The following is a 71753-nucleotide window of genomic DNA, read 5'->3' as shown; positions in this document are numbered from 1 at the left end:
TGTTCAATTGATTTTCTGTTTGAAACAGAATACAATTTCTCGTTGGTGTCATGTTCGTCTCGGATTAGAAAGATTTAAAGGGATCTGTCTTAAGATTGTTGCACAAATGTTAGTAAAATAAAAATAATATAAAATGTTTATTTAAATCACTAGATCGAACCAGAACAATATATAGGCATATATATAACTTGAAAACAGAAAATAAAATTAGATTGAAATATTATACTGGTAGTTGAGGCTTGTTTTTTGACAGTCTCTTTAAGACAGATTCAGCCAATCATTTGGTGCTAGAGAAAGGTTGGTCAACTGTCTCCCAAGATACAATAAGATGAACACAGTAGTAGCACGGCTGCAGTGATCAACGGACAATAGCCTTGCTTTCATCTATCATTGGAAAACAGTTTGGAAAATATACAGGGAAAATATCTCTCAAATTTTTTGAAATTTTCAGTGTGTATCTTTCCTTGTCAGATTATTTGGTTTTTAAAATAAATTCAAGGGAATAACTTTTGGAAATCTTTGACTAATGGAGCCAAAACGTGTCTATGAATTAAGGAGCCATTTAAACCTAAATTAACGTTTGAATTAAAGGCATTAACTCCTTAATTCCAAAAATATAGGCTCTGTTGAGGAAAATTAAGATTACATATTGGGCTAAAATATCCGCAGGCTTAACCGGTCCAGACATTTTGAGCCGCCCACGTCGTACGAGTGCGTCCCCAACCCCAGCGAGTTTAGATTTGCACCCACTGTGCACGAAAGAGAGTATTAGTTTAGTCATTCAATAACCACCAAGTTGGTTCACATATATAAACATATTCCACACTTGATATCTAACCAATGTGAGACTAAGGTTTCTATTTTCCTCAACACAATTCATAAATGGCTTACTTTGAGCATCAATTTCTCATTCATCACTCAACCATTTTAAGCATATGATATACCGTTGTAAAGATCTCATGGAGTAAAATATAAAACCATAGTTTTATGATTCAAATGTCCACTTTACTAATCGAGAATACGCCTCAAAGCTGCCAAAAATCCATTTTCTCCAACAATAACGAGGTTGTTTCTCTATTTAGGCCATCGACTTGAATATGTTTCATTTGTGTTGAGTTTGGTCCACTTGAATGTGGCATAGTTGACAAAGCTAGAAGTATAGGTCGACTAGGGTACTAAGACTCCCAATCTAATTAGTTGAGGTGATTGGATAAGCATGAAAGTCTTATTATTAAAATGCTATTTTTTAGAGATAAAGAGTTTTGATTGACCACTTTAAGAGGCCTATAAATAGGTTGTTTTGTGCCATACATGAGTAGTTTTTTTAGTGTCTTTGCCAATAGCTTTGATGTATTTTCTGGTGATTATTTTGTGACACTCTTTTAGGTATTATTTGGAGAGGTTTATTGATTGTATTGTGAGGTATTTAAGTGAGTGATTTGTGACAATTGGGGTCGATATTGGGGCTGCAATTACTTCTTTATATAATGGTAGATTGGGCTTAAGCCAATAGGTGATCTGGATGATTGTTGAATAAATCATTCATTGGGCAAGGCTCCGCAAACGTAGGACCCTTGTGTTTGAACTGCACTAACAAAGATCGGTTGTGTTGATTTTTTCCTGCTTTTTTTTTGCTGCCTGCTTTTGTTCTAACTATTGTTACAACGAACGTTAAGCAAAATTGATTTATCAAATCGATAGGCTAATTATTTTTTAAATTTTATCTTTTAGATTTTTATATAAAATTTATAAAAATAATTTAAATCTAAAAGAAATCTACACATGATTGGGACTTAGAATCTAATACACCAACATCTTCTAAACCTTAACATTATCATTTCAACTAAAGTCTCGTTGATTTTTTATGCAATTTATTTTATAAATGTAGTTCTTACATTAAAAAAGTAATTATTATAAAGATGCATTTTAGTTACTAAATTGATATACCATTAAAAAAAGGAAGATTTTATAATTATTACAAATACAATACAAGCAATATGAAATACATTCGACTAAGACTCATGTCCGATGCGTTTTTGGAGAAAAAACTCAACATAGTAATTATGCATAGTGGGAATTGATTTTGAACTTGAACGTGATATAGCACTAAAATTTAAAATTTATACCAATAAATAGAAAGTTATAAGGTATAAAATAAAATGATTATTAAATAAATACACATATATGTAGGAATTGAATCTACACAAGTGACGTGATAAGAAGGGTAAGTAAATATAATAATTAATTAGGTAAACGAGGCTCAAGAGTTGCCTTGTGTTAAGGGTGAGTAGAGGTTTGACTAGGAAGCGAAAGGAGCCCTATGAGGGATGCCTTTTCTTCTCCTGGAATTAAAATGAGGAGGCGTGGATGCCGAAGATGTATACATTTCTTGTGGGCTTCTTTCACGCAATTCTTCATCATCTCCTTCTTGTTTTGATGCCAATCTTGTCGCCGTAATTCCTTCTCTTCTTTGTTTCATTGCTTCTTCCTCATTCTTCTTGTTGCTTCCAACCACAAAGCTCGTGTCCCCCTTTTTCCTTATTCCTACAAGCTGTATTATTTTAAACCCATAATCTATTCACCTTTTACCTATAACCCATTTCTTCTTCTTTTTTTTTCTTTTCAAAAATGGCAAAATTCAAATTTAAGGATTTATTTTAGATGGTTTAACCATGCCCTTATATGACTATAGTTTGGAAGAAAATTTGTGAAAATAGATGTGTTTATTAGTTAGGTGTTGGATTTCTTACTTGATGTTTTGACTCTATCAATCATGAATCAATATCATAAAAGTGGAATGATATTGGTTTATCCTAATCCCATATGCACATGGCAAAAACGTGACCACATTTGAGGGGAAAATGAGAGAAAAATAACTCCGATTGCCTTAAAATATGATATCTAGCAAGTTTACCATAATCCCAAATGCATATGGCAAAAATGTGAGCAAGATTTAAGGGGAAAAAATGAAAGAAAAATTATTCGGATTCAACCCCAATTGGTTCATGGGTTAATAAAGTCAACAGGTTTGAGATTCAAACTTGAGAACTAACCTTGCAACCCAAAGAACAGAAACGAAAGGGATCCAAAAGGCTCCTGCTACAAATTTCACACAAATAAGAAACCCCTTTGCTGCTGCTGCTGCTACTACTAATCTTTGGTTGGGGTCTCTCATTTAGGAAAAGAACTCTAGCACTGTTGATCACATATGTTTGCACTCCACTTATATCCAATACCTTTTGAATTTCCGCAACTCTTACAACATCATGATATGATGACCGTCTGATCTGCATTCATCTCATCATCTTAAGACCACAAAGATTATATACATCTGCAATGACCAAGATTATATATTATCTGTTGCAATACCTGAATTACATGATGATCTTTGTGCCTTGAGGACCGGCAATAAAAGCAAAAGGCGTCGTCCATGCAATCAAGACAATACATATTACATTCGTTTCGCGGTGTGTCTCGGTGTCTGGGGCAGATGGTGAAGAATGCAGTCGATAACAGTGATTCAAGCCATGGCGGTACCATCATTTCTCCCTGTAATTTCATTTTGCAGTGTAAACCGTAAATGAATCCAAAAAGAAATGAAATGGGCAAAATTTTTTTTGTTTTTTTGTAAAATAAGAATCAAAGTTAAGTTCTCATTACCATCATTAACAAAGACGATTAAATGCGAAGAAGAAGAAGAGAGAAAAGGGGTTTTGAAAGAAGGTGAAAATGAAACATAAGAATCATCAATAAAACAATCCAGGATTAATTAAAAGGTAAAGGGTGGACCGAGAAAGGCACATAAAAAATGTGTAGAAGGCTTAATAGTGTAACGGTTTGGATTAAAAGATGGTAGGTTAAAGTGGGTTTTTGACCGTTGGATTTGTGTGAAGGGGATAAAAAAAAGATATTAAAGGTCTCTTTTTATGAGCTTACGCAATACTTTGGTTCTTCTTTGCGTCTCTTTGTAAGTGACTACAAAATTGGTGTATTGCACTTGGGCTTCTAAGAAAAACATAAAATAGTCACGGCTTAATTTTATAATTCATCTTTATTTTAAATTAGTCTCAAATTTTCAAAACACTCTGATTACATCTCCAAGCTATAGATGGTATATCAGTCAAGTCCTTCAATTATCAAAATCATTAATGACATGTCGAATGTTCTAAAGAAAAGCATAATGTTACCGTATAAAATTAAAAAAAGAAAGAGCGTGTAATAAATCTTTTGTAAATACTTGAAAATCTCAAAACCAATATCTTTAGAACATCCATTTTACAATATTTATTTTTCTTTAAACTTTTCATTTCAAAATAATGTTTAAATTTATGGTTTGAGTAATGGAAATATATTATTGATATAACCTCCATAATTTAAAGATGTATTTAGAATGTTTTAAAGTTTGGGGATAAATTTAGATTAAAGGTTATAATGTAAAGATATATGGTGCAATTAACTCAAAATAAAATAATGGCAAGTGAATTTATTTTAAATTTTATTTGAAATACATTTTAAAAAATTTAGATGATTTCTCATTTACTATTATAGAATTTTATTCGGTAAGAGTATAAAACATTAATCCAATATGTAATTAAATTTGATAATTTTTAGGATAAATCTCAAAATTATACATGAACTTCGGTCTAATATGCAATTTTATATATGAACTTTGATTTTGTACATTTTATACATGAAATTTTAATTTGATTCAATTCTCCAAAATTATTAACACGGCTATTGGAATACCATTATTTTATTTTTATATATTGCATATGGAAATGACTATATTTATCCCATATAAAAATAAATTTATTTATTTATTTCTTCAAATGTGTATGATTGAATCAAAATTAAAGTTCTAAATATACATTTTAACCACAATCGAAGTTTCATGCATATAATTGAACTAAATTAAAGTCCGACACGTGATTGACTTATTGGCTTAAGGACCTTTTAGCAATAAGCCCCAAAAAAATTTTCTTCCCCAAATTAAAATTTTTTTCACGTTTTCCCCTGTTTTTTTTGTTTTCTTCTATTTCCTTCAATCTTTTCATTTTTTCCCCAACCAAACTTTCTCTCCTGCTGGCCCAATCTGGCCACTATCTCCGCCACCTTCACCATCGTCCGGCGCCATTTTCGACCAGATTTCTACCTATATAATGAATTCTTCAAGGCTCCAAGTTCCATGCCCATGGCTTAAATGCTCAATGAAGAACAACAATATCATCAAAGGCTCCTCCTCCTCCCTTTCTCATTTACTTTTAAAAAAAAAAATCAATGTTTGAGGGTGTAAAAAGTCTTCAAACTTTTTAAAACAACGCAATTAAGTCATTGCTTTTTTTTTTTAACTCAATTGAGTACTTGAACTTTCAAAATGCATCAAAAAGGCCCTTAAATTTTTTCAAAGAAAAACAATTAAGTCCCTGCTTCCTTTTTCATTCAATTAGGTACTTTTACTTTCAAAATGCACCAAAACTGTCCTCAAACTTTTTTTTTAAAAAAGCAATTAAGCCCTTGCTTCTTTTTTTCTTCTTCTTCTTTTTTTTTTTGCACTCAATTGGGTACTTGAACTGTCAAAATGCATCAGAAAGGCCCTTTAACCATTAACTTTAATAGTTTTATTAAAGTTAACTGCCCTTAATTTTTTTAGTTAAAGCCACCCCATGTCACAATCACAGTGTCACATGTGGCAAAAAAATATAAAAAATCAAAATAGAAAGTTATAAAAATTATTAAAAGTTAATAAAAATATATTAAAAATTAGAAAAAAAATGATAAAAATCGTAAAAGAAATTATAAAAAATTGTAAAATTTTATAAAAATCATAAAAAATATATAAAATGCATCAAAAAGGTTCTTTAACTATTAACGTTAACCGTTGATCGTAAAGTTAACGACCCTCAGTTTTTTTCAGTTAAAGCTATCACGTATTGCAACACAGCGTGACATGTGACAAAAAATGATAAAAATAAAATAAAATTCAATAAAATTTATAGAAAAATTATAAAATGCTTCTTTTGGTACGATAATTTTTAGAATTTTTGTACAAATTTTATATTTCTTTACATTTTTTATAATTTGCTTACGACTTTATAAAATTTTATAAATTTTTTTACGATTTTTATAATTTTAATAAAATTTAAATATTGTTTTATATTTTTATTAAAATTTAATAATTTTATAACTTTTATTTTTTATTCTTTTATCATTTTTTTGCCATATGTCACGTTGTGGCTATGACACGTGGTCGCTTTAACTGAAAAATTAGAGACAGTTAACTTTAATGGTCAACTGTTAAAATTAATGGTCAAAGGGCCTTTTTGATGCATTTTAGCAGTTTAAGTACCCAATTGAGTGTAAAAAAAAAAACAGGGATTAATTTTTTTTTCTAAAGGTTTAAGGGTCTTTTGATGCATTTTAAAAGTTTAAGTACCAATTGAATGTAAAAAAAGCAATGGCTTAATTGCTTTTTTGAAAAAGTTTGAGGGTCTTCTTTTAACAAAATTATGAGATGTGGCACCCTATAATTGCTCTATGTAATAATGTAGGAAATACCATAATTATAGATGGAATTAAAAGTTCAGATATTAAAATGAACAAATTAAAAGTATAGGTACCACATTGATAAATTTGTTAAACTACAGGGATAAAATTGGGATTATCCTTGTTAATATTAACTTTAGTTACATTCAATATAATTTGTTTTATATTTATATTTAGACCATTATGAAAAAAAACAAAATGCGTAGAAGGGATTGTCGTATTTGTGCGTAATGCATGTCCTTTAATGGGAAACGGTCTAGAAAATTAAATATTATTTAATATTTGCCAATTATGTACCCAAAATTTATCAATTTTCTAAAGAACAAAAAATAAAATTATCAATTTTCCGAACGCATAACTATAATTATCCTTTTGTTAATAAAGATGAATATATAAATGTTTATCTAGTTTTTATTGGAGGCTTTTACGCGATTTTCTCTTATTATTATTATTATTATTATTATTATTATTAATTGTGTAATTGATTTATTTTGAACTTCATTACATAATGTGGCTAAATTTTCATTTTAGCTACTATTGTTTAATAACATAGGAATTGTGCCATTAATGACATTTTATAAACAGTGTTGTTAACAACATAAATTCTATCGAAAGAAAAACAGCATTGGTGTTACTAACTATGCCACAATTCGATTCAAACTAATTGTTTTTTTTTAATGTGTCAAAAGTTTTTATACTCTTTTAAAATTTAAAAATTAATTTCTTTAATTTTGAGATATTGAATCCCCAATTTTTTTTATTAAAAGTAAATGCCATAGCTTAAAGGACCCCACTGAGAAAGCCATGAGGAAAGAGTTATTAAAGAATTTGTAGCAAATGTGTCTCGCTCACTATAGGGAAAGGTTAAAAGAAAAGGGTTTTAGTAAAGGACATCCTTGAAGTCCCAAAATATTAGTGTAAAAGAAACAATATATGTCTAGTGTCTAGTGTCACAGGTTGCGCAAGAGAGCCTGTAGCCACGACACACTTGAATGATCCATTATGTTCACGAGGGGTCACTTTGCCCAACAGGACTAGCCCGTTGCTTAGAGAGATTGAAGGCCCATCTACATAGCATGACAAGTAAGATATGCAATTTTAGAAGATTTGTAATATTAAAAGATTTGATTATGTAAATCTTAGAGATTTAATTTGTAGATTACTTTTAATCTTGGCCATTGATACTTTAATTTGTACTGTTGGATCTGGGAGAGTTCAACTATAAATAGAGACCTCACCCTCTCATTTGTAATCACTTCATTCTTGAGTAATATAATTCTTTGAAAGCATGCATTCAAACTCTTATGCTTTTACTTTTTTTTTGGCTTTTCTCTTCTTTCGAGTTCTTTTTCTCTTTTGAGTTGCTTTTGCTTTGCGTTGGTGCCTTAAGGAGTTCTAAGAGAATTCTCAATTTCAAGAGTTAGGTTGACTTAGGCGTATTTGAAGCAAAGGAATTGCCTAAGATCACACAGATTGAGAGACAAAAGATACATTAAACTTGGTAAAATGAAATGGTTGAATAATTGAATAATGAGATTATTCAGGAATACACATTGAATGCTAAGATTACACATTGAATTTCTGGTAGGACGTCTATAATAAAAAAAGTCTTTGTGATTGTTCTAGAAGAAATGAAAGAAAAGATATAGTAGAGCTAGGACAATTATTGTATGAGGTTTACCCAATGCTAAATGCAGAGGTACATAGTAGATTGATATGAACATATTAAGTTGTCCTGTAATAAACCTAGTTATTGCTGATACCCTCTTTTTGGTTCCTTCTTCTCCTTCTTCCATAACCTGAGCTCATGGAAGGAAGATATAAGAGGGACCTATGGATAATGTGGTCAGAAATCCCTAGCCCCATGATAAGGTTGTGAAGGCATCGTTCGAGATGTCGAAAGAAGTTGTTGATCAAATTGAGCCAATGGAGACCCGTGGGAGGGCCAGAAAAGTAAGCCGACTGAGGGATCTACTATCAGCTTTAGGAAATCAGGTGCTTAATCTCGAGGAGTCCATGAGGGAAATGCTTGAGGTGGTTAAGGGACGCACCGATGAGTCGGACTCAATGAGGGATTAGCTCAAGGACTTTGTCTTGGATTCTCTCGATTCCACTACAAACAAGTTGACGGCAATAGATGATGCTCTCGAGGCCATGATGACGGCCTTAAAGGAAGAGATTGCTGAACTTAAGGGGGAGCTCACTATCTACAAGGTTGCCTTGGGAAGTGGGATGTTGGCTTCAGAACCAAAGCAACGGAAGATGAATGTTCCCAAACCAAAAGACTTTAAGGGGACAAGGTCTGCAAAGGTTGTGGACAACTTTCTTTGGGGGATGGAACAATACTTTCAAGCGATAGGCATTGGGGATGATGCCACTAAGGTAAACACTGCTTCAATTTATTTTACTGATGTTGCTCTCTTGTAGTGGCATCGTAGGTCCACAGATGAGAAACGTGGTGGGATGACTATTGGGACTTGGGAGGAGTTCCAAATAGATTTGAAGAAGCAGTTTTACCCATAATATGCTGAAAAAAAGGTTTGGGCAAAGTTGTAACGACATATGCAACAAGGCACTATTAGGGAGTATGTTTGAGAATTCAGCGATTTGATGCATCAAATATCCGACTTGAGTGAGAAAGAAGCATTCTATTGGTTCAATGGCGAGTTGACGCCTTGGGTGAAGCAAGAGTTGCTTCGACAAGGTATCACAGAACTTATCGTAGCCATGACTGAGGCCGAGGCTGAGGCATTCTGTGAGTTTGGTAGTAAAAACTCTAATAATCATAAGCCGTCCAAGCCCGAATCCAAGGGAAATGGTAAGGTAGACAAAGACAATGAGAAAAAGAATGGCAAGGCCTAAAATGCTAAGCAAGACAAGCCATGAAAGAAAAAGGGGCCGATAAGTTGCTTCATTTGTCAAGGCTCACATAGGGTAAGGGACTGTCTAAAAAAGTCTGCACTTTCTGCCATTGAGGGGATGGTGGGACAAACAAAATGACTAAGAATCTTAGTTTAAAATTGGTGGTGTCGAAGAAAAGTTGGGAGGAGGATTGATGATTGTAAACATCACTGTAGTTGGAAGAAGATTGAATGCGCTTATTGATACATGTGCGTCAAATTTGTTCATGTCAAAAGAGACTGCTCGAGATCTTAGGCTTAAGGTTGAGAAGGAGTTGAGTTGGATCAAGACAGTTAATTCAAAAAGCATTGAAATAGAATGTGTGACAAAAGGAGTGGAACTCCAACTTTGTACCGGTAATGAGACTATAAAGTAATACCACTCGATGACTTTGACTTTGCGGTTGGATTAAGTTTTCTTGACCGAATTAAAGCTTATGTTGTCCCTTTTGCCGACTATATGTTAATCTCAGATTCAGATCATTAGTGTGTGGTGCCAATGAAAAGGAAAGGAGTGTGAAAGCCAAGACACTATTAGAAATCTAATTTGCTAAAGTGATACGTAGAGATGAAGTCTCCTACCTAGCCACCTTGAAGGTCGATGAAGTCGTGAAAACTATTGGTGAGATTCTGAAGAAAGTGGGACAGTTACTGCAATTATTTCTTGATGTGATGCTTGTTGGGGTGCCATCAAGTCAGAAAAGCCGAAAGGGATGAGACAAAGACTATGTGTGTGACTCGTTATGTCTTGTATGAGTTTCTTGTGATGCCCTTCGAATTTACGAATGCTCCAGCCACATTCTGCACCTAATGAATAAGGTACTTCAACCTTTCTAGATCCTTTTGTGGTTACTTATCTTGACGATGTTATGGTGTACAGTTAGTCGCTTGGGAAACATGCAGAACATTTGAGGGAAAGTGTTCCAAACCTTATGAGAAAATGAACTTTATGTCAAAAAGGAGAAATGTTCATTTGCTCAACACGAGGTACCATTTTTAGGCCACATTGTGGGAGGTGGAAAAATTCGGATGGATGTGATTATTATTTATGTTGTAATTATAATTTATGATTGATTTGGATTAAGTGTGGCAAAAAAAATGAAAATTATATGATTTTCGATATATGCAAGATTAGAAAATATATATAATAAAGGAAAAATTAAGTTTCATTAACTCATTTCTAGTCCATTCATTTATTAACCAATTTTTTGGAACAAAATCAAGGCTATTATTTTGAAATGCATAAATTTGAGTGATAAAAGTATGTGTTTAGGCACTACATTGGCATAAACAAAGGCCATGTTGGCAAATATGGATTTTGCAACCTGGGGTGCAAATCTTAATGCAATCGTCGTCATTAATGCATCGAACATCCTCCATGAACACCTTAGGTGGCCAACAAAAGCATTTTCTGGTGTTTGTGTCATCACAAATGCCACCATATTTACACTTGAATGTACAGTCTATGTCACGAGAACATTCTGCTACTTCCAAGTTTGATACACCTGCAAATTAACAGCAAATTTTACATCAAGTATTTCATTTAACTAATTTGTTAAACCCACATATGTATATGAACTCAAGATTCTGGGTTTGAATTATGGTATGTGCAATTTTTTTTCTCTTATGATATATGATGATAAAATATCAAAATGGAGAAAGAATATGTATACTAACAAGAAGCTAGAAGCAAGACAATGAGAAGAGAGGTAATCCCAGAAGAAGCCATAGTTTGAAAATTAATGGAATGGAAGATGAAATTAAGAACCAATTATCTATTTTTTGCATGTATTACAGATGAAGTTGAGCTGATGATGGACAAAGAATGGTAGGTAATGAGGATTTTATAGCAAATTTCTATTCATGTAAAGCTTTACTAACCTAATATTAAAACTATAAATAGTTAACTAATGATACACTTACCATTTATCAAATAAAAATGATATACTTTCCCACCTAATATTAAAATAATAAATAGTTAACTAATCATATACTTACCATTTATCAAATAAAAATGATATACTTTCCACCTAATATTATAACCATAAATAGTTAACTGATAATGTACTTACCATTTATCAAATAAAAATGATATACTTGCCAATTTTGTAGCATAGAAAAATTTGGATATCTTGTCCTGTAACATCCCGATTTTGGGCCTAGTCGGAACAGTGGTTTCAGGACCATAAATTCGATGAGAAAAAAATTATTTTTACTATATTTTTATGGACTACAATTTCACAGAATGATTTCGTGAAAATTTCGTTCAAAAATTTTGACGTTTGGGCATTCAATTTAGTCAAAAGAACTAAATTGTAAAAAGTACAAAAGTTGAGTTATACATGTTAGAGGTGTCCAATTGCTATGAAATTTTAAATTGGAGGTCTTTGTATGGTAATTAGACCATTGGTTAAGTTATGGACAAAAATGGACATGAGACAAGTGAAATAGGAAATTTTTAAGTTAGGGGCATTTTGGTAATTTGGTAATTAAAATGAATTAAAAGGGAAAAAGATGGCAAATTGTGCTCATCTTCTTCATTTGGCAGAAATTAGCAAGGCGGGAAGCCATAGTTAGGGTTTTCAAGCTTCTAAGGTCCATATTAAGTGATCCCAAGCCCCGTTTTTAATGTTCTTTACGTTTTTGGAGTTTTGGTAACTTGATTTAGCTTATTCTAGCAATAATTTAACCTAGGGTTCACATTTGGAAAAATACCCATAGGTGAATTGTGTTTATTTTGATATTTCATGGTAGAATATGAAGCTTGAAATTATGTTAAACAACTTTTGCTAGCCGATTTTAAGTGAAAACGAGTAAAACGACATAATCGGTAAAAATACCTAATGTAACAGCCCGATTTTGGGTCTAGATGAAACAATGGTTTCGTGACCACAAATCTGATGAGGAAAATTTTATTTTAAATTTATGACATTGGTTGCATTATGATAGGAAGGTTGCATGAAAATACTGATATGAAAATTTTATCGATTTAGTGATTAATTAAGGAAAGGACCTATTTGTATAAAATGTAGAATTTGAATTCTAGAAGCTAGAAGGGTTAACTACCTATGAAATTGTAATACCCCGAAAATTACTACAGTAAGAAAGTAAGATAATATCCCTGATATGGTAAAATAAGGAAATAAAGTGACAGAAAGGGTAATTGAGTTATGTCAACATTGGAAAGTATATTATGACATATTAATTCAAGAAAGGATTAAATTGAAAAAGTGAGAAAAGTTTTGTTACCCAAGAGTAAATACTCAAAATTTGAGGGGTTAAAGTGTAAATATGAAAAATTTGAAGGACCAATAGTGTAAATATTTTAAGGGTGGAATAATCTAGAAACTAAGGAAGATGGATGAATTGGGACCAAATTGAATAGATGAAGAATTATGAGGGATTAAATTGTAATTTTACCAAATTAAGTGATGACTCAAGGATGAAATTTTAAAAGATCTAAAGGGCAAAATGATCAATTAGAAGAAAGAGAAATCTAGAAAATAATGATGATGTTGGAGATATTTTAGATTAAATAAATAAATATTAGTTTATTAATATTTTAATTTAATTTTTAAATGATATTTTATTATTTTGTTATTATTTTATTTAGTGTATATATATGGAAGAAAAGATGAAGAATCATCATCTTCTTCCCCATGCAACTAACGTATGAAGAGAAAAGAAAGAGAGAAACTTGCTTTTCTTTACAATTTGGTCTTTTACCAAAAATTCACCATTTTCACTTAGAAATCAAAAGAATTTCCATATTCATCAAGAGAGAAAGATAACAAGGAGACTATGGGGAGCTAGAATATCAAGTTAGATTCAAGAAATAGAAGCTGGAGGAGGGAGAAAATCAAGTTAAAGATTGAAATCAATGGCATAAGGTAAGAACATCAAGATTTTTATATACTTTTGAGTTTGATATTATTGAAAAAGTTGGAAATTAATGTTAAGGTAGAGTTTCATTATATAAGGTTCTATATTCTTGTTATGTTAGTAAAGGAAATAAGAGAAAGTGATGGAAAATATTGAAGAGAAGGAAAGGAAAGTGTTATAAATTTAGTTATCAACATTTTACACTAAAACAGTTTTGAGACAGCAGCAGTAGTCTGATTTTGAAAATCTACCAATAATCGTATAAATGAAATTAGAGGATGAAAAAGATATGAAATTAAATCTTATTGAGTCTAGTTTCTCATAGAAGAAACGGTGTAAGCAGTGGAATTGTAAATTATGAGATATAATAAGTTTTGTGAGATAAGGTCAAAATGATTTCGGGTTCCCCTGTACTGACTTTGGAAAATCATCAAAAATTGGAGAAAAATAATTAGAGGCTTAAATTTATATTTTTAAATACTTAATGAGTATATTTTCAATAGAAACAAACGGTAACATCGTTCAAATTATGTACGAGGAGATAATTAATTTTTAGTGAAGAAGAGTCGGAACTGTCAGACAGCAGAACAAGGATGACTTTAAAGAATAAACTGTACTTATTAGATAAACGAAAAATTCTAAAAATTTTATGGTAAGAAGATATGTGAGTCTAGTTTCATATAAAATTAATTTACCTTAATTTGAATTTTTTTGCTCAAGATATAAATAATTTAGTGACTACGACTCAAGTGGACAACTTTGAATGAATATATAAGTAAATGGTGAAATTATAGATAATGTTACCTATAAGCATGTTATATACATTAAGGATGTGGAATGGAGAGGAGGAGGAAAATATATGATTTTTCAACTAGCATGAGTTTTCATTAAAAATGACCAATTTACATGTTTTAGATTCAGGGACTAAATTGAACAAATGTGAAACTTTAAGGGTAAATTTGTAAAAAATGTCAAAAAGTGACCAAATTACATGAAATATTAATTTAGATCAAGATTGGGTGGAAATTCGAGAAAATAGAAAATTACCAAAATGTCCCTAAATTTTGGTATTTCTGCAATTTAGCCTGGTAAGTCCGTATGAACTATATTCTGTATAATTTTAATTAAAGTGAATTTTATTTGGTGATGAATATTATATAGATATGTGTTTTATTATTGGAATTGAATTATTATTGGTAATATGTACAATTATTAGATGCAGTGAAATGATTATCGGAAGCTCGATTGTGGTTGGCAAGAAATGTTGCATTATTTATATTGTGAAGAATTATAAAAGCATGTTAATAATTTGAAAGTTTTAATAATTAATGGAATTTTATAACTCGGTTTAATACGTTTACAAGTGTATGTGTTCTGGTAATGCCTCGTACCCTATTCCGGTGTCGAATATGGGTAAGGGGTGTTACACCTAATGTTCATAACTAAGTGTTAGAGTGAGAATTTGATGTTGCCGTAGAAGAGAAAAATGTTCAGCATGTCATAAAAATAAGAATAAGAGATGAAGCTTAATATTCGAGCTTTGGGGAAAAAGTGTAAATATGCAAAAGTTTAGGGGCAAAATTGTAATTTTTTCAAAGTTTGAGTCAAGGACTGTTTTGACAAATGTGAATTTTAAATAAGCTAAATTTTCTATTATAGATCAAGAAGAATGAACTCTGGAGTTAGACCAAGGAAAGAAAAAGATTGAAGACTAAATTGCTAGATTTGGTCAAATTTGGTACCGAGATAAGTTTACAGTAAATAAATGCAGTATTTTGATAATTATTATTAATGTTGTTATTTTTCAGCAATTATGTATTTATTTCATGAAAATATCTAATGTTGACTTAAGTATGAGGTGACAGAGAATTAGTGAGAAAAGCCCCGTTGAAACATTGGGAATGTATCGGATACAAATGTCATGACATTAAGGGAATGAGATCCCATGTAAGACCATGTCTAGGACATGGCATTGACATCATTGAGATTATGAGAGGTCCCATGTAAGACCATGTCTAGGACATGGCGTTGGCACCGAGATGAGAGGTCCCATGTAAGACCATGTCTGGACATGGCGTTGGCACCGAGATGAGAGGTCCCCCATAAGACCATGTCTGGGACATGGCATGGGCACCGATATGAGAACTCCCATGTAAGACCTTATTTGGGATATGACATTGGCAGTACAGAAAACATCCCATGTAAGACTATGTCTGGGACATAGCTTTGGCATGTATTATCAGACAAGAGACCCGAGTATTCTTAGTATTCCAAGTGATTCAACGGGCTAGTAAATAGACCATGTTACATGAAAATTCAGATAAAAGCATAATAATAAATTCAGATGAGTTATAAGGATTGAGAATATCTCAGTTATCAGTTAAGAAAGAAATTTCAGCAAGGGAGGAGTAAGTTATAATCATGAGTTGTTTAAGTAAGCAAGTAAGCAAACAAGTAAGTGAGTAAGTAAAGAAGCGAGTAAAGATTCTAATGTTTGATGAAATTTATGAGTATGATTATTTATGATAAATGTTGTCATTTATTTACTTGTAAACTTACTAAGCTTTATGCTTACTTTCTTTATTTTCCTTATTTTTATAGTATCGCCAAGTCAGTTCGAGGATCACAAGGACGTCGGAGTTCGTCTCACACTATCCACAGACATCTTGGTATTATGAAATTTCGAACGTGTAAAGCTATGGCATGTATAGGGACTTAGTCATTTTGAGTGTGTTCATATGATATGGCTAATGTTTTGCTATTAAAATGGTTAACTAAGAACATGTTTGGTATTATGGATGTTTAAATGTTGATTAATACAAAGAAATTATAAAAAGAGTAAAAATTTGCAATGGTATAGTTTTTGGACAGCAGCAGTGATGTGAATTTGAAAAATCACCAAAATTAGTAGAAATGCAATTAGAGAGTGAATGGGTATATAATTAAATCTTATTGAGTCTATTTTCATATGAAGGAAACATTGCAGGCAAAGGAATTTTATATTATGAGATATTTGAATTTTAGTGAGGCAGGGTCAGAATGGTTTCTGAAGTCCCCTGTTCTGACTTTAAAAAATTATTAAAAATTGTATATAAAGAATTATGAGTTATAATTTATATTTCTAGAATCCTTACTGAGTATATTTTCAGTATAAACAAGTGGAAGCACCATATGAAGTCTGTACAATAAGCTAATTAATTTTTAGTAATGAGAGGTCAGGACAGTCAACTAGTGAAACAAGGGAGACTTTAACTAATAAACTGTACTAATTTACTGAACCAAAAATTCTAAAAAATTTATGGAAATAAAATATATAAGTCTAGTTTCAGGGAAAATTTACGGATCTAAATTTTGAGTTTCGTAACTCGAGTTATAATTAAATTAGTGACTGCTGTGCAGATGCGCAGCATTATGGTGAACAGTGAAATAAATTTTAAAAGTAAATTTTTATGCCCCGAACTAATAAGTTAAGTCAAGTAACACCTCATGCTCAACTCCGAAAACTGTCTCGGGTAAGGGGTGTTACATGTCCATTATTTTTTTTCTCATCCATTAGTTTCCAAATACACTAACTATTATCATTTAAATGTGTAAGGGTCCATCCATGATTTATGAAAGTCATAATTGTGAATGGTGACTAAACTTGTATTGGATAAGAATAGATACAAAATTAATGGAAGGGAGCCAAATTTGACTTACACAATTCATGAATTGATCCTACACATATAAATGATTATAATTAGTGTGTTGGAAGGTTATAGAAAATAGTGGACTTGATGTAAACTCTAAAAAATCCCAAGTAAAAATTAAAAATTTCTTCAAACTTTGAATCACATATCATTTATGGAAATAAAATACGAGCATAAGGAAATTAGATATAGTTCCTATATTAATATTTATATTTTTTAGGGGTAAACTACACCTATAGTCACTATAATAAATGACTTTCGATTTCCCTTTATTTTTGAATGGTAACACCATCACTATCATTGTCATCATTGCTTCGGGCACAAAATGGCATTGGTCGAGTCAGCTTTATGTCCTTTTCTCTAATCCCCAAATATTTATCTTGAAAAGGTCCTAGATTTAATGAACCCAAACCTAAAGTCTAAACCCATAACCTTCTCTGATTCACCTCTTTGGCTATCCAATAACTATAGTTTCGATTGGGCCTACCTCTCTTCACCATTCAAATCTTTGAGCAAAAGACACAAACTCTTGAAGCTAGCCTTAGGTTGAAAACCTCCTTCAAGCTTTTTTTTCTCTTATCCGCGTGTGATTGTATTCTTTGTTACTTTTCCTTTCAAGTATTTTTTGGGGGATGGGATTTATGATGTTTTTTAGAATTTTCATTTGGTTTTTCTAGCTTTTCTTACGTGGAAAAAGAAGACATGAATTGTTAACTATGCAGTATGTTAGTGGAAAATGAGATTTTTAATAGGAATGGCTACCTCAAATAATTATTTGAATTGAAGTGACTAAATTGAGAAAAAAATTAAGTGGCCAAAATAGGACAAATCTTATTTTAGAGTGACCACGGGTGTAATTTAACATTTTTTTAAAGATATTTTCAAAATGGAATGATAGTTCACAATTTTAGGGGGGAAAATTGCACAAATTTTCTTACATGAATAGATTATAAGAGTTTCCTAATCCAAAACTTAAACATTATTCATCATTTAAAATAAATTAAACATTGAATTTAAGTAGCTTATGTCATCACCTCAATGATTTCAACACATGGCTTATTGACAATGTTTTTGGAACCAGACTAGTGGTTGAAATGGTTAGACCAATTGGTTCATAATTTAAATAGTTCGACTAGGTAAAAGCAAATAAATTGTTAAAAAATAAAAATACTAAAAAGTATAAAACTCAGTTTAACTATTGGTTCAATCAGTTTTATCTTGAATCAACTTGTTTATATTATTTTGAAGGCCAATCAACTTTTCACCTCTCATTAGACCTGATACCACAATCGATTCTAGGTCTTTCTAGTTATTCTGTTTAGACAACATTGAATTTTAATTTTTTATATATTTAAATGATTTTTATTTTTGAAATAATTTTAGTTTTTCATAATTTTATATTTTTAAATATATGTTTTAATTTTATGTTATTATTTTAAAACATAGAAATAATAATAATTTTTATATTTTTATTTTCGGTTAAAGAGTGAGGACCAAATTGACAAAGAACTATAAATGTTGAGGGTTAAAAAGTTATTTCACCTTTTTATAACAGTCAACAAAATTAGATAAATGGACCAAGATTTTTAAATAAAAAAGGTACAGGGACTCAATATCTCAAAATTAAATATAGGAACTAAATTTCAAATTTCAAAAGAGTATTCCATCAATCGTTGTCAATTAAGTTTTCTTCTTCTTTTTTTATCGAGATTTACTTGAAGCGGTAGTTAGAGCTTCCGTGTAGTATTTAAATGAAACAGGTTCAAACCCTACCACCCTTTTCTTCTCCTTAATATTGTAATGATAAAAAAAATACTTTTTTTTATTGGAAATAGAAAGGATGATTATTCTTCTTCTAAAATATGTGAAAATAATCATCCTTTCTATTTCCAATAAAAAAAGTTCTACGATTTGAGCCTAGTTCTATTTTACGATCTGAACCTAGTTCTGCTTGAGACGAAATAATATTCATTTAAACCTCTCCCAAAAATGTCAATTTTAATATTTGAACTTGGTTCAAATACCTGGGGAAGATTACATATCAACTCAGCAAAATTTTGCTATCTTAGCCACTAATCTCTTGAATGTTATGATCAAACCAGATTGTATCTTCAGCACAATAACCTCCTAAAATCAACAAGAATATAACAATAACAACAACCAACAATATCATTTCAGATGCACCAATTCAAAGTATAGAAAAATTGAAATTAACCATAAGTAAAATTAGCAGTATTACTTCCCCTTACTCTATTAATTCCCAATCAATTTCCATCATGTTGTTTAAAGGAGTGAGAACGAATGCTACATCAACAATAGGGGTTGTAGCTCATGGAACAATAAGCACTTTTTCCAAAAAAGAACCTAGAAGTTTGTCCAATACTTGATAAATCTTCAATATAATCTCCATCAGTTGCAACTTCATGCTTCACGTAAGCATCAATCAAACGTTAATCTTTATAACTAAAATTTGTTTGATTCTTCCTCAGCAAAATTTGCCTATGTGTGGTCTCCTTGTTCTATTTGTTGTTCAAACAAGTTTAACAACCAAGCTAAACTTCTTCCAAATTGGCATCATCTTAAAACAATGGTTGTTTGGTGTTCTTTTCTTTCTCACAATAATGACATACAAATTTTCCTTTCTCCTTGTTACATATATGATGTTGTCTAGGTGTTGTTCCATTAAATGTTGCAACTTTAGATTGATTGTTCCTTGTACTTCTTCTTCTTTGATCATTTATCAACTTGTAATAATCAGATCTAATATGTACAATCTTTCCACAATAGTAGGAAAAAGTAGCAACCATCTTATTAGATTTAACAAAAATCGTAAGAGATATATGTTTCTTACCAAGTTCGCTACAACTAGGTTCGGATCTCCCAACAACTAAGATATCTTCATTTTGACTTTCATATCTTTTTAGAATGGCTTTGGTATCATTTTAACTCTTTACTCTTACTCATTGTGTTGGCTTTCTTAAGATTGACGATAATATCATCTTTTTCTTTGATTATAGATTCAAGCCTTTCTTTTTCTCCTTTGAGAACAATAACTTCTTCCCTCAAGGACTCATTAATTGGCACAATACTTCCACATTCTTCAACATTTAGTTGAACGATTCCTCTTGGTTGTTGAAAGGAACATCATTGTCGTGGTCTGAGTTTGATGGCTTAATCACCAAAGGTGGATGTAAGATAGATTTACCTTTCCTCCTAGACTGCATTATCGAAACCATAGCTTAGGATCTCTTTAAAGTGCGTTTAAAGCCTGCTTTGATACCAATTGAAAAAGCTTTTGATTTGCACTTCGTTTTAACTATTATTCAAACTGATCACTTGGTTGGTTGCAAAACAATTTTATTCTAACAAGGAATGGGACAAAACAAAATTTTAGCAAGGTAGAACAAGATGCAAAGTAATGAGAGAAATAACATACAATATTTGTTAACATAGTTCGGATTCACCAATCCTACTCTACGGAGTCTCGGCTAGAGAATGGTTTTATTCAACAATTTGTTCGGAACAACTATTGGTTAAAGCTCAAACTACCCTTTACACACACGGATATTTGTAGTGACAAAGTCGAACCCAAATAGTTACAAACCACTCTCCAAAATACCTCACTTATAACCAACATAAACTCTTCAAAGAATACCTAAAAGAAAGTCAAATATAACCACAAGAAAGACACAACAAAGTTGACAACTAAGGAACTCCAAATCTTTGCACATTAAGGTCACCAACCTGCTACCTATTTATAGGCCTCTTTAATTGATCATCTAATGGTGTTTTGATAAGCTTTAAACTCTCATTTAAAAGCTAAAATTATCATATTAATTATCTTGAGTATTTATCATATAAAAGTTTTCATAAATAAGCTCCTCAGCTTCAAATACTCTTAAAGATAAGGATAAATATGTGTATCCACAAAAGTTCAAACTGCTCTCCTTCCTCTTCAAGACTAATCAAATGGATGATGATCATATTCTAATTTACCATGAAATTCCTTTATCATTTGCTATTAACTAATATTAAAACAAAATGTATTAAAAGTCAAATATGTCACCGCCAAAAACTTTAATTACTCAAAACAACTTGTTTTAACTGTTGTTCGAACAAGGCAATCAAAGTTTCCAACAAGTTTTTTATAAAAAAAAATCATAAAATTTTCACAAATGTGTCAATAAGAAAAATTTTAAAAATTTTAAGAAAACATAAATTAATTGATGCAGGATGAATAGCATGATCAACTTAAAGAATATCTAAGTGTAGTGGGGTTTTTTAAACTTGTTGAACTACCTCATCTACCCATATGGTTGTCATTGTTTATAGCCTTAATGGAATAGTGTGATTTTTTTTACTAGTAGAGGAATAAAAATGTTTGAATTGTACGATGTGATTTAATTGTAATATAAAAACTTGTTTTTCGAACTAGCTCATATTGGTAGCTATGTTTGACTTTTATACAAAAAAAACATGGTATATTGAATAAATGATGTGAACTTTTTCATGTTGCTCAATAAATATTTGACACGTGAAAATCTAATATTTAACACGTGATTTATGATTTTTTATAAAAGCAGAAAAATAATAAAAATATTTTTTATTGTTTCATAAAATCTAAAAGTTAAGAAAACCATTTTTGAAGTAATTTTATAATGTTTTATAAAAATTATAATTTGTATAAAAACTTTATAAAAGTGCTCTTAGAAATCAAAATTTTATAAATTTATAAAAAATAAATCAAAAGCATGAAAATATTCACTGGACCATGTAATTTTTTTATAAAAATAAAATATATAATTTTAATGCACAATACTTTTAGATTTTTAATTTTTTGTGATAAATTTTAAAATTTTTACCATCATCACCATTATCAAATATTTATTGAACAACATGAAAAATTTTAATCTCATTTGTCTCGAAAATCATTTTATTAATGGAAACCATACCATTTATTTCACAAACCAAATGTTCATTAAACAACATGAAAATTTTAATCTCATTTGTATCGGGAACCATTTTATTTAATGAAAATTAGACCTGTTCATGGGTTTGAAGCTACCTACCTAGGTCTGTCCGAAATTTGGTAGAGCTTAGGCACAAATATTAGACTCGAAAAGTGGACTTGGGCAGAAAAACTAAGCTCGTTTAAAATTTCAGTTGAACTTGAGTTTGAACATTTAAGGCTCGAACCCAGCCCAACCTGTTTTTAAGTTTATAATACTTTATATTATGTAATTTATTTATATATTATGTAATTTATAACACGTAAAGAAATAAATCTATACTAAATAGATAATATTACTCTAATGTAAGCATTAAAATAATGTTAAGATGGCCATATAAAAAATTAGTAAATAAAAATATATAAAATTATTAAATATTAAATATTAAATTAAAATAATATAGATTGCTTAAAATGAGCTTAAATAAATCTTTTACAAATCTAAACGGACTTAAACAAAATTTTAAATTCATATTTGAGGTTGAGTTAAACTAATATCATACCTAGTCTCAACTCAACCCATAAACATCTCTAGCGAAACCTATACGACTAACGGACCAAATATTCACCAAACAATATAAAAAAAATTATGAGTGAATAGTTAATATCCTGTGAAATATTTGATAGATTGAAAATGTAGTTGAAGTCAATTTATGAAACATTTAAATTCCCAAAATATTTTATGGCAAACAATCACATTTTATGTAATCAAAACCACACATTTCACGAACCATTTTATGTAATGGAAGCCAAACATTAAGCTAAGGTATATTTCCCTAAATATAGAGTCAAACAGAACAAATTACCGTTTGAATCAAAGGAAGTTAAAGCCGCCGACCCGAAACCTTTGGAAATACAACCTGCAGATCTTTGTTTAATTGCTTCCACTCACAAAAACCCTAGACTAACGCCGACCCTTTCACTGATATGGCAAGGGCTGCTCTTCTTCATTTGTTAAGATACCGCACGGCTGCCGCCGCCGCAGCTGCAGAACCTCTCTCCGCCTTTAGATGCGTAAGTTTTCAATGCCTTTCTCTTTTATTTTGTTTTCTTTCGTGGTTCATTTGATTGGTTCGTATTTCCTAAATTGATGGTTTTTTTTTTCTTTTCAATTGCTTATATAAGCAGCTGATGACTAGAAGCAATAGTAAGACACCAGCAGCAGGGATTAAGTGGGCAGGTTTTTGCAGACCTTTCAGGTCCAATGGGTTCCATCCTTTTCTTTTTCTTTTGGCTTTTTTATTTCTTTGAATAGGGTCTAAATTGATTTGTTTTAACTAGTGGATGTTGTTTGTTTGCTCAGCTCAAAAGCTGCTCTAAATGATGTTATCGGTAATGATACGGATTCCAGCGTTGCAGTCATGGAACCACAGGTAAGAATATTGAAATATTAATGGAAGTTACTGCTGCTAGTAATTATTAATGTCATTCGAAGTTGTTGTCATGTTTTTCCATATGATATTTCAATAAGATTCTTCGGGCGTCCAGTGGTGTTTCTGATGTATCATATGAAAGCAGTAATTATATAAAGACAGTGAAAATAGCGAAAGGAGACAGAGTGAGGGGCGAACAACTTCTGGTTTCAATTTCCAACTAAAGTTTACCATTAAAATATCTATAATCTGGCATTATCTGTGTAATAAACAGGGGAATTGCATGAATTACCCTAGTTGTAAATGGAAACCATAGGTGGGTCTGTACTATATCTAGATAGTGTACTGTTATCAGCTTTTCCACCTTGTTCATTCCTTTTCTGGTTATGAAAGAAGGGGGGGGGGGGTACTGTTATGGAGTATTTCAATTTCACCAATGGTTATTATGTCAGATTGTCTGGTGGTTATTTTGTTTCTGTATCATAGTAAAACAGCTTTAAGAAATGGGGATTGAACTTGTTTTTTCCAAGTTAGTCCCTTAACTTGTTAATTGCTCTCACATTGGGGCTTAAACATTTTTTTCCAAGTTAATCCCTGAACTTTTTTTGGGTCCAAGTTAGTCCATGATATTTCCTTAAAAAAGTTGGACTGAAAAAAAGTTTAGGCTCCAATGTTGGAACAATTGCCAAGTTTAGGGACTATCTTGGAAAAGAAGTATTCAAGCCCCAATATGGGAACAATGCCAAGTTCAGGCCTCAAATAGTGCATTAACCCTTGAGAAATTTATATTGTCGGTGTCTCTTGAAATTTGGATTAAGTCTGTAAGTGTCACAAAATGTCCCAGGTTGAACACTTTCTTTTTTCTTATTTTGGAAGAATAAACAAAAAGGGGCTATAGTTGCTTTTAAAATGAGATGTAGGTTTTTCCTAAGATGAGAAATTGATGTTTCTTACAATAGTTAAAACTTCGGGCTTATATGGCTCCTATGTTACAGACTTGGGTTATGGCAGATAGAGGAAAATTGCCTGTGGTGGCCTCAAGGTCCTCTCATTTGTTAACGTGAATTTCTTGTCTTTGGGAGATTGCACAATAGCAAATATGGAAGTCTGACCAGGTGTTCGATCATGGTTGTAATTGTGACTACTGCTTCTTCAATCCTAGATGCTTTTGTTAATTTTCAAATTTAATACTCCCATCAGCATCCAATGCTGTTTAGGCTGAAGAAATGCATCAAACACATAGAGTGTTTACTATTCAAAGAAAATAAAACACATATAAGATCTTAAGTTATGAAGCATTCTAGAATGTATGTCCCAGGTCATTCATACTTTGATTTAGAAACAATCAGTTGAAGAAAAATGTTTTATGTCATTGCATACTCCTTTGATGTGTCTCTTATTTTTAATTGTTGTTGCACATAAGCCGTTACACTTTTAAAAATGTCCTGGAAAAACTACTTTGTTAATTCCCATTTCTATCTATTTTTGAATTTACCACTCTATTGAGATAGTGGGACGTTTTTCAGGAACGAGTGGACCCATTTTCCCTTGTTGCCAATGAGCTATCACTTATTGCCACCAGACTGCGGTCAATGGTAGCTGCTGAAGTATGTAACTGTCCTTTCTCAGGTCTTTTAACTGAGTTTTACTAGTTTTTATTTTTTTCTGGTGTAAAAAGGTTAAGATCTTTCTCTCCTGTGATAATTGCTGTATCCATTTCCTACAGGTTCCTAATCTTGCTTCAGCTGCGGAGTACTTCTTCAAAATTGGGGCTGAAGGAAAGAGGTTTCGTCCCACGGTAATAACAGTAGTTGCTCAAGGCTAATTCCAAAAGTTTGTCTTTTCTTTGATTGTAGATAGTTTTTGGGTGTCATGAATAAGATAATAGTAACCTAAGGTCCTTCCCATGAAAACCAGTCCTTTGATCACACCCTTGCTTTTTGGGACTTGTCTTATGCACACAAGATGAATAACATAGCCCAATTTAGATGTGCAACTGTCGCAAAAAAAAAAAAAAAAACCCTTTCCACTTGGTTTTTTCTGTTTTTCTGTTTTAAGTTCTTAGGCTTATTTTATATGTGTGTTTTTACTTGGAAAGCACTGCTCGTGATTCTAAAACCATTCATCTTATATTTCAGATTAGGGTTAGTTTCCAAATTGCTATTTTAGTTGTTCTATGCAGGTTTTACTTTTAATGGCGACAGCTTTGGATGTGCATATACCTGAACTATCTCCTCCTGGGATTGGAGATACCTTGCCAACTGATTTGCGTACAAGACAGCAGCGTATAGCTGAGATCACTGAGATGATCCATGTAATGTTTATGTCCCCTTTGCTTTCAATTTTACCTCTGCAGTTACTTGGATGTCAAGTAACTTCCTCATAGTTTCTTCTAGATTAACTTGGCCATGCCCTTGGATCAGGTGGCAAGCCTCCTTCATGACGATGTCTTGGATGATGCAGACACAAGACGTGGTGTTGGTTCACTAAATGCTGTAATGGGCAACAAGGTGCCAATATTTTTCTTGTTCCCTTGAAAGAAGGTTCCGCAACAAGTTCTCATTGTTGTTTTAAGACTCCTTTTATATTAAGCTTCTCCTAGCAAAAGTAGTTCTTACTTTATGCTAATCAAGCTGTTTATGGATATTCAACCTGGCAGAAGAAAAGTTAATAGAGGATTGAAACCAATTTTTATTTTCTAAGAATTTCTGTTTGTAATGCAGTTGGCTGTTTTAGCAGGAGATTTCCTGCTTTCTCGAGCTTGTCTGACCCTTGCTTCTTTAAAAAATACAGAGGTATTTTTAACCCCTTTTTGATATCATGGATGTTGTCCTTTGCTTTCTAAATATCTATCTGAGTGGTTTATATTCGTTACCTGTGGTTTTGAGTGTATGTAGGTTGTCACCTTAATTGCAACAGTTGTTGAGAATCTTGTTACTGGTGAAACCATGCAACTAACAACTGCTTCTAATAAACGTTTTAGGTATAGCACTTTGCTATTTACCCATTTATTCATTACTAACTTGCAGTTTTGTTTTATGAGAATAGACATCAAAAGTCCTATGACAAGTTTATTCCTATAGGACATTTTCTACCCTGTATTTATAATGATTGTTTTTATGTTGCTTCTCCTTCTGCTTAATATTTAATACTGTCGAATACATGTAAAATTTGATCATTCTACTTCTGGAAGTAATGAGGCTTGATGTTATCTTCATCCTTTGATCATTTGTAATGCTTTATGTTTTCTGGTAAGAACAAATATTCGAAGGATAAGCAGTATGCATGTGAGGCCTGTAAATCCAAGTTATCTACTTATCTAAAAGAACACCCTTTCTATGAAAGAAATCAGAGCACATAGTATAAAGAAAAGACTAGCTAGATAATTGCTATTTGTGCCTTTACCAAACAACCTGCTCAATCAACTGCTCAAAAGAAAATAAAAATCTGTCCAATAGTTTTATTATTTTTGGAGAAGGGGTTGAAGGGAACAAATTTAGATAGGAAATGGCTACTGCTGTTGCAATTTAGTGCCGTCTGAAGGGATAAAAAAATGCAGTTTCCTTTTCCGGTTACTGTAATATTGTAAATAGGAATAAAATACTATAGTACTACATGCATACGTAAGTATATTTAAGTGTTTTGCGTATGCATATCAATTTTCGTGTATAGAGGACAAATATAATCTAAATATTATAAGCTCGACTAAGCTGGCTCTCAGTTGATTCAATGCTTCAATATGGCACAGTTAGCTAGCTAATAATGCTTGACAATCAAATAATTATGTATTTTGCAAGTAACTTGCCTGTTTACACGCTTGGTGATTCATTGCATGTGTGGCGATTTTTTTTTCTTTTTAAACTTTGTCTCCATCTGATTGCATATCCATGACAAGGGCAGGCTAATAAGGTGAATAATTGCTGTACTCATTAATAGTCTTGGGATTGCACTTTTAAGTAACCATGTAACCTTTTTTTTAAATGCAGCATGGAATATTACATGCAGAAGACATACAACAAGACTGCATCCTTAATGTCAAACAGCTGCAAGTCAGTTGCCCTTCTTGCTGGGCACACAACAGTAATCGCAATGTTAGCCTTTGAGTACGGAAAAAATCTGGTTTGTAAATCCCACAAATATTTTCTTGGTCAGAAAGGAAAAAAATTCCTCAAAGTTTCTAATGGGAACCTTTTTGAGATTATGTTGCATGTTACAACATATGTATCATGGAGAACTCTGTGGACTGTAGTAACACCAATTAACATGTATGCATGATATGGTTGCTTGATATATTAGAAAGTGAAGATTACTAAAAGAATCTTTGATACCTCCATTGTTCTTGGTTCATGCAGTAGTCAATGGAAAATTATGCAAAATATTTCTGGAGATACAATAACAGTACTCTTTCACTATGACAATCTGATTGGTGTTTTAAGTTTATGGCCTAGTTCAATCTTATAAAATGGTGCCTGAGGTATAAAGGTGGTTGCATGCTTTTAAACCATAATTTGCTATGTTGATATTCAGTAATTTATCAACTGACAGGAACTTTCAAGCATTCTACAATTGAGTATTAGAACTCGACATCAATTCATACCATTTTATGCCACGCCATCTGGCAGTATTAACATTGTCCTATTTCTATTTATTATGCGTCTTTAGTCTAATCATTTGCTTCTTTTCTTTTTTTTTTCTTTTTTTTTTCTGCAGGGATTAGCATTTCAATTGATAGATGATGTTCTTGATTTCACAGGCACATCAGCATCCCTTGGAAAGGGTTCTTTATCTGATATCCGACACGTAATTCATCTACCTTAATGTCTTATCTCCCCATGCTCACATCTTCTTTTTTGTTAAATGAGAAACGGTGACCATGAATCATGAATGTAAGTGATTTACTTGTTAGAATTGATGGAAAGATAAACCCACTGGAAATCTGGACAAACCTTCCAACCACGCTTCAAGGTCTCCAATTTTTAAGCCATATTTTTCCACTTTATTATGCCTGTGGCACTACCATCCCCCTTAACATCTACGTCTGAAATTCTTAGTTTCAAAACTTTCAAACTGTCCATATGTTTCTTGCCATATGGCTATGGGTCCCATTTATGCTCTCTGCACTCATTCATGAATCTAAGAGCTTGTCTAATGGTCTATGGGGGCATATTATATAAGTCATGATAGTTTGCATCATGCAATACTTATGTTTAGGGAAATGTATTCATCAGTTGAGCCTCTTTGAACTTGTTCATGAATCTTAGCCTTGGCACTTGACCTTGTGAAATAGTTTTCTGTGGCAACGTTAATCATAGAGAGCTGAAAAAATAAGGGTTCTTCAAGAATATTTACTAGACTGTATCTCAAAAGAAATGCTGTGTTAAATGAATGTTTGTCGATGGCAGATAAAATGACGTACACTTGTCTTGTCAAAATATGTGCTACAGGGAATCATAACAGCTCCAATCTTGTTTGCTATGGAAGAATATCCTCAACTGCGTGCAGTCGTTGACAAGGGATTTGACAACCCTGCAAATGTTGACATGGTAAGTTTTATATTTATTGATCTTAGTTTTATGTGCAATTTCTATTACTATTCTGTTACAATGTCGTTAAATGTCAATGAAGGCTTTGGAGACCTGAAATTTGGTTAAAATTTCTTGTCGTTTTAACTTTTCACTTTAACTTGTGGGATTCTGAAGCATTCTAGAAAAGAGTTGGTCTTCGATACACTGATATGCTGTTCAAGATAGTTGAACTCTTAAAGTGATTATGCTTGCAACAATATTTGATTTTAGACATTTTCTTTTTATGTACTAATTTACTCTTGCTTTACATATGTATTAAATATGAAGGAACCTCCGGTCCCTGCTATTATGTCATGATACAATAATGTTTGATATCTCCGTATAAAATAGTGTTTTTTAATATGTTTTATTTTCCATTTTATGTTATGTTGGTATCATGTCCAAAATTACCAAGTCTTGTATCAAATTCAGGCACTCGAGTATCTTGGGAAGAGTAGGGGAATAGAAAGGACCAAGGAACTAGCCATGAAACATGCAAATCTAGCTGCTGCAGCCATTGAATCACTACCCCAAAGTGATGATGAAGATGTAATAAAGTCAAGGCAGGCCCTTATTGATCTCACCCAAAGAGTTATCACCAGAAATAAGTGAAACAAAGACTATCAAGTTAGTTTCACTAATATAGGTTTATATCAATAAAACCCCAAAGTCCCTTTTGTAGTTATTTTCTTGTAGCCGATCACAATTTTCTACAAAATTATTTTAGCTTTTGCCCTACTGAAAGAAATTTAGTAAGGAGTATTTTTTTTTTAAGAAAAGGAAAATTCTTATTCTTACCCTTGTATTCTAATACTTATATCTCAACTTGTGTATTGCATTTTCTTTTAATTTGCAAAAAATAATAGTAAAATTAAACCTTATCAATTCATGGTTGTTGTTTTTTTAATATACTAAGATTTTGCAATATTTTTTGACATAATGATTAATTTAGTCATTGATTCCTTTTCTTTTTTTATACAAGTGAAGGGGAAGGGTCATGGGCTTACAAGTACAATGATTGAATTTTGAACTTCATACCAATCAACTTACTAACCACATAAGTTTGTCATGAGTTGTGATTAGGGTCATTTTAGTTCTCAACTTACAATTTTAGTTAAATTACATGTTTTATGGAAAATTTTAGTTAAATGTGTTTTTTTTAAGGAAAAGTTAATTGAAGTACTAAATTTTAATGACAATTTATGCGTATTTCATAAAAATTTTAAAAAAGTTTTAAAGGCACTTTATAGTTTTAAAAATGAAACAATGTTTTAAGGTAATGAGCTTACATGTTTGGTCGCATTTTCATTTTTTTATTTGCTTTTCAAAATTTAAAACATTGTTTAAATTTGTATGAAAGGATTTACTTGCGAAAGCCGAAAGAACTTATGTTGCTTTTCTTTTAATTCACGAACTAAATTCTTTTGGATTTCAAAGACCAAAGGATCTTAGGGCTTTGAAGAATATTAAAATACTAATATCTATTTCTCAAAGAGATTGATAAGGAACTGTAACAATTCAAGCAATGCAAAATCACAAAAGGAAAGAAGAATTGCAGCTTCTTCATTTCTAGATATAGGCATTTACATTCATGAATTTATATATATATACAAGTGTTGTAGTTTATAGAATTTAATAAAAGATTTCATAAAGTTTTAACTATTGGGATCTAGTATTATTAGTACAATGATTTCGTCTATATGCTTCTAATTTTTCAAACAAATTGGTTTAATAAAAATTTATTAGAATCATTAATATCTTTTGTATATTGTCCTTTACGGTTTTTGCATAGAAAGCACAAAAAGAAGAAGCAAATATTGGCTCACTGATTATCTAATGTTTAAACTAATATTAAACGGCATTACGTAATTGGATCATAATGCTAGAAGACAAATTATATTAGTAGATAATCTGAACATCCTCAGTCTAATCGAAATTGAGTAAATCGATTGAAAGATTAATATGTCATCTATCAAATCTAATTGAGGAGATATATTATCTTATGTATCGGAACGAATGACTCCCAAAAGATAGAGATATAGATGTGACTGACTGGACTAGTAGTACATCAGGTAAGACTCAAGTAAAATAGATTCTAAATCCGTTAATAGATTTATTCACTTGTGACATTCATAGTGTGACATATCTTAAACTTAAGTGGATGATGAACTATTTATGTGTGGCTCGTATACTTTGATGTAAATGAAAGTTTGAGTTCAAATAGATAAGAAACTGAAAATTGATACATTAGGTATACGACTTCTGCATGATGTAGCATCATTCCGCAATAGTGAAATTCATAGTCTAATAAAGGGTAAATGATATTCTCCTATCAACATTACATGATAGATAAAAAGTAGCGTGATTACAGGGCATTTGTCTTAGGGATAAATGATTTAATTAATATTTGTTAGTAATTGACTTTTCATGAAGGAATATGTAATGCTTGCTATGAGATAAATAAGATCATACTGGGATGACAGATTTATCCCAAAGAAGTTAAGGATATTCTATGAAAGTAACACAATTATGACAAAGTAATCAGACAACCACTTAATGAGTAGGTTTCATAATGGCATATAAAAAGGGAGAGTTCAATCATGATATTTTGGTGGAATGACTTCATAACTAAATAATATTATAATTAATAGGTACAGAGCCAAAGCTTAATTACAAATTATCTTATCACTAATTATATATATCCAATTGGTTCTTTCACTAGCTCAAGATAACCAAAACAAATTGCATGTAGAACCAATATATAATATGGAATGAATGAAAATGAAGTAAGAGAAATAGATTGCATGCATCACTATCTCCAATGAATGTGTTTTCTCGCTAAGTACAAAAGATGACTTAGAAATTAATTTAATTTCTTTAAATTATTATTTAATTAATTGTAGTTAAATAATTGAAGTTCAAGCAAAAATTAAATTAAATAGTCATCATAGATTTATTGAATAAGATAATTAAATATATTTTCTTATGGATTCTAGTATAGTAAACTTGTCATGATTTTAACAATTTAGAATTAGGTTTAGAAAATAATTTAAGTAAATAAATAAATTGATTAAATATATAATATTTTCGAAAATAGAAAACAGTATTATAGTTGAATAAATCCTGATAACACATATAACTAGATCTAATACATGGAAGACCCAATCAAGTCTTGTTACATACAATGGGCGGCAAACCCTAGTATTTTTCTAAGGATGTTGTTGCCCCTAACACTTCTACCTAAGAGTAGAAGTTGTGTTTTCTATTAAAATATTATTATTTAATTAGACTTTATTCGAACAAAACTCTTATACTATTTTTCTATAAATAAGAACTATGAGTTAAACCATTTACACAAACCGTTAGCATCGTTATTCTATTAGAAAATAGTGGAAATTTATTTTGCAAAATAAATTCTATTTTATGTGAAAAACGCATAGTTTCTGGTTATAGAAAGAATTAACTTTCCCACTAAAAGTTAATAAAGTTTCATTCTATGCGATTGGTTCGTGTTGTTTGAGTCCACACTCAAAGCAATTCATGGTTTGAGAATAGCAAAAAAGATTGTTTGGTGGAAAGTCGAGATTGACTTAACCACCTTGTACAAAGAACAATGATTTATTGTTATAAATATCATAAAACTCAGTTTTAAAGAAAAAAATTAAACTTCCACTATGCCTAGAAACACTATTTTCTAAATAGATTTTTTTTAGCAATTGATATCAGAGCTAGGTTGTACTGTGTTTATGGTGGAAAACGATTTCAATTTTTTTTCTCTTTCTCTCATTGTTTGATTAAATGAAGATGAGAAGTGACATTCTTAAATTGTATGCATGTTTTGGATTATTATGCATAAGGATGAAAGTATGGATTATTTATATTATGTTATCAAATAAATTTATCGAAGATGGTGATTCCTAGAAACTAGATTGGATGTAATATTGGTTTTCGTAAATTTTGGGTTGTAATTAGATCGTGGACTATCATCTCCACGCATGTTTATTTTAATTTTTATTTCTTGTAAAAATTAGAAAAATTTATGTGAGACGAAAACGGACTAGAAATTTTTGTAACATAAAATTTTTGGTGGAAATCGAAGAAGTGAGGTGACTGACAACGTGAACAAAACCGAAATCGAAACTGAATGAGACAGCGACAAGAACCAACGGTGGTGGTTGGCAATGAGCTGACTGGCAGTGGCCAACAGCGATGGCCCAACGGTGGATCCCATTTTGGTTAAATTTTGAGTTGTCGGGTTTTGAAACTATTTTTTTTTGGGAGAACATGTTAATTTAAGATTTTTTTGATATTTTTAAAAACCCACAAGTTACTTGACTTTCTCCAAATATGCTTTGGGAAAAATATTATAATTTTATTTTATTTTTCATTAGAATAGAATCATGAAACTTTTAGTTGATCAAAGTTAATTTAATTTCACAATTTTATAGCATGCAATACGAGAATATATGAGATCAAATTGGCATATTCATGCGGATATAATATAAGCATACCATATGGTTTTGGAAAGAGAATGTCATTTGTACTTGTCCTTGCATATTTAATCATTTATGATTGAAACTAGAATAAAAATCTTACATGTTCTTAAAATATTGAGTGAAAGAAGACCTATGACCTTCATCAATGGTCTTTGTATGATGATGTGATAATACTTTGAGCAGATTTTACACTTGTCACACCCCATAATAAGTATTATCAAGTGGACTTCACTAGGGAAGACAACTAGTCATGTATTTTACTCATTAGATTGTCTCAAGATGACTCATGTAGAGTACATATTTATGATGGGTATTGAGTTGATAGTTATACACTCAAGATTATTCTAGTTAAGTAATTTCCTACGAAGCTCTACTTAAGTTAGAATAATAGCCAAACGTGAAACGATTATTGATATGTGATCAGGGGCGAAACCAAAACAAATTTTTAGGGAGGCTAAATGAAATTTTAATTTTTTATAGTCTATATCTTTATAATTTTTAAAGGATTAAATTAAATTTTTATAATTTTAGGGGGAGCCAAAGTACAATTTAACTTTTACAAATTTAAAATTTTTAAAAACTTTAAAGGGCCTAAATGACAATTTTTCATTTTGGGGAGGGGCTGGGGCCCTGTCAGCCCCCTAAATTTGCCTCTGCATGTGATATCTAATGTGTTTGGATTCACATATTAATTGGATGAGAATTCATGTTCCTACTAGTTGGTTAAGATTTATCACACGTGACTTAATCCAATGGGTGTTGGAATTATTGTTGCAATAGACTTACAAATGTTTTCAATGTTTAATGTAAGACACGTGAGTCATCTAAATGCACAGTATGTTAATTTTTTTTTTTTGAATATTTGCTTAGTTACAAAGATAATTTTCAGTTCAAAAATGACACCAACTCCCTTATATTCTTACTGAGAACAAATTGAACAGAAACAATTATAAAGACAAAAACAAAAATCTTAGCATAGTAGAAAATGAAACTTAAATATTATTTTGATAAATTATGTGGTTTGGACTTATTTAAAAATCTCAACTTGACCCTGATTTACTATTTTAATCATATTCGAAATTACAAAACTCCAATTTAGACCTATAATACATCGTTAAAACAGGGTTAAAATATCTAACCATGCCAGTTTAGTTCTTGTTGCCTAAAAATGTTGGAAAGATACCAAAATGACCTTGAAATTAGCGATACAAAGATATCAAAAAACTAAAATAATGCTTTAATTAAGGGCGTTTTGTTTTTCCACCTTTATACGAACTTTATCTTAATAATACACATTACTATGATTAAAATTAGATCTAGTAACTTTTTCTACTCAATCTTCAAGATCTAATTAATTAATTTTATCTCTTTTAAGTATACATATCTAGGTTTGATAACTTGTCAATTGAAATTTTAATTTTGTATTTGTTAAATTTTAACACATGCATGAGTGTAAGTTACATTTGTGATTCATGTTACGTAGATATGCAATTTGGTCTAAATAAACCAGATTTATTTCCTAGAATTATGTTGCTCTAAATTATAAGGTTCTTTGTTTATAAGATAAATAATTTCAACCAACTTCCTCTTGACTGTCGAGAAAGTAACTATAATTAATTTATTAAAAATATTTAATTCATCTCTACTTTAATAATTAAATTCGAGGTTTGCTTTTATTTATATTTTCATCCTTTTTACTTGTGATATTTCTTTCGGTGATTTTAACTTTAATTTTAATTTTTCATTTCAATCTCTTTTGTTTTCTTCTTTTTTGTACTTGCTTTCATTAAAAAATAAAATTATTACCAATCACTATATATTCAATCTTAAACACTGTTATATACCAATTTTATATTTTTAGAAAAAATTTATTTTTTGTTATTTTAACACCCACCAAGCCAACATTTGGGCTAGCCTCGGTAGTGGACCTAGACCCGAAGCGGCTTGCTCCTGTTGAGCCACTTAGTACTTCACCGTGTCTTGCATTTCAAAAAACAAAATTTATATTATTATTATTATTATTGTTATTATTATTATCAATTTTTGAGAGATAGATGTATTTTTATATTTTTTAATTTTGTATCATTTCTGTAATAGTTTTAATTATTTTTATACATTTTATACTATTTTATAATTTTTAATAATTTTATTATTATTTCTATCAATGTTTATTAACAGTTAAATCAATTCATGATAGTTTTATTAACGAAAAAGCTTAATTAATTTTATTTTTAACATTCAACACTCAAGTTAGGTGGTTTCTTCAAAGGGATGTCAATTTTTTTATATATTAAGAGCTTTCTAAACCCTTTTGCTTTTATATAAACATTAGATTTTCTTTTTGATTTTGGGAAAATATTCATTACGATATTATATAGAGGAAGTAAACTGTAATCAGGTTATTATTTATTTTTAATTTAATAAAAATAATATATTAAATGTAAAAAATATTAAAATAATAATTAAGTAGTTTTCATTAGCTGATTTTGTTCTCTTTACTTTGATTGCCCAACCTTCATAAACCTATTTAAAGATGAAATAACGGTGCCGATGATGCAGTTTATAATGCTTTGAAAGAGTTACCTTATTGGAAGCCAAGTTCTTCCTTATTTCTTTATTCCAAATTGGTGATTTACTTTTGCCGTAGATTAGAGCTTCGAGCAAGGTAGTTCCAACACACAGAAAGGCTAAAATATAGCTACAACCATAGAAGAACTTATGAAGTGGAAAAATATTATGGAAAATGAAGGTGAAATAATTGATGAGGTGTAAAATATCCAAGTCAACTTTCTAATAAAAAACTGTTTTTAAATATATTGAATTAAATCTTCATTATTGTTGCGGTTGAAAATTATTTTTTAAAGATGTTTTAGAAAAAAAATGTTTTTAAAAGTGTGGTAGAAAATGCTGTAGAAAAGTGTAATTGTGAATTTTATTGTTGTCCATTATTACTGGAAATTGTGATTGAAGATTAAGATATCATTTTTAGACACGATAGTGAAAAGTTAAAAATAATTTAAGTTCTTGATTGAGTCTTAACTCAATTGACATGAGTATTGTTGTTAATGCAAATGATGTGAGTTTGAGTGCATTGAAGCATATTATTCTCCTATTTATGAGTTAAGGAAGAGCTATAAATAGTTTTAGACATTATCTTAAAAAACCATATATAATCGAACTTATAATGAAATTATTAAAAAATATTTAATTTATATGATATTTAAATAATTTAATATAATGGTACATGAAGTATAAATTTAAATACCTTTTAATTAAGTAATATAAATTATTTATAAAATTAATAATACTTAAAATATTTTAAAACTTAAATATAGTAATAAATTATATTTAAATAATTTAATATAACGATACATGAAATATTTAAATAATTTAATGTAATAATACATAAAATATAAATTAATCTAATTTTATATATATTTTAAATAGTTAATACAAATAAAATTTTCCTTTTCTATAATTTTCACTTCCAAAAACTTTTGCTTTTAAGTGAAAAACACTTTTCATCACAATTTTGACTTAAAAATCAAATATTCTTCATTACTTCGGCAATTAAAAACATTTTAAAACTCCAAAATGCAATGAAGCACGTGCCATAAGTTTTGTTTTCCACACAATATAGTAATTTATTAATCTCCAACCTTTATCAAGAAAATCATTGATATTTGAAGAACTTTTTTCACTACCATAAATATTTTATATTTAGCGTATCAATTTAGCTAGCATGATCATATTTATTCATATTTTGTACATACCCAGCTTAAGAGGTCATAGTATATTTCTTCAGTCTATTGAGAGCAATATAATTCTCTATTCCAAAATTACCAATAAGATAAATACATATTTAACGCTAACAATTAACCCGATGTGAAACCAGGCTACCACACTAGTAAATATTCCAAATAAACCTACTTAAATTACAAAAATGAACCTTTGTCCAAGACCCGAGCCAGGTTTTTTCGGCTTCATTTCGTTCCAAACTTTGCTTAAAAATATACAACAAGAATACTTACCCTTGACTCCCTTGATCAATCACCTTTGGTTTTCGACCAGATAAAACAACCCAAATTAACCTTTCATTAACACATGAATTTAATTAACTACTCTTTACATGCATAATTTAATGTCTCAGATAAAATATTACCATCAATATTTCCTATTTTATTCCAAATTAATGGAATTATAATATAGTATCCAATTATCAGCACTTCAAGATGATGAATCTGGCTTTAATTCAAAAGCTATCTTAGTTCCATTCGGATTTGCAATTATGAGTATATACATCTGATAAACACAATTTAAATATATATATATATATATTTGCATATATGTGAAGGATCATACACTATACTCAGTTCGTGCATATATCAGATTAAAATATCAAATGCGATTACTTTTAAGGGAAAAAATATCCTTGAGCTTCCATACTTAAAAGTAAACTCATTATTTAGCAGAAAGTGTTACTCAAGATTACATTAGACATCATTACTCTTTGTATTATAAACAGTGACATTTTGAAGATACACAAACCCCAATTGCACTCAATTTAAGAAACAGGAATCCAGAAACTATTAGATATACATATCAATTTGTTATAAAGACCAAAAAAATCAATTTATGAAAGTGAAACTTTAAGTTGTAATTCCAAGGCTATGTACCTGTTTATTCAATCTTTTCTAGCGCTTCCAACCTGGCTTTTCTTTTCCAACCTTTCATTGAAGCAACAAGGTTTATCAATCCCACAATTTGATTCTTGCTGAATTCCTGCAATGTAGAAGTATTTTTCAGGTTTCTAAGTTATAAAAATAGCAGATAAAGTGTGAATGAAAATGAAACGTTAGCACAGAAGACTTCTTACAGGATGAGCTCGTGCCCAGTGTACATATTCAGTTTCAGGGAGATAATAAGCCTGACATGAGCAAACATGGAGAGTGCTATTAATTTTGACTGAACTTGATATGAAGGATAGCGATTACAGCATAGGTTTCTGAATCAACCATGTTAGCTATGCAGTTACCTTGATGAAAGTTTCAACGATCTGTAACTTTGGCTTCACATTCAAGGAGACAAAGTGTTGCAAGCCATTGATTAAAACCTGAAAGAAAAAGGTTTCAGTCCCTAAAATTGATGAAGATGAAAAGAAGGCATGGGAACTACATACCAAATTCCCGTCAAAACTTAAATCATCACCTGAAGGTCTAATGACATGAGAGCTCGTCCTTCATCAGTACATCTTTTCACTCGTGATAGACCTTCAATAAGAGTTTCTGCAACAATTTCAAGCCCATAGTCCAAGAGAAGGTCTTGAACCTAACTCACAGAAAACAAAGTTCGAGTTTAATGTTAGGTCATTTCACATTTCTGATAATTGATGTGTATTCTTTCATCAAAAAGCAAAGACATGATAACCAAGTAGATTCATGAAAAATAATAACATTAAACATCAATCCATTGAATTCTTTCTGCAAATTAGATTCTGATTTCATATTCACCTTTATCCTATGTTACTCAAACTCCAATGTGAGTGTCAGATATGAGTATGCATCCGATATAGGTGTGTTCATTTTTTTCCAAGTCTTTTCATGTATCTGGAGGATCTTTAGAAGATCAAATTGCCATATCCATACAAAGAATGTGTCAGACATGAGTGTTAGTGCAAAAAAGAAAAGAAGAGTTAAGACTAATGTAGCCTTTATGTTCCACTATAGCTACTGCAAAGGAAGCAAATTCACATTCTATTATGGACTTTAAGTCACCATTATCATTGTCCAATCTGGTTATAATGTTTTCTTCTCTTTCTTCCTCCCTTAACATTTGTAATTTTAGTTTCCAGTCCTGATTATCATATTAGGATGATAACCAAAAACCCAGTATTATTAACTAATTCGCAAACTAGATCATTTCCAACATGAATGGTTCCTTCAAGAGCAGTTAATCAAGTGGCAACGAAAAGCAATAGGCAAACAATTTTGTAATTCAATAATTCTGTTATTTTGGTGAATTTAACAGGAAGGTGGATGATGTTACCTCCTTGTGAATTCCCCCATGAGCAAGCCTTGTTTTATAGTGCTTAAATTCTCCTAACAACAAATCCACATACCTATTCATTGAACAACTCATGTCAGAGACCTCATCAAATGGTGATCAAGGATCTATTAAAGCAAAGATAATGGCATGAATCTATGGGCAAATATGAGTTAACAAAACTGAAAAAAAAAAAACAAAAACAAAATGAAAGCAATGACTTGTAATGAAAGAAGATCCTGAGAGATCATACCCATTGTGCTCCATCCCAAGGTCTTTCAGTTCCCATTTTGCATTAGCAATTCGATCAACATACCTGCCAGGAAATTCCAGCTCTTTAGGAGAAAAGTCCAGACACAAGCAATTTTGTACAACTAGCAGCAATGTACTGCGCCAGCCTATAAATATTATTAAATACCTCACTGAAAATGTTGATTCATTCTAGAATATCAAAAGTCCAACAGCTAAAGCAAACGTTCACTTAATTGGTTACAAAAAACAAAAGCATGCAACATAATATTACTTGGGTTGGCATGAGAAACTAAATTCTAGTATATTATCCCACGTCAACCACAGACTGAAATTATAGTCATGAACCTTGATGGATTTTCAGATAGACTGCAAATTCAGCATTTGTGTTTACCCATTCCATTTGTGTTTACTCTCCTTCCCATTTCTCACAATTCAGCATTTGGACACAACAGTTTAAGAACATTTCAACTCTATTTATTTATCTTTTTACCTCAGATTATATTCCTTAGAGGTGGCAATCAGACAGATTTAAGTCAAGTTATTTCAGGTTCAAGTTTTTTCAAGTTTCACCGGGTTTGTTTTTTTTTGTGTTTGAATTGTTTCAAGTTCAGGTTAAGTTCAAGTTTATTTTATATTAGATGTAATTAATATACATAACTTTAATGTTTACATCTCAATATAAATTATTAGATTATTATTTTGAGTAAACTTTTGTTGTAATATAATATTTTTAATTATATTTTATTAAAATCAATATTTGTTATTTTATATTTGTGAGCATCAAAATGATATTAACATTAATTTTTATATAAAATCAACTGCTTTAAATAATTTTATTATAAAGATATGATATACCAAAATTCATTTAAAATATTTGATAAGGTAAACTTGATTCCCGAATAATAAATTATCTTTTATATTATTATTCATTATGAAACAAGAAATTTTAGAAAATAAAACAAGTTTTTTATACATTTGTAAAATGCAAAAGATTACGCTTACGAGAACAATATAAGTTGGCATTCAACTTTTATTATTAAAAATGTTACCATGTGAAGTAATCTAAAAGTTTGATATGATATAATACTAAATAATAATATATATAATAATCATTTAAAAATATATGATACTTTTAAATTCTAAAATAAATTATACTTTCATGTATTAATATTTGATTACATAAATTATATGTTTTAAATATAAAACTTTAGAAACAAACTTTTATTAACTTAAAAAATTATTTATCTCAACTAATAAAAATTCAAACCCTATTCTTTCATTCGATAACACAAAAGTATATTGATGAAGTAATTACCAAAATTAAATTAAATGATATGTGCTATATTTTTTAAAATCTAGACATTCATGATGGTTTTATAGTTTTATTATATAAATGAACAAATCTTAACAAATTATATATATCTTTGACGCTATTTACTATAAAATAAAAAATGATAAATTTGGTTTTATGAATTTAATAACAATTTACTAGCAATGTTTGGTATTATGTTTTTTATTAAATTATTCACAATAAATGTTTAACATAAATTTTAAATCATTTTCATTATTGCTTTACTATATGAATCTTAATATATATTTTAGAGTAATAAAACCCCTACATAACTTTTCTATCTCTCTCCCACGGGCAACTATATTTATTTATTAATTTGTTTTTTCAACTTCTTAACTTGCTATAAGATGCATGTTTTACCGTTCATCTTTATTGATTTAATCATTGTTTTACATACATGTATGTTCTTACGTTTAATTTAATTTGTGAATCATGAAATTAGAATTCGAGCTTGAGGTTTTTCTTTAGTGTTCTTATTTCTTAGATTGTATTGTTTTATCTTTTCCTTAAAAAGTATTTATTGTAATTTTAGTTTTTATACTATATTTTTTACCAATACTTAGGGCAGGAGATATAGATATTGCTTTATAATATACAAATATTTCTTATATTTAAATCATTTAAAATAAAATTAAACGGTCCAATGCAAATTTATATTTCAAGAATCAAAAGCTAAAATAATACTGCTAAATGCTAAGACAAGAAGTTAAAGAGAGCAAACTCAAAATTAGGTACTAAAGGCATAAAGCTTTTCTGTTTCTAAATGGTAGTGGTAATCCCACTTTCTTAAAAATTACTATTTCATCATATATAAAATATATTAAAATTTAATTTTCAACAATTTATTTAAAATGCTAGAATAAAATTAATTATTATTTTTTATAAAAACATTTAATTAAAAATTTGATTATTTTATTTTTAGTATTAAATTCATGTTCAAGGTTTTTTGGGTTTAGTTTTTTTGGGCTCGAGCTTTTTTAAGTTTGGACTTTTTTTAGTTCAGTCCATTTCAATCTCGGGCCATTTTGGGTTCAGGTTATTTCGTGTTCGGGTTTTTCTAGGTTTGGCTTTTTAACATTTTGGTCAAATCGAGTTTGGACATGTTGAGGCATGATTATTTTGAGGTCAGGTATTCGGGCTCAGGTTCGTTTTGCCATCTCTAATCTTCCTTGGTTCAATCAATTTGGAATGGACTTCAGCTGCAATCAAAGACTACTGCAGCAATTTGGACATTACAAGTTTGAATGAAGAAATTAATCCTAAAATCAGTCCTAGCATTCACAAGGCCATAGACGTGCATACATGGATATCAACTTCTAAAATCATAAGAAACAAAGGATTATCTCTTTTGCTCCTTGCTTTTTTATTGCATTTTCATTCAAATTTTACCATAAAGCAAAAGCCAAGTCACAGATCAAAATGCAGAAATTTCTAATATTATCATGTAATCAATCTTAATGATTCATAGAAGTAAGATTATGGTTTTTCTTTTCCATGAAAGTCTATGATCTGTCAGAAGAGATTTTAGCTTTTGTTCATATGCACTCTTTTGGTTGTTTTTTGGCTTCTACAAGAGAAACCAATCGTGGTTGTCCATCAAAAGAGATATTTAATGATCTTACCCGTTAATGTGGAGCAGTACTCTTGCGGTTGTCCTATGTATGTGTTCTGTAAGATCTGGAACTGAATCCACCTGGCAATAGAAAGTAACTTAATGGAAGAATATCAGAATACATAAAATTCAACATATACATATAATTAGATGCAGTTGATTAGACAAGTAAACTAACTTGGAAAACCAATAATGAATTTCACTAATGTATTAAACGAAGGGAAACTTATTTGATACGGTCATCATAGGTATCTAGCAGAAGATGGTGTCAAAACCCTTCAAGAGCCTATATTTTCATAATTTACAGATTCCCACAACTAATTGTTCAAAGAATCTGGCTTGGTTGGTTGGATTTACTATTCACATATTTTTATCATACATTGCACCAAAGAATGATTTCACTGAATTCGATATGTATTTAGTACAAAACAAATGCTTGAATATATTATGATGTGTTCAATATGTGCAAAAAAGTTCAATCAAACTAATATAAGCCAGTAAAATGGGAAATTAAATTTCTTTTATCAAGCTTTGCATCCTTTAGCTCTTTCAGTGGCATTTACTTTTGCATTCTACTTGGATCAGTTATCTGGGTAAGCTTGTACCTGTTTGTATGATAATTCCTCTACTAGGTCTTTATCCTTTAATTATTTCCATTTCACTGTTGGTTGATTGACTATGACCAGCATTTTGACTTTTTGGACAGAACACAATGTATGAATAAAGAGAAATGATTAAACTTTGCACTTTTTTATAACTTATAGTCCTCCAGGTCACCAATACTCTATTACTGACCTGACAAAGTCACTCAGAAGATTCAGTAAAGTGACCCCCATTCTTGTCTAGACGGACAAAGTACTTGCTTTTCTATGGAAGGTATAACTAAAATCTTGATCGTTTACAGCATTGACCATTTATTTAATAAAACTCATCTTTTTTGAAATACCTCATTACACAAATCAGGACAGTCTTGAAATACCTTTTCTTATTGCTAGTATTTTTCAGTTCCAGTTAATGTGGATTCACAGTGGCCCTATATTGTCAATTAATAACTATTCTGGTCTTATTCAGACAAAAACCAAAATGTACGTCAACGTAAATCACTTAAGTTTTGAATTTCCTTAACCCACATTATTGAAAATGAGAAACATACCACGAGTTCAAAGAAATCTTCAACTATAGCTGTATTACTCTTAAGCAGCAATGATTGGAGATGAGTTCTAGATCTATGCAATATACGAGAAACAAGGGCTAAAGTATCAGCACCAGCACATCTTTCCTGCAACATATGGGTCATGTTATTTAAAGGGACATATATTTCCAAATGCTTCATTCCAGTATCAAGAACAAAATACAAAGAAAGGAACCTTAGTTTGAAGTAATCAAGAATTGGAAACAGTATGTATTTTTATGCATTCGATGTATTCTTTTTGTAGAGTCAGTGCATAGCATTTTTATGAAAATTATTGCATCAACAAACGAAATTCTTTTCTAGTTCTTAGTTAATATCACATTAATACATCTACCCAAATAATACAGAAGGTGAAAAGAGAACAAGAGAATCTGCTAACCATGAGCAGTTTTGCCCATCCAATCCAGGGAAGAACAGGAATTTCAGGAAGATGCATATCAATATCATCCTATCAATCAGTAGATACCTTATACAAGGAAATTTACTTTATACCTTTAGACCAAATGACACGCCTGCTGCATGACCAAAATTTGAACTTTGAGGAGCAGTACGTGTCACATCTGCATGTGCAGATGTAGATGATAAGGATCCTGATGGACTTTTGATCCACTGATCACAATCCACTGTTATTCTTGATAAGGCTCTCTTTAACCGATCTAGGATTACGCACAAAAAAAGAAATGTATAAATGAGTAATGAACACATAACTGAAAGAGATATTAATAGACAAATGAATTTCCATCATGTATTCACAAAAATTTAACTTACAAGTAAGAGAGTCGGCCTTTCCACTTGAACCCATGTTTTGCTGACCAAAGGCTTCAAATAAATAATAGAAAAACATCTCAAATAACTGGCATATGCCCTGCAATAATATATTGAATCAGGAAGACTAATTTAAAGGGGAAAAGAAAAATCAGTGTTCGGATCGAATTCAGCAGTTAAAGAAGTAAAGCTTAGGAAAAGAAAGGCTAACCAGAATCACACCTTGAAAAACTCAACATTTACTATTTCAAGTTTCTGCATCAACCTTGCATATTTATCCATTGACCTACGTTTAAAAATTAGAAAACAGCTCAATTGTATTCACATAAAGAACATAATCAGCATTCAGCTCTTAATAGCAAGATTCATACTTTTCTTTATCTGTATAGCACTAACCTTAGAAGACAAACAGATGATCCAGTTTGTGCTGTAAACTCATCATTACTGAAATGCAAAGAGCGACTTCTTGGAAAGTTGGGTTGTGATATTCGACTAGGGAGTTGGCTATCTTCATCAATGAAGTCAGCAAGTAAATCCTCATTTTCCTCTTCTGATATAGAATTGGAGCCATTGATATGGTTTACATCACCATTGCAGGAAGAGACAATATCAACAAGAAGATTATGAACATTTCCCTCGTATTCACCAGAGGTTGCTCCACTAAGCGGGGAGCAATCATTAGCTTCTTTGGCACTACCACTTAGTTTTAGCAAAAATGGATTTCCATTTCTAACCCAAGAAGAAAATCCACTCTTCTTGGCAACTCTGTCAATTTTTTTTGCTGATTTGTCAGTGTGAAGTACCCTAGGCTTAGAGGAGTTACCATCAGATGCTACAATAAAAGGTACCCCGTCACCTACTAGACCAGCAAAACTAATTATTTGCATCATCTCCGGTGGCAATATAAGCCAAGTTTCCTTCTCTAAAACCATTTTAAGTGCCTGAAAAGGAAACAGAAAATAAGCTCCTGCCTGTTTCAACTGTTAGGATAATATGACAGAAGGAAATAAATTGATTGCAGAAATAAATTAGCAACAATTCCCAATATTGTTGGTGCCATAAATGGGAAGTGTCAGCATTATGCAACAGCAAGATATGCCTACAGACAAAAGAGTGTTATAACATACTATATGCAAGAATAAACATGCAAGCACTGATATCAGTCCCACAATATCAGTGCTCCATGTTTCACTTTTTTTTCAAAGTTTAATATAAATTGGTGCAAATGATTCCCAAATCAATAGTTACTACAAGCAATATTGCCCATAAGAAGAGGCCCGAAAATCTGTCAATATTATCTGTGTAATACTAACAATGCAAACAAGAATTTATGATTTCTAAGTGCTGGTTTGTGTTTTCTGGTCTTTCAACTTTGCTTTGGATTTCTCTGGTGGCATGTTGTTACTGTGTAGAGTGCTTCCTATTTTTTGTACTTTTGATTTTACTGTTTTTATTCCGTTTTTCGTCTTCAGAGCATGAGTCTCTTGTTTTGACATCAAGTTTTGTAATGCTGTAATACCGGGCTGTGCTTCTACTATGAAAAAAGTGAGTTGCTCTACTTTTCAAGAAGAAAATAATGAATCCCATGATTAGAAACAACTTAAAGATAGCCACACCCTGCCTCCGAAGAAAGCCTGAACTTTAAATCCCTCCACACCTAAAACCAATAACAAAAAGAACAATAACCATGAAGAAGAATAAGTGTAAAGTCCGACTTACAGATATATTTTGCTGATGAAATGCTGAAAAATAGTTTTCACAAACACCCTTCAATTTCTTCCTGAATTCAACTACCTCAACTCCACAGAAGGCTTCCCCAGCCAAGATGAATGTGTTAAGATCTTCATAATTTTTCAAAAATTGATGTATGCTTGTAGAAGCAGCAGAAGAAGAAAGCAGTACTAGTACCCGGCTAGTTGTAAGTTGCCAAAGATTCTTCCGTCCCCTCAGCAGGGTTTGTGACACAAAAGCTATGGCTTCTTTCCTTAGATGATACCATGGAGACCCACTGCTTGATGTCGCACCATCACCATTTCTACCCTCAGAAACTGGTTGATGGGATTCTACATTTCCATAATAGGTCCCTTCAGATATATCAGCTGAGGAAGTGGATCTTGTAGACTCCTCTAAGGAAGATGAACCTGGTGTCCTGTCTACAGATTCAGAGGGGGAAAGAGCAGTTAACCCATTGGAATTGCAAGGGTTTTCAGAAACTGAATCACTTTGATCAACCTCTATAGTATTTACAAAAAGATGCTACCTTCCATCAATTTGGCATTTGTTGATGGGCACTCTAAAGCCTGCAACAAAAATAAATAAAAAAATTCAAAATGGACGAAATCAAAAGAGATAGAACCCCCACAAATAGGAAAGAAAGCAGGAGCAAACAAAGGGCCCTAGAATTACCACAGAAGATTTCATATAAATCCACATAGATCCACATACTTATATACCATATATTACAATAGATTTATACTGATGTCTCAACAGAAACTATACAAAAAGAGAAAACCATGTAAGCCAAAGCAGGGAACTGCATAACTCCCACACTAACTTAGCTCTTCCATATAAATTAATATAAAGCAGCTAGATTTCCAGGCCTTAGATACTCTATAATGTCCACAAAATTCTTTTTCCATAATTCCCAAAGCTAACTAAGGGGAAAAGAAAATTCTGAAAAAACTCAGAGGAAAAAATTCTGTTGTAATTCTACTGCTTTAGTTTACAGATTATAAAGAGAGGAATAATCATTTTAAAAGAAACAAATCCTAATTTCCTAAGAATTAGTAACTGAGATTAGTTTCTATTTCCAATGGAACTACTAGTAATAAGGTAAGATTTCTATCCTTAATTATAGGATTTCCAACAGATTTCTATCATTAATTATAGGGCTTCCAACACTCCCCCTCAAGCTGGAGTGTAGATGTTAATCAAACCCAGCTTGCCAATAAGTTCTTCAAACATGTTTCTGTTCAAACTTTTAGTTAACATGTCTGCAACTTGTTGTCTAGTAGGTAGGTAGGTGATGCATACTTCTCCTGAGTGTATTTTTTCTTTTATAAAGTGACGATCTATTTCCACATGTTTGGTCTGATCATGATGCACAGGATTGTGTGCTATGCTGACAACAGCCTAGTTGTCACAGTACATCTTCATAGGTCTGGTATAAGGCACTTTTAGTTCTCCCATAAGTCTTTGTATCCAAACTCCTTCGCATATACCATGAGATAGTGCTCGATACTCTACCTCTGCACTGCTGCGTGCTACCACAGACTGTTTTTTGCTCCTCCACGTCACGAGATTACCCCAAACATAACTACAATAGCCGCTTGTAGAGCGTCTATCATTAACAGAACCTGCCCAGTCTGCATCAGCGTAAACTTCCATGCTTCGGTTGACAGTCTTCTTTAAGTACAGGCCTTTACCAGGAGTTCCTTTTAGATATCTTAGTATTCTATATGCAGCTTCTAGGTGCTTCTCCCTCGGGCATGCATATCTTGACTAATAACACTCATCTTGAAGGCTATGTCCGGACGGGTGTGAGATAGGTAGATGAGCCTTCCTACTAGACGTTGATATCTCCCCATCGATTTCTTCTCCATCCTCATTAGTTCCCAATTTAAGGTTAAACTCCATAGGAGTTTCGCTGGTTTGCTGCCCATCAAACCAACTTCGACAAGAGATCAAGAACATATTTCCTTTGGGAAATGAAGATACCTTTTTCGACCTTGCTACCTCCATACCAAGAAAATATTTAAGACTCCCCAAGTCTTTAAGTTCAAACTCTGTACCAAGAAATTCTTTCAATCTCAAAATTTCGCTCGAGTCATTTCCTGTTAATATTATATCGTCGACATAAACGATAAGGATGCAGCATTTACCCTCTTCTGAGTGCTTGTAGAACATGGTGTGGCCTGCCTGTCCTTGAATGTAATTTCTGCTAGTCATAGCTTTTGCAAATCGGCTGAACCACACTCGTGGAGATTGTTTCAGCCCATACAAGGACTTCTTCAACTTACACACTTGGTCCTTGTTTTCTTCAAACCCGGGTGGGAAATCCATGTACATCTCCTCATTTAATTCCCCGTTGAGAAAAGCATTTTTTACATCCAATTGAGTCAAGTGCCAATCAAGGTTGGCAGCAAGAGATAGCAGGACCCGAACGGTGTTTAGCTTGGCAACCGATGCAAACGTCTCATTGTAGTCGAGACCATAAGTTTGGGTGAATCCCTTAGCCACAAGTCGAGCTTTGTATCGGTCAATATGGCCATCGGGTTTAAATTTCGTAGTGAAAATCCATTTGCACCCTACGGTTTTTTTCCCTTTAGGTAGATTCGAGACTTCCCATGTTTCATTGTTTTTGAGGGCCTTCATTTCTTCCATCACGGCTTGTCTCCACTCAGCTGATTCAAGAGCCTCTTCTATATTTTTTGGAGTTTTTACAGAATCAACATTAGTCACAAAAGCTTTGTAAGACTTAGATAAATTTCCATAGGATACAAACTGAGAAATAGGATGTTGAGTGCAGCTCCTTGTACCCTTTCGAACTGCAATTGGAAGATAGATGGATGGTGACGGAGGTGGGACTTCTGTTTCAGAACAATCCTCGGTTGGAGATGTAATTGGCATTGCTGTATCAGTTTCAGGAGAACGATTCCGTCGGGAGTAAACCTGTATTTGCTGTTTTCCTTGATCAGGTGGCTGTTGTACTTCGGTGGAGGTATTGTTATTGGGAAGGACGGTGTTAAATTCTTCTTGCATTGTGGGAAACAAAGAACTAAATCTGGATAGGTTTGTTTGTGATAGTAGTAGTAGGATCGGGAGGTATAATGAGGAGAGTATTAAGGTCTCATCTTCATTAAAATCTCCCCAAGATGAGATGTCGCAAAGTATGGTTCATTTTCAAAGAAGGTAACATCCCGAGAGACAAACATTCGCGCAATGTTGGTGAGTAACACTTATAGCCTTTTGTGTAGGGAATATCCAATGAAGATGCGGTGTGGGCTCGAGGATCAAGTTTGGATTGATTTGGTTGATGGTTATGGACAAAGCTTTACAAATAGAATATTTTGGTGGAAGATTAGGAACATGAAATAGAGGGAAGGCCTTTAAAAGAGTATTTAGAGGTGTTTGGAAATTGAGGATCTTTGATGGCATTCGGTTTATGAGATAACAGGCAGTGAGGACAGCTTCTCCCCACAAGTATTTTGGAACATTCATAGTGAACATTATGGCTCGAGCCACATCAAGGAGATGACGATTTTTTCTCTCAGAGATCCCGTTTTGTTGAGGAGTGTCAGGACAAGAGCTTTGGTGTATAATGCCTTGGTCAGAAAGGTATGGACTTAAGACAGAGTTGAAGTATTCTCTCCCATTGTCAGTACAAAGGGTATGTATGGTAGAGTTGAATTGGGTTCGAACCATTGAGTGAAAATTTTGGAATACTTCGGGTGTTTCAGATTTTTCTTAGAGTAGATAAACCCAACAGACCCTAGTATGATCATCAATGAATGTTATAAATCATCTAGCCCCTGTAATATTTTTCACTCGGCTGGCTCCCCATAAGTCACTATGGATTAGCGAAAAAGGTTGGGACTGAATATGTGGTTTTAATGGGTATGGCACACGGGTATGTTTAGATAATTGGAAAATTTCACACTTCAAGGAATTAATACTTTTATTTCGAAATAACAGCGGAGATGTTTTTTCAAATACACAAAGTTTGGATGTCCTAACCTACGGTGCCATAACATAATAGTGTCCTCTTTTGGAGTGGATAGAGCCAATCCCCCTTGTGTAATCTTTTTTTATTCCAAATATATAGTCCATCATCAACTTTAGCAAAGTGCCAACCATCCTCCCGATTTACTTCTGTATCACACAACCAATTGCAGAAAATTCGGCAAGAACTTTTTCATCCTTAGTAAGTTTACTAATTGAAAGTAAATTACAAGACAAGTTTGGGACATGTAAGACTTTATCGAGAGAAAAACTCTCTGTCATTTGTACTTCTCCTATTCCAGCCACAAGTGAGTAAGAACCATCAGCTATGCGGATTCGGGATTTGTTATGACAAGGAGTGTAGGTGTGAAACAACATGGAGTCACCTGTCATGTGATCGGAGGCGCCCGAATCGAGTATCCAAGGAGATTGATTATTAGATTCAAAAGCAATGTTGATGGCAGTACCTTGAGTGGCTAGAGATCCATGAGTAGTGGGAGTACCAAGTATCTTATGGAGAGTCTCAAGTTTTGTTTTGGTTAAGCGAACATCAAGAACATCATCAACAGTAGTGGAGGATAACATGACAGTCTTATTATCCTTCTGTTTATTTTCAGGATAGCCATGGAGTTTGAAGCATTTTTCTTTTGTATGACCAACACGATTGCAGTGACTACACCATGGTCTTGTTGATCCAGAATCATTTCCAGCACGTTGTTTTTGTGGCTGTGGACCTTTGGAGATGAGTGCAGAGGATTCAGTAGGACGGTTAGAAATCGGGGTCATAGGTTTAGGTTCCTTTGGATCTCCCATCATGACAAGACGACGCTTTTCCTCTCTTCTAACTTCTGCAAATGCTTCAACGATCGTTGGAAGAGGTGATCTGCCTAGAATTCGGCCACGGACCTCGTCTAACTCACGGTTCAGTCCTGCTAAAAACTCATAAAGACGTTCATTTTTGAGATGGGTCATAAACCTATTGTGTTCTACGCCTTCACCCCAATTTGCCTCATAATACATATCCAGTTCTTGCCACAAAATTTTCAGATTGTTGTAGTAGTGAGTTACCTCGAGTGTTCCTTGTCGGATATCCTTTAACTTAAGCTTGATCTCAAATACTTGGGAGGCGTTTCCAAGATCTGAGTAGTTTTCTTTGACTGCATCCCACATGTCTTTTGCAGTTTTGAAAAAAAGATAGGTGCGGCTTATATGGCCTTCCATCGAATTGATTAGCCAAGCCATTACAATTGAATTGTTGAGTTCCCAAGTGGCATAAGTAGGATCAGCTATGGTTGGTCGTGGAATTTCTCCATTGATGTACCCTAATTTGCCACGACCACAAATCACCATAAGAACCGATTGAGACCATTGCAAGAAGTTCTTCCCATTTAGCCGATGATTGGTGATTATAAGGGAGGAATTAATTTCACCTTGAGTGATTCCCGATTGATATTCGAGTTATTTGTGATGTCTCGGTTTAGAGAAATTTTCATTGATATCACCCATTGGAGGACTAAACCAAGGAATTTTTAGGAAGGAAATTAGAGAAAAAATAGGATCGAATGAATCCTAAAGCTCGATGCCATGAAAAACCCGGAGGAAACAATTCATTGTAATTCTACCGCTTTAGTTTACGATTATAAAGAGAGGAATAACCATTTTAAAGGAAACAAATCCTAATTTCCTAAGAATCAAGAATCGAGATTAGTTTCTATTTACAATGGAACTACTAGTAATAAGGTAAGATTTCTATCCTTAATTATAGGGATTCCAACAGATTTCTATCCTTAATTATAGGGATTCCAACAAATTCTATAAATTTCACAAGAAGAAATAGTTGTATACAACAGGAATTTTTAAGCAGAAATAGTCACTAGAACTAAAACAACAACAAATTTTCTACATAAACAAATGCAAAAGAGGAAGGATTCAAGTCGACCTCATTCTCCAGCTGGAAGCTCATGATTTCATGATAAGAACAAATCAATTTGAACAAGACAGCTAGTGTTTTTAATAAACACTGCCTATACTTAGATTCAGGTATCTGAAGGCATAGATCACTGTAGGTGAGTCTGGAGTCAAATCAAAACGTAAGTTAGAGATCATGGCAAAATATCAAGACATAATTGATACAAAATTACTTAAGTTTAGAAAGCATACCTACTATTTTGCAAATGTGCATCTTGATCCTGAAAAGTTAATAAATCAATCAAGTTCTATCATAAGACAGTGAAAAAAATAGTATCATAAGGTGCAAAAGGCAAAGAGGACATAAAGAAGACCAAGGAGAATTTTCCAAGAAAATGACCTACACAAAAGTGAGAAGCAGAGGAAGACTCAAACAAGAAATTTATGATTAGTTCTCTCTTTTATTAATGGTTTCCTGTCCATAATGATCAACCAGTGTAATCGAGATTCCTTCTCCCTGGAAAAGACTGCTAGTTTATGTATGGAACTCTACACATTATCATCCAAATCACTAAATTTGAATTTGTATCAATATAATTACCTAGAAAAGGCACTATGTAACCTCAGCATCCTTTATCAAGTAGTGCATCATGTACATTAATAGATTGTAAAGGAGAAGGCCTCAAATCTAGAATTTCACATCACATACTTATCACCATGTAGGTTAAAATAATTTTCTAGAGTATGTAACTAGTATATTAAAATTAAGTAGTAAACAAAACTGAGGTGCCATACGTATTTTCCCAGAATCTACCATCTATATTGCCAAAACATTAATATGACATCATACCTCATGAACAATACTCTTCAAAACAGAGTGAGTTTCTGAGATAACTTCTTGCATGAAAAAACTTTGCATCTTTTCAGCAAGACCAGAGACATCTCCTAGTAAAGCATATGCGTCAACCACCTGAAGCAAAACAGACACACTAACCTCAATTTTGAAAGAATAAATAATGAAAACACTATAATATGCAGTTTCCCTCAAAAGAGTGAGAAAAATGTAAATAAACTTGACAAGGCCTAGCATGTAGACTACAGGAATGAGAAGATTTATGCTAATTGCAAAACAACCCAAAAGGCCAATCCAGAGGAGAAAGAAGGAGAGTTGAATATTTTGGTGAAGAAAAAAATATAATACTATATAAGAATTTAAAATTTTCTAAAATTGATTAACCCAAGCATGTGTCATAGGCAAAGAATGACTAGCTCAGCAACTATAATAAAAACTTCTATTATCAATAAAAATAGTGCAATTATCTATCAGTGAAAACTAAATAACCTTGATCAGAGTTCCAGCAATGACTATAGAGCAAAGGAGTTTCTAATGCGCATACAAACTAAATAGAAAACTTGGATTAGTCTCCATGTAAGTAAGAGAAAACACACAAGCACTAGACCAGCAGAAAATCAAAAAGGGAGCAAGGGAGCAGGTCGCAGCAGTATCTTCACTAGTAAAAAATATCAAAACAAAGTTGAGATAGTTCTCATGCTCAAAGTATCAAGCATCAGTAGCCGATCTTCTAATCTGCGTCACTAGTATTCCATGCATACAAATGAAATATAGCCGTACAAAGGTGCAAAAATGATACATCATCCATTTTATCAAGCATATTGACCATAAATTGAACTTGTCATGAGGCAGCCACTTCATGTTTAAAAACGCTTAAGACAAATAAAATAATTTGGCGGCAGGGAATAAAAACTGACAGTTAAATAGCCTTCTTCTTTAAACTCCTGGCACACTCCTAACAAGAGTGAATCCAGCTTTTGAAGAGCTCTTCCTAGCCAAAACTGCATTAATAATTAAAATAGTTAAAAGAAGCTTACTTTAGGTTTTAATCCATAATTGGGTATGAGCAAGGAATAAGAACGAACAAGAATTTGGTCCAGAGAAATAAGATGCAGCATCACAACTTAACAAATAGCTTTCATACGCTCTTAATATATATAGAAACAGAAACTAAGAGAGGGAGACAGAAAGATAAATACCTTTTGATAAAAATTATGTAAGAACTACATAACAAAAAGTTAATACTCACCTCAACACCATTGCTCATCTCTTGTATAACTGAGAGCTCTGAGAAACTATCAAGTACTTGTAGATACTCGGATAGTACTTGAAATGCCTGTGCAGTAACTTATACTCAGTGAATTCTTTTAGAGTGATAGAAAATAATTAAGATAAAGTAAATTGAAGGGAAAAACTGAAGAATCAAAGGCAATGAAACTTATGTTACTGCTTACTGGCACAAACTACCTTGCAGTAATTATTTTCCTGAACAAGGGATTCAAGAGATATTTGCATGTCCCGTGCATGAAGAAGTTCAGCCAATACTAGAAGCAAGTCCTGTAATGAGAACCATGAAGAATATTAAAACATTATTCTTTCTTCCCAGAGAGTCAAAAAGGAAGGAATACATAGTCACAGTCAAAGAGAGGCATTGGTAAGGCATGTATAAGAGAGGTTTACCATAAGAGCTTGCTTCTTCTTAGAATCAGTATTCACAACAAGGTCCCTTGAAACCTCATTCATCGATGAGGTTAGATGCCTCCTTCCATTCTACAAACACCATAATGCAAACTCTAATGAGCTACAGATCCAATAGCAGCATAACAGCTGTACTGGTAATATCAACTGTAGTTATCAGAATCACCAGGTACAGGGAAACAAACAGAAAAAATAAGCAGACATTTCTCCAGAAGTGGTTCTTTAACAACCATACATAGGGGTGTTCATAGTTCAATTAAAACCGAATTAACTGACTGAACCGATCTAATCCGGTTAATTGGTCGGTGGCCGAATTTAGTTCAATTGGAAGTTGGTTAATGATTTTTTGAAATTTCGGTTATCGGTTAATTCGGTTCGAAATAGGGTAATTAACCGAATTAAATAATATACATTATATATAATATATTTTTTATATTAGCAATGTATTTTTTGAACTATTATTTTTTATATTAATCGAAATAAATAATATATATTATATATAATATAATTTTTTGAACTATTAAAGAAAAAGAAAATGAACATTAGCAATGTATTTTTTTATATGTTTTATACTTATTTTAACCAAAAGACAAAAACATATAAATTTCGGTTAATTTGGTTAACCGACCGAATTAACCGAAATATTTCGGTTTGGTTAATGTATTTGAAAAAAAATTAGGTTCGGTTAACGGTTAAAGATTTTTACATTTCGGATAATTCGGTTAATAGTAATTCGGTTCAGTTAATAACTGAACCAACCGTTTGAACACCCCTAACCGTACATGAATACTACAATGCATATGCTTACCATGCAGATGATATTTGCAACCTTCAAGTCTCTCTCCAATTCCCTGACCAAATTCATACCCTTCACTGGCCAAAAGCACGTATCAAAACCTCACTTAAAGAAAGACAAAATGAATTCTGAACCTCTGAAAAACCATCAACATAGGACACACAATAACTAAAATCTAAGATAGAATAAAAAATCTTAAACACTTCCAGCCCCTCCTCCAAAGCAATAGTTAAATTAAAAAATTGACCCCTTAACTAAAGAAAGAACCAAAAGACAACCAAATCAACCACTCTGTATAACCCCACAGATATATGTATAAAGTATATATCTTAATACAAACATCAATGAAACCAAAACTATAACGCATCATGCCAAGTTAAACTTACAAATAAGCATACTAATGTTTCAATCTTTACTGAGTAATTAGCAACATGGGGCCAACATTAGTGACTCCTAATTTGGCATTGTTGTTGCAGTTGAAAAAAGTATGGGTTGGGAAAAGTGAGTTTAAAAATATCAATTGACAACTTCATTCAAAGATGCAAAAATACATGCCTTTTATTTTAATCATTGATAGGTGAGCAAGAATTTATATAATAGAGTCTACATCCTTGCAATTGCAGTGAAAATGTGAGAAATCTCATTAGAAAACTTACCCATTACTTCATGATGCTCCATGACACGATGGGATAACTGTTCTGCTACTATGTCCAGTTGTGCTAATCTAAGAGTGGCCTACAAAAGAGATGGAGATGCATGACCAAATAGATCAACTTAATGAAAATTCCAGAGAGGAAGCTGTCTCATAGCAATCCATTATGAACTCCCAGAAACAGGAACATTCAACAGAATACATAACCTCCCTCTCCAGCCTTTTGCCAAATCCTCATTTAACAACTAATTACCTATTTTTTCAAAAAAAAAAAAAAAAACTAGTGAGCTAATGCTCAAACAGGTGAAATTAATCAGCCATATTTAACATAAGTAGAAGTTTATAAATTTAGTAATAAAAAAAATTATCAAACGGCTAACAAGATATACATTAAAGCTCCATGGATAGCTACTTTCATCTGGAACCTTTCTTTTTTTTTTTATGGTTTCAATCTGAACTCTCATTAGTGAAGTTTGATGAAACCTTGGTGATGGAGAAAGGGCCTGGTACTGGATTGATTTGTGCAAATGACCATATCAACTAGCAGTACATAATCATTGAATTCATGGAAAGGGCATAATTCAAGAAAATAAAAGTAACTATGGAAACACAAATGTCCTCAAAGCCATGATGAACACTATACCTCTCCATTGTTATAGCCTTCAGAGAATCAAACAAGTTTCTCTTGAAATGCTTGAAAAGTAAAATTAGGTATAGGAAAGAAAAGGTTATGCACAGATTACAAGGAATAAATCATAAACATGTTTAGCTCACTGGAATAGTGTCCACCCCAGGATCTTTGCTCCTCACTTGCTTAGTCAAACTCAGGCAATACAAAAACCAAAAAAGCAGCCCACTGATAACTCAGGCAACACCTTTTGTCATTATCAGAAGACCTCATGATCAAATGCCCAAATAATAATCAGTTATTAGCGTGTTCAAACACGTAACAATGAGCAAAGAACTGTTTGTGGACAACGAAACAAGTTACAGCAAGCAATGGGATTATGACTCATAAAGGTTAACTATTCATGAAGAGAGTAAGCAAACTAATTTCAAATGCATAACTTATAATATGCACTATAAATCAATATAAAAAATGAAAAAAAAAAAAGCATTTGCTCGAGGCAAAACAAAAAATTTAGGTGATCTGAACATTGTAGTGAACAGCAGTTGACCAATATTCATTGGATCAAAATCACCAAGAAAGGAATACATAAAGCATTAAAACTCTGACATTCACACAACATAAATAGTTGAAGTGCCAAATGGACAACCGCTATTTAAGTCATTCTTTTCACCTTTTTTAACAGTCTGATCAGTGAATCCAGAGAATATGAGTAGAATAGGAAATAGTCTAATTCAAAAAGAAAATTAAAAGAAAATAAATAAATCAAAATAATACCTGTTTCTCAAAATGTTCTAGATCAATTTCTTCAGAAGGAATATTCTCCAGGATGTGTTTTATTGGATCAAACTCCTGCCATAGATAGACTTTTTTAATACAATTTGACCATATTTAAAATCAACTTTAAAAAACTAGAGGGAAACAAATTGAAGAAACATAAAAAATAATTTGCCATGCTTGAGTAGAATAGAAATAAATAAATTAAACAGAAACTAGTTGTTCCATTTTTTATTCCTTTCAAACTATCTCTTATATGCTTCCAATGAACTATGGTTGCAGTTGCTCCTTCCCTTCACCCCTACCCCCTTCCTCTCTGTATTCAAAATCTCTTATCCAACAAGAAATGGAAAAGCAAGAACACACCAGCAATATTTTTAACAGCATTTTTCATGTCCTTTCCCGCTATGCATTCAAAGCATATACTTTCAGCATATGACTACTATGGATAGAAGAAATAGAGCAATAAAGAAATACTAAAAAAATAAAACTTGAAACAAAAAAAATTGCAACCATATTAACTCCTTAGTATTCAGCTTAATAAAACTAACAGAAGCTGAAATTATAAACATACAGCTTCACTGATTTTGCATTGCACTATCAAGGATCAACAGTGGTTCTGAAATGAAAATTAATGCCTGTGTAACTATTCATAAATATCCAAGAAATACCTCTTCATAGAAGTCTTCCTCCAGCTCCTCAACTACTTGACTTTGAGGTCTGCTTCCATATATTGACCTCAGTTCTTCGGAAGCCGAGGGAAAACTATATCTCTGATGAGGAGGCAATCCTGCAAGGGCACGAGCAATAGCAGCTGCTGCTGCAGCTCGGGCAGGAACCTATATATGATAATAAAGAACATATGAAATTACAACTCATTTGAGTTAAGATTGCTTGTGAACATGACAATAAGAACTATCAACTAACATCTAAAGACCATGACTGACATATAAATCACAAAACCAGCAAGATTAATAAACATAAAAGAATCATAACTAGTTCTATCACTGTTTGTTTGTTTGTTTTCCTTGGAGACCGTTCAGAAATTACTTTTGCTACTTGCATTTTGCCTCAAAAATAAAAAAAAATAAAAAAATTGTATGCGCAGAGATATAAAAAGTAAATAATGCCCTTGAAGATTTTTTTTTTTTAATTTCTTTTAAACAAAACGCATGATTTTACTTTTATAGTGGACAATTATATTAGAATTCAAGGTTGCATTTTAGTCATATGTTCAGTTTACGTGCATTATTATTTGCTTCGTAGCAAAATTCTAAGGAAAAAGGGAAGTAGTAAAAGTAACAACCAAACAAAGCCTTGAGTCGTTTAGAATGCAGCACTTATAGCAAGTCCAGCAACTAAACTAACTTTCACTTCAGTCAAATTAATTTAACTTCAGAAAAATAACACTAATTTATGACAACTATCAAATTTCTTAAAACTAAGCAAAATGCAGCGGAATAAACCTCAACAAAGACTTGTTAATCAAACTCAAGAATCAAAATATCAAAAGATTCAATAAACCTTGAGCTACATTGCTTACCTCGGGGCGGTCAGAAGAAGAAACGGAAGGCAAGAGACCAAGCGATCGGGCGGAACGTACGGAGCTGAGGAATTTTTCCCCCACATTGGAGAAATCCATTCCACCGCCTTGAAATAATAAAAACGGGACCAAGAAGAAAAACCTAGAGCTCTCAAATCCAGCGTCACTTAAATCGCCAACGCCGGCATTCAACAGAAAAGGATTGCCAAAAACGCTGCCGAAGGGGAACAGATTCGGCTGCGGCTGCTGCATTTCATTTCAACTCCAGATCGAGAACAAACATCACCGCCTCGCAACGACTTTTCTTTTCTTCTATAGAGATCTGCTTTCTTTTTTGGGATCGGATGGGGAGTGAAGGAGGTTTCAGGAACCGAGTAAGATTAGGTTTGATTTTGGTTTTGGTTTTGGTTTTGATTTTGGTTTTCTTTTTGCGGGTTAGGGACTGTTTGGTTGAAATTTCGCGGTGAAAAATAGTGAGCAGTTGAGTTTTGAAGCTCCAACGGAAGGAACGGTCAGAGAGTTATTGGAGTTTTATGCAATGAGCCAATGAGAAGTGTCACAGGGTTTGACTTCCAGGACAAACGTCCTTATTTTCCTTGCACCTTGTTTGCTTTCTACTTTTACAATTCCTCCCATTTCTATTTTTGAGTTTTACGGTCTGTTTGATTGGCAATAAAATGTTTTTCGTAAAATGATTTCTGAAAAATATTTTACTTTTCTGTAAAATGATTTACTGGAAAATATTTTTTGGTGTTTGATTGAATCAGTGTAAAATATTTTCTCTTGTTTGTGATTTCTGAAAATATTTTCCTAAAAAGTTGTTTTTACATATATTAATAAATTTATATACATATTAATAAATTTTATATTTTAAATTATTTTTACACATATTGCAATGATTTATTTATAAATAATTTTTTATTAATAAAAGTTTTATCTAATTAAATTGAAATGTTCATCTATTTGTAGATTATACCGATTTGATTTTACTTCTTCATTATTAAAACATTTATTTGTATTTAAATTTTATATTAATTTGATTCTACTTTTATCCAATCTAATTCTTGTGATACATATATTTAACATGGGATTTAAATTAAAATAAAAATATTGTAATTATTAGAAAATTTCATTTTTTAAAAACTAGTATATTGTATTAACTCGTACTAAATGATATGTCAAACTTAAATTGCTACATTAATATATATTGGGTAACTAATGCAAGTGTAATATGCAATTAAAAGCTAGAATTTAAATGTTACCAACACAAAAAATAAAGACGAGATAATAAAATTATTGAAAAGAAAAGCAAAACAGAATCCATAGCACAACAAGAAACCAGTTATATTGTTGTTCTCTTTTTCTATCCAAACCCAAAACAAAACATCAAAACCGCATTTAATCTTGCCAGAGTCTTTTATGGTTCCATCTAAGATTTGCAATAAATGAATTTGAAACTACTTAGGACCAATGTCTTTGAGAGCACAGATCCGCTCTTCCCCATTGCGCACATACATGAGACACAACCAGTCTTTCCCTCAAAGAAACCATCCTTGATCGCAATCACACCAAAACACATGAATGTAAAATTATATAACTACCATCTTCATGATATGTAAATTGGAACCAACATTTTCATGTTTTGATATATGGACATCACATCAGGCACCAGTCGCAAGAGATATTAGTAAAATGGAACTCATATTTTCATGTTTAGAATGTGTTTGTCATGTATATATAGACATTTGCATCAGGTACAAGTCGTGTGAGTTAAAATAATGTCTAACAACCCAGTAAAATTATAGCAGCACATATATAAAAGAACAATACAGTTTAGCTAGTACAACATGAGAAAAATGACTATATTTCCCTAAAAGAATATGGGGTTCATATTACAAACCTTGTTCTTGAAAACCAAGTCCTGCAAACAAGTGAAGCCAGAGAAAAGACCTTATGTAACACCATTAGACCACAGTCCATGCACAAGAAAACCAAACAGTCTAAAAAGAAAGGAAATATTAATAAAGGAACTCAAAACGGACCTTGACTTATCTGAAAAAGGATCTCAGCTCGTCCAATGACTTCTCAAAACTTCCATACATTCTAATGGATAACCTTAGCCACTTCGAAATATGTGCTCTATTCTTTTCATTTTGATCACAAAAAACCATTTCCATTTAAATATGCATTAAAACGAAAGGGGATAATTACTATCATTTTCTTAATGTTATTAAGAACATTACCTCAAATGCAGCAAAATATCACAAGCCATATTTTAGTTAAATAAATATATGGCGTCAGACTGTTACACTGCTAAACTTTGGTACGAAAACATCTAATAGAAGATTCTAAGGAAGTGCAGCTACTAGCTAATAGTAACATCTGCACATTTCTAAGGGCATTGCTTCACATATTTATACAAGTTTGATGCTTTGGTACAATTAAGAAGAGCTGACAAAATTCTTCAGAAAAAGAAATAGGGAATTCTCAGAAGCTAAAGATTTGTTTTGCTTGCCCTGTACAACTCATCCTAGCCAAAAAATGCACAAAGCAAAAGTAGAAAACAGTTCTAGACTTAACCCAAACCCAACTGGTTATCATATAATATACATTTAGTGAAGATGCCTATGAATCTCACTAGAGGCAATGCAATAAACCATCAATGAATACTCTGTTTCATATAAAAGATTACCCTAGTCCACTTCTTATCCTATCCATCTACGTTTTGGGGAAGAGCTTTGCTCTCTTCCATATCTGCTCACCTAGCAGACAAATAGTGAACTATCACAAGTCCATGGCATCACTGGTAATTTGAGCAAGGGATTAGACATTGGCCACAAAGATGTTCCCTTGTATATTCATTTGATAGTAAGTTGTGTGATTTATCAAAAAAAAAGTAAGTTGTGTGATGTTAGCATTTTATATTCAGAAGCTTGTGTAATAGCTAAAACCAAATCCAAAATGATTACCTAGTAGGATGATGGCTCCATAATCATATCTATGGCGTATACAGCACCCTGCATAGTAAAAAAGGTAGTCATTGAATAACACCATTGAACTGAAGAAAGTTCTTTTTCTTTTTTTTTTTCAAGGGGAGATTTATGAAGAATATATGCTTAAATGACATAATCAACCATCTGTATATAACCAAAATATAACCAAAATATCATCCAGCAAGAAAAGTCGCCCAAATAGGAGGCGAATAGCCCAATAGATAATCTACAATCTTCATCGGCTACTATACTTTCTCTCAATTTAATGACAATCAGCATAATTCATTAAAATAAAAATGTTAGAAATCAAAGAACGAGAGAGGAAGAGAGGAAACAAAACAGAATATGCTGACAAGAGAAGATGAAGAACAGAAGAAGAAAAAGGAATGAAGAACGGAAGAAGAAGAATGAGCCTTACCTGGATTAAGGAGGAACCGGAAGAGGTCCTTGACCAAACTGATTTGCAACCCAAGGGGAAGGGAAAAGGGAAGGGGAAGGGAAAGGGGAAAGGGGAAAGGGGAGAAGAAGGCGTCATTCCGGAAAATGTCTTACCGAGTTCAAAAGCGTAAGACATTTTCCCCAAATTTGTAATAGATTTTCCCGTGTTGCGGAATTGGTTTTACAAAAGGAAAATATTTTCCTGCTATCAAACACTGGAAAACGTGTAAAACCAATTCCGGAATTGGTTTTCCCCTATCAAACACAGCCTTAATTCTACATAACATATTCATCGTGTATTTTTAACTCTATTTCAAATCTCTACTTTTAAATTTATTATTTGGATAATCAAATTGGTCACATAATTTTTTTTTTCCAATTGATTTGTTCCAAAAAAAATTATAACAATTAAAATATATATTAAAAAATAGAAAACTAATTCAACTGTCTATTAATTAATTTTTAACTCGAATTGTATCAGTTCATGAGTCAATTAGTATAATCATTATTCGAACCGATACTTTAATCAATTCCCAACCAAACCGATCTAGTCTAGTTTTAAAAATGATTATTGTATAAGCTAAAACATATATTATTCTTTACACCAAAAAAGACATATATTATTCTAATAGCCTTATTTAGAAAGTATTATAATTTCATATTTGTTTTCAAGAAATAGATGTGATTTTAATTTTAATTTTCTTGAAAAAATAAAAACATGCTCGGTTGAATTTTTTAAATAAAAATATGTGAAAATTAAATAATAATAATAATAATAATAATAATAATAATAATATGGTTTCATTGTTTTTACTAAACATGTTTTTGTAAAATTAAAATTTTTGAAAAGTTTTTCTAACTTTAAATTTAATTAATAAAAATATTTTTTTTCAAACAAATTTTAATTATCAAATCTTGAACACGGGTTCGAGGCTTTGAGCTCATGTAAGAATTTATTTTATTTTATTTCAGGTAAACTACATAAATAGTCACTCAATCTTCAAAAATTTTCATTTTAGGTATCAAAAAAAATGTTTGTGAAGTGGACATTCACATTCAAAGTTTGTTCATTTTGATCACTCCAGTTAAAATTGGAAAAGGGAATATTACATGGCATTCCAACTATTTTTAAATTTTTCACCTAAAATATTAATATCCACCTCATTATTTTTCATTCAATTATTTATTTTCATTTTAGTAACTAAAGTACTCCCTTTTTTAACCAAACAAATTGTAGCTTTTGGGCAGTCTTCAGATGCAAATCTAAACTGGTAAAATACCCCCTAAAGCCTTCATTAGAGATATTAAGTTGGGATTTCATCCTAATTTCACCAATCTTGAAAATATGGTGTCAAAAATCTTTCAAAATGATTGTCTGGAGGCTTAAACAGGGGCCTAGTGATGTTGATGCCTTCACATGTTCACCATAGTGGTGTTTCCCCCTGCCTTCAAACCCAAAATCGCAAGTTTCATTATTCTAACACTCCCCTCTACAGCCTTGCAAGAAAGATAGAGCTAAAGGAATCTCCAGTGTTTTCCCTTATTTATTTTAATATGGGAGGCAACAGTTAATAGCCAATAACGGTCAACTACATTTGAAACTCTGTTAATGTATGTTAGTTTCAATTTATTTTCCTATTAAAACATTGTGTTTTGGTTAGCTTAGGATGTAACACCCTATACCCAATCCAATCGTCAAACCTAAGCTATAAGATGCTACTACAATGAACGACATTTAACACTTATGAATTCATCTTAAATATCCAATTAAACAACAAGCAATCAATAACATAAGTATAATATGAATTGCAACAAAAAAATGAGCCTCAATCAAGCTTACGAAGCTCTCAAACAAACTTGGAATCAATTCAAGACTAATTTGAAACTTTTACAAAAATATAGGTAAAAAGGCAAAACAGGGGTTACACGGCTGTGTGATAAGCTAATGCTGTGTGAAGCTAGATGACATGGTCATGTACCTAGCCTATACAATAAACTAAAATCATGTATAACAGGGTCACACAATCATGTTGCTAGGCCATGTAACAGACTGAAGTCGTGTGGACCTAAATGCAAAGTTTATAACAAAAGTCACACGGGCATGTCCTAGACCGTGTAACAAATTGAGGCCTTGTAAGCTGGAGGTACATGGCCTTGTATCCAGCCATGTAACTCATCGAGACCATGTTCAACAATCACTTCCCAAAATTTAATGACCACCACGCATGTGTCACATGCCAATATGTGGCACACAACCATGTGTCAAACCATGTGAACTAATCCTTTTATGGGGGATTAGTGAGTGGAGGTATGATTAATTAACTATTTTGTAAGGTACTCTTACCGGATCAGCTGTTCGGGAGAAGAAGAACGTAAATCTTAGGCTTAATGACCCTAGGAAGTCATTTAGGTGGGAATTAACCCAAAATTGGTATGGCCACCTTAACCCCGAACCGGTTTAGACTCTGAGACCGAGAGATAAGTATTGCTTTCCGACTTGTTATTCTAATAGAAGATCGAGAAATCCTGCTAGGGTATTGACTATTTGATTGAACAAGAAACCTAATGCTACAGTTAGTTATGATTACTGAAGTGAGCTAATCACCCATATTCATATCTGATTAAGTTTTCATAGAAAATCTTCCAAGTTTTTCCATTTATATTATTTTATTTCTTTAGTTATTAAAAAAACTCTCTTTTTACGTTTAGTCGTAATATAATTTAAAGTACTAATTAGTTCTATTTGTGCTTAGGTTAGGATTAATTTAGTGCTCACCTCCATTGGGTACGATCTTTGGAGTACTCACTTACTTCGTTGTAACTATATTACAACATGCCTCGTATACTTGCGGATACCGCTTATTTGATATATTTTGTACAGGATTTCTACTCTGGACAGTGGTACGTCTAGAGTTGGTCTCATCACAGAAAGTGACGTCGAGACTAGCATAGACTAATATAAGAACATTCCTAAGTCTGTGTAAGTTCCGAAATTAGTTATATATCTCATCATATGCCTATTGTGCTTGTATCTATGTGTGTAATATTATAAATTGAATGTTATTTGTTGTTGGATGCTTCAGTAACTAAAGTAGTATTCTGTAGCTCAGACCCGACGATCTGGTCGTGTAAGGGGTGTTACATGTATATTTGATACTTGGCATATAAGCTTTATCAAGGTGAATTTCGATTTTTGATTGGTAGATAATTATGCTAGATTATATATTGTTGAATAAGTGAAACAGTTGGTTAGATAATGATGCATTGATGGTTACGATTTGATAATGTTTGGTTGTGTGTGTGTGTTAAATTGATGATCTTACATTGAGGTAATTTTTAGGTATGTTTAAGTACATTTTGGTATGGTTTGAACTTGAAAGTGCGCATTTGGGGTCATTTTACCATTGAGTCTCAATATAGCATGAATATGTCTCAAGACCATAACAACAAAATTTACCTTATTGTCTATTTATATTTTTAATGTCTCGAGACATTGTTTAAATAGGCTCGAGACACTTCCATTTAGGTCTCGATACAGAGTGGTCATTATCTTGAAGCAAGGAAACATCGAAGCCAATTAATGTTTTCGTATTCCAAGTGTCGAGACAAGAACCTTTTATCTCAAGACATTCAAACATCAAAGCTAAAATAAGAAAACATGAGAGTTTGGTCTCGAGAGATAAGAGGCTATGCCTCAATACATAATTTCTAGTGTCTCGAGATAGATTAACTTCGAAGTAAAAATCCCTAAATTAAAATGAAGTTTGTATTGAGACAAGAAGTCCCCTGTCTCGAGACACAACATTGAAATTTGATAATTGAGTTTGGATTCGAGTCCTAACTCTAAATTTGACCTTTCATAACTTCGTAAAATGATGAATTTGAAACTTAGACATCATGAATGTATAATTGTGAATATGATTTAAGATGAAATTGGTTTGAATGATAATTATGAACTTAATTTTATAATTATGTAATAAGATAGACTAAGTTGCTTTGGCAATATGATATGGCATCACACATTTGGATCTGATGACTAGGTCGGGTGTGGGATGTTGCATATAATGTTATTAAGGTTGAATTGTATCTTTTAATTTTAGCTATTTATGCTTGTTTATATAGGTGTGAATGTGCTAATTAATATGTTAAGAGTTGATGTGTTGATAATTATGATTTGGTAGTAATAGGATGTGTTTAAATATGTTGGCATGGTGATTTTATATTGAGGTAAGTTTTATGTACAAAAAAGAGACAGGTTTGAACACTTTGAAATATGTAGTTTTGATCGTTTAACCATTAAGCGTTGAGACAAAATGAATATGTCTCAAGACGTTAGAACAAATCTAATTTTAATGTGCATTTAAGAGTTTGGTGTCTCGAGACACATCTATTTGGACTCGAGACAATTGCTTCTAAGTCTTGAGACACGTGACCTTTGTCTCGAGGCAAAAGTACATCAAAGTTAAATAAATTTTGCCTTGTTCCAAGTCTCGAGGTAAGAATCCCTTGTCTCGAAACAACCAAACATCGAAGTTAAAATAGGAAAATAGGGGAGATCTATCTGAAGAAATAGGAATCTTGCGTTGAGACACGTCCTCTAGTGTCACAAGATATGTTGTCATCGAAATAAAAATTCCTAAAATAAAAATATAGTTTGCCTCAAGACATGGAATCCCTTGTCTCGAGACAAAACCTTGAACTTTGACAAATGAGTTTTGATTCGTGTTCTAACTCTAGTTTTGACTTAGTATATTTGTGAAATAAGATTTTAGACCTTACGAATATATGTAGATGATTTTATTAAGTGATTTATTTGTTATGTTATTGATAAATATGAATTAAACCTTGTGGAATTATGTCGAATTAGTTTGAATTGCTTTGGCAACGTAATGTGATGTCACACAATCAGATCCGACGACTGAGTCTGATGTGGGGTATCACAATATTTATGCAAGTAATATATTTAGAATATTACAAATCATATATATATATTACAAGATTTTAGGTCCTGAGTGACATGATGGTTTAATTTATTGACATGTGTCATACCTATTGTGATGACATGTAGCAATTGTCTTATTTACCTCCATTTTTGTTATTTTAAATTTAGAATATAACATATTTGAATGATATCAATAATTTATAAATTTAAATATTTAAATTACATATTCTGCTGTAGACGTGTTTTATAAAGTTAATAAAATTTTGACAATTAAAAACAACATCATACTATTGGAACAAAATTAATTTTATAAAATTATTAAATATTTTAATTTTAAAATAATATTATTTCAAAGATATATTATCTAAAAATTTAAAATAATTAATTTTATTATTAATTAAATTTATGTTGGTGAATATATAATAACAAAAATTATTATTTAAGTATAAAATTAAAACCAAATTTTAAATAATGATAATTAAAATCAAATCTTAATTAAAGTGCATTTTCATGAATTATTTTTTAAATTAATGGTTATATAAAAATTATTTATTTTGCTCACAAGTATTGTATTTACTTATTTAAATGAATAAATTTGCTTCTAATTTTTTTGTCAAATTGAAATAACAAATTTAAAAATAAATAAACAAGAAAAAATCCGTTCATTCAATTATAATAATCAATAGTATGTAAAATGAAGTTAAGGCAATAAAATAGAGATTTATAACTTTTAGAATGGGTAAGTTCCATTTTAAACCCATCCATATTTTGTTAAATTATTTAAAAGTTCTCAACATTCTTAAATCACACTTTAAGTTCTCATTGTTTCTAACCTTTTAAAATTTAAAATTCCTTATTAAAATTACAAAATTAGACCTTATCATTTTTATTTGTTCTAAAAATCATCTTTCAATCAAAATTAAATAAATAAAAAACTGATGATATAATTGTTCTAAAAAACTGTCCAGATAAAAATTCACTAATATAGATAATTAGTAGAATAATTATTCAAAATTGATGATATAATTATTAATAAAAGAATGGATTTTTTTTTTTGAAAATAAGAATGGATAATTTTTTACTTTTAAAATTTAAAATAGTGAAAAAGATTTAAATGTTTTTATAAAATTCTAAAAAGATATATAGAACAATTTTTTAAGTTGCTTTCCAAATTCCAAGCTCAAAATGATATTTGCCATGGATTCTTCAGTTGAATGGCTCCTGTTCCTCGTTGTTTTTCTTTCAATTTCAATAAGTAGCAGCAGTGCTCACCGGATTGGTATTCCGAGGGGAGCAGCCGTCTTGAAGAAGCATCATCTTCCGTCGAAGAGAGCGTTTTCTGGTGATCTTCACACTTATTTCTACACTCAAACACTGGATCACTTCAACTACAAGCCTGAAAGCTATGCTACTTTTCAGCAAAGATATGTGATCAATTACAAGTATTGGGGCGGAGGCGCTGTTACTGCTCCCATTTTTGTCTGTCTTGGAGCTGAGCAGGCTTTGGAAACTGATCTTCAAACCATTGGTTTCCTCGATGATAATGCTGCCCGCTTCAATGCTCTCATTGTATACATTGAGGTATGAATTTTTGAATTAAACATTCAAGTCTCTTCGATTTTGATAAAGAAGATTCGGGTTTAAATATGTGTAGCAAGTGGTTTGATTTTATTCAATTTCACATACATTGGGTCTAATTAAATTTAAATTTGAGCCGATACTATTGGATCCAACATATGTGGATGTAAGAAACATCAAATATTAACCTCTATATAAATTGCATCAGCATCGTTACTATGGAGAATCATTACCATTCGGCTCAAGGGAAGAAGCCTTTAGAAACGCATACAGAATGGGGTATTTAAACTCAGCCCAAGCTTTAGCAGATTACGCAGAAATCATGGCGGATATCAAGAACAATCTTCAAGCTTCACATTCTCCGGTGATTGTCATCGGAGCATCCTACGGGGGAAGTAAGTCTGATTTCCATACAAATTTTAACACACAAATTCAATCCAAATTAAAAGCTACTCTCTCACAAATCTGAATCTTAAAAACAGTGCTGGCTTCATGGTTTCGGCTGAAGTACCCTCATCTGGCATTGGGAGCTTTGGCCTCATCCGCACCTGTTCTTTACTTTGATAATATTACACCAAGTGACGCTTTCTATTCAATCATCACTAAGTCCTTTAGAGTACTTATCATTCAACTCTCACTTTTTTTCCTGGATTTTATGGCTTGATGATTTCATGTAACTAACTAATCGGAATTAATAATGTACAGGAAACGAGCGAGAGCTGCTACCAAACTATACGAAGATCATGGTCTGTAATAGATTCATATGCTTCCCAACCCTGGGGTCTTTCTGTCCTCAGCTCCAAATTCAGAACTTGCTAGTATGGTTTTATTTTTCATTAATTCAGTAACAATATATGTAATTATACACGATCTGTATTTAAATTTATTTTTTTTTGGGCGGGGGGGGGGTTATATTAGTCCGTTGAACAGTGCTTCAGAGCTCAAAAAGGAGTTAGAGTCGATTTACGTGGTAGCAAGTCAATTTAATCAGCCAGCGTATCTAGTCAACCGGGTATGTGCAGCCATCGACGAAACTCAAACTGACGATATTCTTTTCAAGATCTTTGCCGCCGTTGTCGCTTTTAATGGGAATAACCGTTGCTATATTAATCCACCAACCCCTGAATCCCAAACAGTTACCGGATGGAAATGGCAGGTAATTCTTAACAATTGTTTATCTTAAAAATAATTATAGTTTTAAATATGAACCTGAACTGTAATATTGGTATTATTTTTTAGACATGCAGTGAAATGGTGATACCCATCGGCGTGGGCGAAAACACTATGTTCCAACCTAACCCCTTTGATTTGAACACATTTATAAATGATTGCATTGGAACGTATGGCGTTGCTCCTCGCCCTCATTGGATCACTTCTTATTATGGTGGCAATGTATCAATCTTTTTCTCTATTTCTTCACAATTATTTTCTTTCACTTTATTTATAAAATAAAGCCTCAACTCATACCTGCTTTATTTTGGTAAAAATAATTAATATATAAATGTTCTATTTTACTTTATCAATTTTAGAGATCAATTTTGCAGGATTTTAACTTCATTCTCCAGAAGTTTGGTAGCAACATCATTTTTTCAAATGGGTTGCGAGATCCTTTCAGTGCGGGCGGGTAAATATATTTTTACCAAACAATATCTTAAAATGTAAAAGTTTTAACGTTTTTTATTAAATATTGTAGGGTGTTGGAACATATTTCAAAAAGCATTCGAGCCGTAACTACAACTTATGGTTCGTGGAATTTTCTTTCTTTTTTTAAATAAATAATAATTTAAAGCTAAAAAGATGGGTATATTTGTGTTGCAGGATCTCACTGCTTAGATTTATTTCCAAAAAGTGATAATGATCCAGAGTGGTTAACCAAGCAACGGAACATAGAACTGCGTATTATCAAGGGATGGTTGGTAACGTACTATGCTGACCTTAAAGCATTCCAAAAAGGATAATATTTACTTCCAGATGAATTTTGAAATAATAATATACAACTCCATTTGATTTAATCCAGCTTTTCTTTTTATACGTATCGTTCTTATATTATTTAATTAGTTTACACATATCAATTTGGTTTGAAACCATAAGATGTGTTTTTCCTATTCAATCAATATGATTAAAACTATTCATCTCAATCACTCAAATAACAGCTAAATCTTTTTACTAAATGAGATTTTGCGACAAAATCCACCTTTTTTATTTAAAATAACTGTGTAGATGGTTCAGCTTGATTTTCTCACGCTTACGAATATAAAATTCAATGATGAATGTTTAGTCATTCTATTTAGGTAAAATTCTACTATTAATCCCTATATTATATGTAAATGTTGAATTCAATCTTTACATCTCAAACATTCTTAAAATTTCTACACAAATTTGTGGGTGGGTGATCGTAAGGTTAAATTATAGTTAATTTAATATCGTAACTAAGCAAATGGCTGAATACCCAAATCCTATTGTCACCCATAAATCAAACTTTTTTTTTTTGAATGTATCACCCATGAATCGAAATTATTTACTTTGTTTTGTTGCCTTCAAAGCAAGCCTTCTCAAT

At 31.8% G+C, this 71753-nt stretch overlaps 5 protein-coding genes across 14 annotated transcripts; 2 read left to right on the top strand and 3 right to left on the bottom strand.

Annotated features, from left to right (window-relative positions):
* Positions 1 to 2101: 2101 nt before the first annotated feature.
* On the bottom strand, positions 2102 to 3782 carry LOC105792170 (protein RGF1 INDUCIBLE TRANSCRIPTION FACTOR 1). Of its 2 annotated transcripts, XM_012620597.2 has the most exons (4): positions 3661 to 3782; positions 3370 to 3549; positions 3054 to 3287; positions 2102 to 2551 (listed from the first exon to the last, which is right to left on the bottom strand). In XM_012620597.2, the coding sequence occupies exons 1-4, from the start codon at positions 3664 to 3666 to the stop codon at positions 2300 to 2302; spliced, it is 672 nt and encodes a 223-aa protein (XP_012476051.1). In that variant the 5' UTR covers positions 3667 to 3782; the 3' UTR covers positions 2102 to 2299. The 2 variants fall into 2 exon arrangements, with proteins under 2 accessions (XP_012476051.1, XP_052489270.1); XM_052633310.1 differs by lacking the exon at positions 3661 to 3782 and having other exon boundaries at positions 3370 to 3651.
* Positions 3783 to 10563: 6781 nt separating this feature from the next.
* LOC105770752 (putative defensin-like protein 263) lies at positions 10564 to 11242 on the bottom strand. Its single transcript, XM_012592090.2, has 2 exons — positions 11121 to 11242; positions 10564 to 10948 (listed from the first exon to the last, which is right to left on the bottom strand). The coding sequence occupies exons 1-2, from the start codon at positions 11170 to 11172 to the stop codon at positions 10713 to 10715; spliced, it is 288 nt and encodes a 95-aa protein (XP_012447544.1). The 5' UTR covers positions 11173 to 11242; the 3' UTR covers positions 10564 to 10712.
* Positions 11243 to 22750: 11508 nt separating this feature from the next.
* On the top strand, positions 22751 to 29866 carry LOC105792176 (solanesyl-diphosphate synthase 1, mitochondrial). Of its 4 annotated transcripts, none has more exons than XM_012620608.2 (13): positions 22751 to 23036; positions 23148 to 23221; positions 23326 to 23395; positions 24922 to 25002; positions 25122 to 25193; positions 25578 to 25709; positions 25819 to 25905; positions 26119 to 26190; positions 26293 to 26378; positions 27382 to 27514; positions 28106 to 28195; positions 28840 to 28938; positions 29392 to 29866. In XM_012620608.2, the coding sequence occupies exons 1-13, from the start codon at positions 22950 to 22952 to the stop codon at positions 29569 to 29571; spliced, it is 1263 nt and encodes a 420-aa protein (XP_012476062.1). In that variant the 5' UTR covers positions 22751 to 22949; the 3' UTR covers positions 29572 to 29866. The 4 variants fall into 4 exon arrangements, with proteins under 4 accessions (XP_012476062.1, XP_012476070.1, XP_012476089.1 ...); XM_012620616.2 differs by having other exon boundaries at positions 22753 to 23036; positions 23151 to 23221; XM_012620635.2 differs by lacking the exon at positions 22751 to 23036 and adding an exon at positions 24391 to 24510 and having other exon boundaries at positions 23151 to 23221.
* Positions 29867 to 37867: 8001 nt separating this feature from the next.
* Positions 37868 to 59759, bottom strand: LOC105761952 (uncharacterized). 6 transcript variants are annotated; one of them, XM_052633394.1, is made up of 26 exons: positions 59246 to 59753; positions 58374 to 58541; positions 57703 to 57777; positions 56302 to 56380; positions 55658 to 55722; positions 54832 to 54921; positions 54619 to 54708; positions 54401 to 54487; positions 54069 to 54152; positions 53149 to 53268; positions 52551 to 52579; positions 52330 to 52462; positions 46930 to 46969; positions 46389 to 46822; positions 45066 to 45610; positions 44892 to 44955; positions 44673 to 44769; positions 44397 to 44560; positions 43866 to 43991; positions 42723 to 42793; positions 39751 to 39813; positions 39501 to 39573; positions 38664 to 38783; positions 38491 to 38568; positions 38332 to 38382; positions 37868 to 38237 (listed from the first exon to the last, which is right to left on the bottom strand). In XM_052633394.1, exons 1-26 carry the CDS (start codon positions 59495 to 59497, stop codon positions 38136 to 38138), a joined length of 3300 nt encoding a protein of 1099 aa, XP_052489354.1. In that variant the 5' UTR covers positions 59498 to 59753; the 3' UTR covers positions 37868 to 38135. The 6 variants fall into 6 exon arrangements, 4 of the variants coding, with proteins under 4 accessions (XP_052489354.1, XP_052489355.1, XP_052489357.1 ...); XM_052633395.1 differs by lacking the exon at positions 43866 to 43991 and having other exon boundaries at positions 59246 to 59755; XM_052633397.1 differs by lacking the exons at positions 58374 to 58541; positions 59246 to 59753 and having other exon boundaries at positions 55658 to 55717; positions 57703 to 57766.
* A 9056-nt stretch (positions 59760 to 68815) lies between these two features.
* On the top strand, positions 68816 to 71154 carry LOC105792202 (uncharacterized). Its single transcript, XM_012620652.2, has 9 exons — positions 68816 to 69199; positions 69405 to 69591; positions 69679 to 69812; positions 69902 to 70014; positions 70115 to 70352; positions 70436 to 70588; positions 70741 to 70820; positions 70890 to 70939; positions 71015 to 71154. The coding sequence occupies exons 1-9, from the start codon at positions 68816 to 68818 to the stop codon at positions 71152 to 71154; spliced, it is 1479 nt and encodes a 492-aa protein (XP_012476106.2).
* The last annotated feature ends 599 nt before the right edge of the window (positions 71155 to 71753 follow it).

Source organism: Gossypium raimondii, chromosome 7, assembly GCF_025698545.1.
Source record: "Gossypium raimondii isolate GPD5lz chromosome 7, ASM2569854v1, whole genome shotgun sequence".
Classification (NCBI taxonomy): domain Eukaryota; kingdom Viridiplantae; phylum Streptophyta; class Magnoliopsida; order Malvales; family Malvaceae; genus Gossypium; species Gossypium raimondii.
Note: the sequence above shows the minus strand (reverse complement) of the source record. Positions and strands in the feature narration are given on the sequence as shown.

Excerpts from the sequence above, each read along its gene's own strand:
- LOC105792170 (XM_052633310.1), bottom strand. The coding sequence starts at position 3,561 with ATGAAATTACAGGGAGAAATGATGGTACCGCCATGGCTTGAATCACTG. Across the intron at positions 3,288-3,369 it reads AAGATCATCATGTAATTCAG|ATCAGACGGTCATCATATCA; the intron begins GTATTGCAACAG and ends AGATGAATGCAG. Across the intron at positions 2,552-3,053 it reads TCTGTTCTTTGGGTTGCAAG|CTTGTAGGAATAAGGAAAAA; the intron begins GTTAGTTCTCAA and ends AAAATAATACAG.
- LOC105770752 (XM_012592090.2), bottom strand. The coding sequence starts at position 11,172 with ATGGCTTCTTCTGGGATTACCTCTCTTCTCATTGTCTTGCTTCTAGCT. Across the intron at positions 10,949-11,120 it reads TGTCTTGCTTCTAGCTTCTT|GTGTATCAAACTTGGAAGTA; the intron begins GTTAGTATACAT and ends GTTAATTTGCAG.
- LOC105792176 (XM_012620608.2), top strand. The coding sequence starts at position 22,950 with ATGGCAAGGGCTGCTCTTCTTCATTTGTTAAGATACCGCACGGCTGCC. Across the intron at positions 25,003-25,121 it reads GGTCAATGGTAGCTGCTGAA|GTTCCTAATCTTGCTTCAGC; the intron begins GTATGTAACTGT and ends CATTTCCTACAG. Across the intron at positions 25,710-25,818 it reads AGATCACTGAGATGATCCAT|GTGGCAAGCCTCCTTCATGA; the intron begins GTAATGTTTATG and ends CCCTTGGATCAG.
- LOC105761952 (XM_052633394.1), bottom strand. The coding sequence starts at position 59,497 with ATGCAGCAGCCGCAGCCGAATCTGTTCCCCTTCGGCAGCGTTTTTGGC. Across the intron at positions 56,381-57,702 it reads TAGAACATTTTGAGAAACAG|GCCACTCTTAGATTAGCACA; the intron begins GTATTATTTTGA and ends TCTCTTTTGTAG. Across the intron at positions 55,723-56,301 it reads GGAGCATCATGAAGTAATGG|TGAAGGGTATGAATTTGGTC; the intron begins GTAAGTTTTCTA and ends GCTTTTGGCCAG.
- LOC105792202 (XM_012620652.2), top strand. The coding sequence starts at position 68,816 with ATGGATTCTTCAGTTGAATGGCTCCTGTTCCTCGTTGTTTTTCTTTCA. Across the intron at positions 69,200-69,404 it reads CTCTCATTGTATACATTGAG|CATCGTTACTATGGAGAATC; the intron begins GTATGAATTTTT and ends AAATTGCATCAG. Across the intron at positions 69,592-69,678 it reads CGGAGCATCCTACGGGGGAA|TGCTGGCTTCATGGTTTCGG; the intron begins GTAAGTCTGATT and ends TCTTAAAAACAG.